Raw genomic sequence first — 72,089 nt, 5'->3', positions numbered from 1 at the left:
TACTGATGCCATGCAGGTTAAAAAAAATAAAACTGGCTTTCCTTTTATGTATACAGGAAGGATTTTGTTCAAGGGTTTCTGTGATTGTACTGATATACTTAATGGGACACAGGTGCTGAAGGTGTCATAAACATACAAGGCATATCTTCATACATAGTCCCAAAATCACCCTGCTGTTTTAGATGGGGAAATACAGTAGCAGAGAGTAGCAAGGAAGATCATTCTGTAAAGTATGTTGCTAATGTACTAAAGAATCTACAGCCCTAATTAAAAAACAGCTTGCCAAGATGTTTCCCTTACAGTGCACAGCGTGGAAGCCACAAGTGATATGCTCCTGCTCCTTCCTTTCCAGAATGAAACGTGGCAGCTAACTCTTTGAACTCTTGACACTTTTTTTTTTATTGTGGAAACACCAGTGAAAGCTTCATATTACTGCAAATATGAAATCCACAACTATCATTAAGCTTCTAATTCTTACATTCAGTTTACAACTTTTTACACTATTCTTTAATCTCTTCTTTGAAATATGTTGTTCTATTTGCTTTGCCTTCAAAATCTGCTATTGTGCACAAGCATGAAAAGCATCATTCTTAGTATACTCTAATCTGAATTGTTTTTGCAAGTTGCTTTCTACTTTAGAATCTCTGTGGCAATTTTAAACATCTAATATAAAGACATGTTAATAAACAAATTACTTCCAATCATTTCTCACAGTTAATAATTCCAGTACGGCATGTAATAAGTTATGCTGCATTTAACTGATTTTTATTTTAGCTATGTGGACAACAGATGTGCTCAAGCCCCTCCCCCCAAATTCTGGTTCCCCCAGTTATTATAAAAATAAGACTTATAGGGCATTTAGGAAAGGTGTGAAATAGTAGAAAAGATCACAAACTACCATCTGTTTGGTGCGGTATCTGCTATGTGTGTCCATCTATAAGCACTTCCGTAAAGTCACCCTGACCCTCTCTTACATTAGTCTGAACCACTATTTGAATTCTTGTCTAACCACGAAGTCAAGTTCACCTAAGAAGAGGGAATGGCCTTAGGAACTCTTGTCATTTTAGAACTGCTCCAGGTGTCTCTGTAATCCTTGACCCAAGCTCTCAGTTAAACAACTAGAAACCTCCTGGCCACCTGTGGGTAGCAGAGAGCCATGTACAAGGTATACAGCTGATATATTACAATCCACTTCAGAGGTGACTTTTAATATATTCTTGTTTATCATGGCACTGGACAGTGGTGACATGTTGCCTGTTGGTCACACTTGCAAGTAAGAATTTCACTATACATTGTACACATGACAATACTACTATAATTATTAGGAGCTTCCATTATTATTATACAAGTACCCTATAAAAACCAGATCCCGGGCTTCTGTCCCAGTGTTCTCTGCCTGTGATGGCTCAGTTACCCTGGAACGTCAAAACAAGAAGCCTTATCAACGTATCCAGTGTCAGGGTGTCCTATGATCTGACTCCAGTCTTGTACTACATTGAGCTTCCTACAATCCTGATCTTGTTCAAGTGCACCAGCTAGTGGAAAAAAACTGTCATGGTGATTGATGGGTTTGGTGTGCTGGATATGCTCTGCATCATACTTTAACTTCCTACTTGTAAAAAAGCCTCAGCTTTACACTACTTCACCACAACATTTTGTGTGTTATGCTTCTATGGAAAATATATCTACTGAAACATTCATAATCAATTCAGATTTGTATTCAGTATCTTCCAGACCTGTTAATGAAGATGACGTTTGATTAAATTCATGAGTTTGAATTTTGGTTTGGTTCACTACCTTTCTTTCAACAAAATTATTTATTATATAAGGCAGTCACTCATGCCCAGGACAGATAAGGGTGATGTATGAAGAGAAAGGGTCAGGAAAGAACATATGATAAATGAAAAAATTACTGTTCACTAGGTGTATTGTCAAAGCAAGGATGTGCTACGTATAGTATGTATGTCTGATGTATGATGAAAAATGTTGGATTGGTGTGATTCGTGACAAGAGTGAAGCAGAATCAGACATCCTGATATGTTTCATGCATTCAAACTATCCTGCACTGTTTTGGCTGCCAAAGTTGATATTTGTTAGGTGCCATTACAATGTGTCTCTCCTAATGGTTTGGATATTTTCCTCTTCAGCAGTGCTTTTTCGGTTTTTGCAAAGATACCTAAACAGAACACTGATGACGATCATCTTATAGGACAGGGGTTCTCAAACTTGGTCCTGGAGTCCCACTGTGGCTGCAGGCTTTTGTTCCAGCCAGCTTCTTTTTTTAATTGGACTCCTGGGCAAATAAAGTTAATTGTTATTTCCCAGATATTGTGTTTTGGGAACAATATAGAAATTAGAAAACTAAGTTTGGTAAAAAATATACATATGTACATTCAGGGGCAACTTGGCGAAAAGACAACTGGGCGACAGACAACTAGGCGAAAAGACAACTCAGCGAAAAGACAACTCAGCAAAAGGCAATTTAGCGAAGAAACAACTTGGTGACATCCTTTACCAGTTAGGTAATAGTTAGGTTCAAAGACATTTTTTAATGATATTTAAGTAACAACGTAGGGCGCCGGAAAATCCACTGAATCACCTGCTTTATGAGAGTCCCAATATGTTGAGAGTAAAGATATTCCTTAAGCCGTACTCGCAGGTCATCATTTTATTCTAAATAATGTTATTTTACGATTACAATCAATACAATTTATATAAAGGATTAGCAATTTTGGTTGCAGAAGATAATGTAAGATAGAGTTTGGTCCATCTGCAGAATAAAGTTCGTTCGTCAATTATATAAATTTATTTTCAACATTTTAAATCACGTTCTCATTTAAATATATTTAAAAAATCTCTTTGAACCTAACTATTACCTAACTGGTAAAGGATGTCGCCGGGTTGTGTTTTCGCCCAGTTGACACCGAACCATATATATATATATATATATATATATATATATATATATATATATATATATATATAAATATATATATATATATATGTATATATATATATATATACAGTATATATATATATATATTCATTCATTCTACTTTTGCAGGTGTTCTATTTGTTTAATTAATCCATTATTTACTCATTAGTGGGTCTGACACTAGTTGCAGCCTTTGATTATTCAGTGTTATTTGCCTCGGTGTCTGCTCTGCTAGTTTTTAATTGTCATTATTAAGATACGATGAAGGGAGCAAACTGCACAGAGAATTGGCAGAATATAATGAAATCAACAAAAGAGAGTTAAGCATTTAAATCTATAGCAAAAATTGAAATATTTGTAAATGTCTTATAAATTTAAAAATCATGATGCTGTGCTTTTCTGAATGTAGAATAAGGAAAGAGAAAACAATACCAGCTAATTAAATGAGGTCAGTTTTACCAATTGTTGTCACTTATTATGAATCTGATTGAAACAAAAACCTGAAGCCACAGTGGGCCCCCACAACCAAGTTTGAGAATCCCTGTTATAGGACATATGTATCAAACATGGACATGTATAAAAATATATCATACAACTTGACATCTAAACACTACTAAATCACACCGTTTATCTTCATTTTAACAAACATGAATAAATGATTCCAGCTCTTTAATGATCATTAGATGTGTCATAAAAACTGTTAGGTTACTGCTTGCACAAGTACAGTGCAAAGTGTATTTTAATATTCAACTAAGCACTAACAGTACTACATCAATCATGGATTCATACATCTTCACAAAACTAAATAGAAATGTTAGGCTGGAAAAAAGATCCAGCTGCAGCAATCTCATATTGAAAACTTTTTGTGCTTGGGTTAACTATGGACTAGACCAGGGGTCCCCAACCACCGGTCCGCGACCCACTACCGGGCCGCAGCCGTCTGACAGCCGGGCCGCGAGAGAACTGCCGGCAACGGAGACTCAGTCAGACTTTTCAGAACGCTTGGCGGGCGGGGCTTTGCAGCGGCGCAGAGAGAGGAGAGAGACCGAGGTGAGAGACTATTACAACAAAGTATTGTTACAGTCCCGACAGTTTCCCCATATGACACGAGTCAATAGAAATCGCGTTACTACGAAGTACATTCAGCAGATGCTTTCATTACAACGAAGTGACCTTGAAATGCTTGAACAATCATCCACAGAGCAGTTAGATCTGTGGTCGCAGCTCAGATGTGCACGTTTGCACAACGATCCCCAAACAGAAACATTGTAAAAAAAATTCTTTCTTCGAACTTTCCTCGTACTGGTTTTTTTTTTTTGCTGTTTTTGTTTGCTGTGGTTTTCAGTGATACCTTTTGCTTATTGCTTGTCAACATTTGAAAAACATCCATTGGAATTTAACTCATTGTCACCTTCCTATAGAAACGGCAGACACGAAAAAAACGATAACAGTGTTAATGTTTGTGATGTGCATTCTTTTGGAATGACAAATGCAAAGCATATGTCTTTGTTATATGCAAAAACAGAAGAAAAATCTCTTGTTGCAAACGTATGCGAACTGCTTAATAACTTAATAATAATAGAAATGTTATGTAAATTGTGTATAAAACTGCTCCCCCCCCCCCCCCCCCCCCCCTCCTGACCGGTCCGTGGAAAAATTTGCATCTAATAAAGTGGTCCTTGCTGTCAAAAAGGTTGGGGACCACTGGACTAGACTAAAGAGAAACTCATATATATGGTACAGGCATCAACATATAAACCATATAAAGGTTAAAGAGTTCTTTTTATTCAGTCCTATGGAGTAAGGATCAAAACGGCTTACACATTCATACAACATGGTAGAAATACAACTGAATTTAAACAAAGTGCCATGACTCACACAGTATGATGCTCTTTGGCCTCTCCTACTTGTGTTACAATTCAGAAGCATTAGCCAGTTGATGCTTATTAAAATTAAATTTCAATGAAAGGAAAATATTTTATTTTAAAAGAAGCTGTAATTGTCAAAAGCTTTTTTTTCATATTCAGGACACTACATATTAGATCGTTATCATTTTTAAAGATTTTAAAATAAAAGTCTAAAGTCCCAAATCCAGTTCTATAACACTATGGTTTACAGGAGACCAAAACATTTCCAATGAATACTTGTGTAACAGTGCCACCTAGTGTGCATTTATTGAAACATACTGCTATCTTTTTGTAATTTTATATTTACAGTTCTGTAGTACAGTAGTAGTATCATCACATTTGCAGTGTACTGTGAAATGACCAGGCACACATCACTACTCAACCCAAAACTGGACTGAGTGAAATAACCGAATGGATCAAAGTCTTTTCTGGAACTGACTGGTCTCGTCTAATAAAAAATAAATGCACATATTAATTTACTGAAATCTAATAATTTATATATAAATAACATTTTTTATATAGTAATTATAATAGACCAGCGATAAAGTTCCCTGTCTTTCCATATGCTTTTGTCTCTTTAAAGGGGTGCAAGAGTTGACCAGAGTGAGTAGAATCCTATATAAAAAGGGGAAACTTTTCTAAAGGTTTGATTTTTTTTTGTTTAACTGTCATTGCCTGTTTTTCCTATTTCTGATGTCTTCCTTGCTGTGTCTGTATATATATTTTCACACAAACATGATTAGAAGGTATTCTCAGAAATGTGAATTAATTGTAATTCCACCCTAAGTCAAGAGAGGGCACTGTCATTCACATCTTCAACTCTTTCATCTGTAGATCTGAAACTCCAAAACGTCAAGGATTACTGCCGTCACTTTCGCTTCCATTCCTAATCCCATCTCTTCCTCTCTGGATGCCATATAAAGACCAGCATCACCACTCTTTTGCAGTCTGGCTAATGAGCTCACATTTAAAAAGATGTTACCTGAAATTCCAATATTTTGTTTCAACTCACTTGTGTTTTTTTCCATCATTATATGGGGATCAACAGCTGGTGCCCCAAATTTTTACCTGTAAGCGCCTTCTTATTTTAAAATGTCTGTTTGTGCAGAGCTACACTACATGCTTACCTCGTTTAATATTATTACCCTAGGGTAAGAGTTAATCTAGGTACTTGTCACTGGAACTGCATTATCTTATCTTATAAGGCACTTTTATGTCTGATATTTGAAATTTGATTTACAGATTTTTATTTCTGTATCTCTTGGCAGAACAGTGATTTAGTGGTCAACACTACTACTTCATAGAACCAGTCTGCTGGGTTCAAACCCTGTACCTGGGTTGCTTTCTATGAGGGTTTACTTTCTAAATCTAAAAGTACAGCATATTAAGTTAACTGGGCAGACTAAACTATCTGTACATTAGATTTAGAAAGTATTCAGACCCCTTCACTTTCTGCAGATTTAATTTTTAATGGATAAATTTGCCATTTTTTCTCTTCAATCCACACTCAATACTACATACAGTAAATGACAAAGTGAAAACATGTTTTCAGAAAGGTTTGCAAATTCATTAAAAATCTAAAACTGAAATCTCTCATCTATATATACGTATTCAGACTCTTTGTTGTCATACTCAGGATTGTGATCGGGTGCATGCTTTTTGTTTTAATTATCCTTGAGATGTGTCTAGAAGTTCATTGCAGTTCACATATGGTAAACCTATTTGATTAGACATGGTTTAGAAAGGCACACACCTTTGTATATAAGGTACCACAATTAACATTGCAGGTCAGGACAAAAAACCAAGCCATGAAGTCCAAGAAACTCTCTATAGACCTCTGAAATCAGATAGTGGTGAGGTATAGATCAGGGCAAGGATATAAAAAAATTCTAAAGCTTTCAGTGTTCTCAGGATCACAGTGGCCTTAATAATTGTGAAATGGAAGAAGTTTGGAACCACTAGGACTTTTCTTAGAGTTGGCTGTTTGGCCAAATTAAGTAACCTGGCAAAAAGGGCCTTGGTCAGGGTGGTGGCCAAGAACCCAGTGGTCACTCTAACAAAGCTTCTGAAGTCCTCTGGTGAGATGGGAGAACCTGTTGGAAGGACAGCCATCTCAACAGCACTCCATCAATCAGCTGTTTATGGTGGAGTGGTAAATCTTGCTTGGAGTTTGCCAGACTGCATTTAAAGGACTCTGAGAACCTGAGGGAGAAGATAGTCTGGTCTGAGAACATAAAAATTTAACTGGGCAGAATTCCTAGCAATGTGTCTGGCATAGACCAGGCACTGCTCATTACCTGCCTATTACCATACTTACAGTGAAGCATGAGCAATGGGGTGCTTCTTAATGGCAGGAACAGGTAGATAGGTCAGAATTGCAGGAAGGATGAATGCCCCCAAATAAAGAGAAGTCCATGAAAAAAATGTACTCCGGAGTACATATGACTTCAGAGTGAGGTGACAGTTTACTTTTTAGAATGACAATGACACAAATTATACAGACAATACAACACTGGGGTGGCTTTGGGACAAGTTTCTGACTGTTATTGAGTGGCCCAGTCAAAGACCAGATATAAACTCCAAAGAACATATGGAGAGGCCATGCAATCTAAAAGAGCTTGAAAGAATATGCTAGGAAGAATGGGATAAACTGCCCAATTCCAGGTGTGCAAATCTTGTCAAGCTTACTCAAGATTGAAAACTGTTATTGCTGCCAACTGGGCTTATACAAAGTGCCAAATTAAGGGTCTGAATACTTATATCCATCCATCCATTTTCCAACCCGCTGAATCCGAACACAGGGTCACGGGGGTCTGCTGGAGCCAATCCCAGCCAACACAGGGCACAAGGCAGGAACGAATCCCGGGCAGGGTGCCAACCCACTGCAGGACACACAAAAACACACCCACACACCAAGCACACACTAGGGCCAATTTAGAATCACCAATCCACCTAACCTGCATGTCTTTGGAATGTGGAAGGAAACCGGAGCGCCCGAAGGAAACCCACGCAGACACAGGGAGAACATGCAAACTCCACACAGGGAGGACCCGGGAAGCGAACCCAGGTCCCCAGGTGTCCCAACTGCGAGGCAGCAGCGCTACCCACTGCGCCACCGTGCCGCCCTGAATACTTATATGAACAAGAGATTTCAGTTTTTGATTTTTAATAAATTTACCAACCTTTCTAAAAACATGTTTTCACTTTGTCATAATGGGTTACTGAGTGTAGATTGAAGGGCAAAAATGGCAAATCCATCCATTTAAAACTAAATCTATAAAACAAAGTGAGCAGAAAATAAAATGATTTGAATATCTTCGTAACCTACTGTAAATGGGATCAGTGGCATTTTTTGCAGGAAAATTCTGGGACACAAAGGTGTCTACAGACTGTTGGATGAGGCAAAGCCGTCCTGAAAAGTCAGCTGTAAATTACATCCATAAATACTGTGTGAATGTGTGTGTACATGAGAAAAGACAGACAGAGATGCTCAGGCACTTTTAAGGGCAGCACTTATGAGACCCACTCCTATGCTTAAATCCACTGGTTTGGTTATGTGGCTATCGACTGTTCTTGGTAAGGACCTTGACTTGTATCAGTTCATGGAGTTGAAGAAAGTTGGTGCAGAAGGTGTTGCCTCTAACTCCATGTGAGCGAACCTTCACAGTTAATGAGCAGGCAGTGCACCAGGTGGAGAAAATATCATTGGAGCCACACATAAAGAGCCATGCCAGATCAGAACTACAGCGGCTATGATGGAGGGCAGCAAAAGACAGGACTCTTGACCAATGAATGAGGTAAGAGAGGCAGGTCTTAAATTCAAAAGCACAGAATTATGGGAATGTAGCTTTTCTGTGTATCGTGTACAGTGATTTTTTCAGAAGTATTAATATTTTAGCAAAAAAAAATTGTTTGCCGTTGGACAGGATGCATAACCATTATGTTCCATTATATTATAACATTTTTTCTTTCGTTCTGTATAAAAATGTCATACATTTTTTTCTTGGACATGACTACAAACTACATGGGGAAAGTATAAAAAAATACAATTTTTGGGTGGGGTATTCATTTTATAGAAGATTGTGCCGAAATGAAATGTAATCAGACATGTAAACTACATTCCAATGCAATGCATATGCATGTGGTGAATTTTACTTGGCATTGTTTTATTAAAAATGTATTAACCAAATGATCAATTGCTATTTACTAATACGTGCAGTTTTCTAGTCTGTTTAAAATGCAATACAAAAGCTTTGCATTTTAATGCATGTTGATAGATTATGCGCCATAACTAAAAGCAAATCAAACATATTGATATTCCTGCAGCTGCATGGTCAGACTTGGGTGGGGTCAGTACAGCATCTGTACTGTGTGCTTTTTAATGGTCAGCAAACTGTACTCTCAAGTTAAGTCTTTGACCCCTTGCATCAAATATGCATACCCAATTAAATACTGCACTGGCCCATGTGGAATTGGTACAACGGTACCTCTTAGCAAACTTTCCCTAATGGCCCAAAATGGGTTAATTACTGGCAGTACAAGTTCAGTAAGTTCCTCACTGGCCCATTGATGGTTTGGCAATGCTGGCCAATATAACTATTACCCCATAGGTTCCCACTTTTTAATGTCACAGAGTAAGTAACACAGTGAATTATTATTTTCAGTGGGCTTTAAATTTTGATTGTGAAAGTATAAATAAAAATTTGAACAACTTCAAAAAGTATCATTTTTATATTGGCTAAAATTACACAATTTTTATATATCTACAGTGCATCCGGTAAGTATTCACAGCGCATCACTTTTTCCATATTTTGTTATGTTACAGCCTTATTCCAAAATGGATTAAATTCATTTTTTTCCTAGGAATTCTACACACAACACCCCATAATGACAATGTGAAAAAAGTTTACTTGAGGTTTTTGCAAATTTATTAAAAATAAAAAAACTGAGACATCACATGTACATAAGTATTCACAGCCTTTGCTCAATACTTTGTCGATGCACCTTTGGCAGCAATTACAGCCTCAAGTCTTTTTGAATATGATGCCACAAGCTTGGCACACCTATCCTTGGCCAGTTTCACCCATTCCTCTTTGCAGCACCTCTCATGCTCCATCAGGTTGGATGGGAAGTGTCGGTGCACAGTCATTTTAAGATCTCTCCAGAGATGTTCAATCGGATTCAAGTCTGGGCTCTGGCTGGGCCACTCAAGGACATTCACGGAGTTGTCCTGAAGCCACTCCTTTGATATCTTGGCTGTGTGCTTAGTGTCGTTGTCCTGCTGAAAGATGAACCGTCGCCCCAGTCTGAGGTCAAGAGTGCTCTGGAGCAGGTGTTCATCTAGGATGTCTCTGTGCATTGCTGCAGTCATCTTTCCCTTTATCCTGACTAGTTTCCCAGTCCCTGCCGCTGAAAAACATCCCCACAGCATGATGCTGCCACCACCATGCTTCACTGTAGGGATCGTAATGACCTGGTGATGAGCGGTGCCTGGTTTCCTCCAAACGTGACGCCTGGCATTCACATCAAAGAGTTCAATCTTTGTCTCATCAGACCAGATAATTTTCTTTCTCATGGTCTGAGAGTCCTTCAGGTGCCTTTTGGCAAACTCCAGGTGGGCTGCCATGTGCCTTTTACTAAGGAGTGGCTTCCATCTGACCACTCTACCATACAGGCCTGATTGATGGATTGCTGCAGAGATGGTTGTCCTTCTGGAAGGTTCTCCTCTCTCCACAGAGGACCTCTGGAGCTCTGACAAAGTGACCATCGGGTTCTTGGTCACCTCCCTGACTAAGGCCCTTCTCCCCCGATCGCTCAGTTTAGATGGTCGGCCAGCTCTAGGAAGAGTCCTGGTGGTTTCGAACTTCTTCCACTTACGGATGATGGAGGCCACTGTGCTCATTGGGACCATCAGAGCAGCAGAAATTTTTCTGTAACCTTCCCCAGATATGTGCCTCGAGACAATCCTGTCTCAGAGGTCTACAGACAATTCCTTTGACTTCATACTTGGTTTGTGCTCTGACATGAACTGTCAACTGTGGGACCTTATATAGACAGGTGTGTGCCTTTCCAAATCATGTCCAATCAACTGAATTTACCACAGGTGGACTCCAATTAAGCTGCAGAAACATCTCAAGGATGATCAGGGGATGATCAGGATGCACCTGAGCTCAATTTTGAGCTTCATGGCAAAGGCTGTGAATACTTATGTACATGTGCTTTCTCAATTTTTTTATTTTTAATAAAACAAAAATCTCAAGTAAACTTTTTTCATGGTGTCATTATAGGGTGTTGTGTGTAGAATTCTGAGGAAAAAAATGAATTTAATCCATTTTGGAATAAGGCTGTAACATAACAAAATGTGGAAAAAGTGAGGCACTGTGAATACTTTCCGGATGCACTGTATATATATAAAGGAGAGATGGGATCCGAGAGACTGTGTTTGTGTGTTTGTGGAGGGACAGAAAGTTAAGGCGGGTGTTGGAGTCACGTGATCATCTCCCCTCCTGTTCACCTCATTTCATTCACTTCATTTCTCTCCGAGCTGAGCTCCGCAGTTGGCGCGGTCTTGCCGCTCTTTTCCCTTAGTGTTTAGTCCTTTCTCCTTTACTGATTTACTGTTTAGCAGACGCGGTACTTACTGAATAGTATTTTTTCTTTTAGTGTTTCTACTTAGTGTTTCTTAGTGTTTAGTAGACGGCGGTGTTGCGGTTTAGTGTTACTTTCTACTTCGTTTTTGTACTTTAGTGTTTAATAATAAATAATAATAATTCATTACATTTATATAGCACTTTTCTCAGTACTCAAAGTGCTAAAATAGTGAGTGATACTTAGCTGATAGCAGTGTAAAAGCAGCACAGCACAACGGAGCCGGTAGGACAGGCGGGTGTGGTAGCGTAGGTGAGCGGCGATAGCAAGCAGCAGAAAGCACAGCAGGAGGAGGAAGCAGGATTTGGATGTTCCAATACACAGCCATAAACAGTAACGCTTGGTAATTTCAGGCATGATCGCCCCGGAGCCATAAGCCATAAGCCAGGTTAGTAAGAACATCAGATCAGTTCCCAGTCGTAGAGTACTGTAAGATGAAACGGGAGCAGATCAGCATAGCGAATATAATCACGGAGACAGATCATCCCGAGGTGCTAGATTGCCAGGTACAAAGAAATGTTCGTAGGTCTCATCCCGTGATCCACAGACTCAGCTGTTCCCAGTAAATTGGAGTCCATAAAATCTGTAAATATTAAGCCAAATCCATGCAATTCGAGTCAGCTGTATCCACGAACTATACGCACAATAAACGAAATAAAAAAAGCGTAAGAAAGTGCAGAATTAAGGCGAATTTTGCGATAAGTGTTGTTAACAGGGAGGAGCGGCAACAACAAGCGTGCGCCAGCGTCCCCTTACCAGCTATAATAAAGCAGTTATAATAAAGAAGTTTAGTAGACTTTTACTTTATCTCATTTAGTGTTCTTCCCGGCGGTGTTGCCGTTGTTTAGTGTTAGTGTCTACTTAGTGTTTGTGTTTAGTGTTATGGAAGGAGTGATCTTACCACTGTCAGATTTTGCAATGAATGAGTTGGTAAATAATGATTATTTATCAACGGATCTAATAAGCAAATTCAACGAAATTTTAGCTGCGCATACAATTTTCCAACCTCAAGAGGTTTTGCCAATGTGGACTCCTGACATACCTATAATGCCCAGTCCACAAAATGCAAAACATATTCAAATATTACCTTCTGCAGCTACTGAACGAGTGACTCACTGGGTGTGTACCTATTATGATGGTGCTGTAATTCATGTCTATGACAGTTTAAACACTGATAAAATATTCAACCTCACCGAAGAGCAGCTTCGTTTCCTTCATGCTTTGTTTCCTTACAAACCTCCCATAGTTTATGAAGACGCACAGCAACAATTAAATCATACAGATTCTGGTGTATTCTCAATTGCATTTGCTGTGTGTATTTCTTTAGGTATTGACCCAAGTGATCAAGTTTTTACTATTTCTTCAATGCAAAATCACTTACAAACAATTTTTGTTACTCGACAATTGCTTCCATTCCCTGTCGAAAGTAGCCGACGGGCGACACCAGTTATAAGTATTCAGTGCGTTCAAAGACCTGTATGTAGTATGGCCACTAACACAGTCACTCATAAAATGAGAGATGACTCGGTGCAGGAAATGGGTATTGAAACTACCTTGGAAGACATGCAATCGACGAGGCAATTAAATGGATCTCAAGAGACGTCTTCTAGGTTGGAAAAAAAGCGCTTGGCTGCCAAAACCATACAGTATGTATATATATATGTATACACATATATACAGTATATATACATACACACACATATATACAGTGTATATATATATATATATATATATATATATATATACATATATATATATTTATATATATACATACACACACATATATATACATACACATATACATCTATACTAACAAAAGGCAAAACCCTCACTGACTTACTCATCACTAACTCTCCAACTTCCTGTGTAGGTAGAAGGCTGAAATTTGTCAGGCTCATTCCATACAGCTTGCTTACAAAAGTTAAGCAGGTTTCATTTTGAACTTCTACACGTAACGGTCATAACGGTCGACAATGTCCGCCATGTTAAACTTTCTTATTTATGGCCCCATCTTCACAAAATTTGGTAGGCGGCTTCCCTGCGCTAACCGAAACCAATGTACGTACTTATTTCGGTGTTATGACACCACTGTCGGCCGCCATATTGAACTTTCCAACGGTCTTTGTTACTTAATGGGCCCATCTTCAAGAAATTTGGTACGTGGGTTCCCAACGCTAACTGAATCCTACTTACGTACATATATACGTCCATAGCCTGCAGCTCGGTCCACACTCTGAATCCTCCAGGCACTCCTGAGCATAATCTAATTTTGAAGGTTGGGGCACCAATAATGTTACTGAGAAACTTACAGCCACCAAAACTTTGTAACGGCACGAGACTTCAGGTCACATGCTTGCAAAAGAACCTAATTGAGGCAACTATTTTTACTGGCGGTGGCTCAGGGGAGAGAGTTTTCATTCCTTGCATCCCCATTATATACCCTCTGATTTTCCATTTCAGTTCAAATGCCTCCAATTTCCAGTAAGGCTCTGCTTCACAATGACAATTAATAAGTGTCAGGGACAGACCCTAAAAAAAGTTGGCATTGATTTGAGGCAAGATTGCTTTTCACATGGCCAACTATACGTTGCATGCTCAAGAGTAAGCTCAGCCCACAGCTTGGTCATATTACAACCGGAGGGGCGAACTGACAACGTGGTATACAAAGAGATCCTTAACAAATAATTATTGGTACATTTTCCCTCAGTTTATTATTTAAAATTTAAAGCAGTACTTTGCCGCTGCAAAGCACGGGTATTTTGCTAGTATTTTTATATATTATTGGTAAAGTTTTTTGTGTTCAGGGTTGTAACACTGTAAAACAAAAAAAGCTGGACTAGTACCAATAAATACAAAGCTATTTTGTGTTTTGTAAGAATAAATATATTTAAACCACATTAGTATTGTTCTTTATTCATTTTCTTATTAATTATTACATTGTAATTCTTCATAATTATAAAATATTTTATTAATTCATTCATTCAGTCATTCTCCACTGCTGATCTAAAACCAGGCTGCAGCAGCAACAGTCTTAGCAGTGAAGCGCATGAGTCCCTTTCCCTAGCCACACTTGCCAACTCATACAGTGGAATTCCAAAGTGTTCCCAGGCCATCTGGGAGAAATAATCCTCCCAGCAAGCCCTGGGTCTTCCCTGGGGTCTCCTCCCAGCTGCTTGTACCTGTACAACCTCCACAGGGAGGCATCTAGGAGGCATCTGTGTCAGATTCCCGAACCACCTAAATTGGCTCCTCTCAATGCAGAGGGTCAGCGCCTCTACTCCTAGTTTCTCCTGGATGTCTACTCTTCTCACTCTGTCTCTAACAGAGAGCCCAGACACCCTGCAGAAAAAGCTAAGTTCGGCTGCTTATATCCACAATCTCATTCTTTTGGTCATTACCCAAAGCTCATGGCCATAAGAGGGGGACGTAGATTGTCTGGTTAATTGAGAGCTTCGAATTCTAACTCAGTTCCTTTTTTACCACTAAGGATCAGCATAGTGAGTACATAACTGCACTCGCCACCCCTATCTGTCGATCGATCTCACCATCCCTTTTCTCCTTACTTGTGAACAAAACCCTGAGGTATTAAAACTCCTCCACTTCAGGCAATAACTCACCTCCCACTTGTTGAGGACAGTCCACCTTTTTCCTACTCAGATGATCCTCATCCATGCAACATTTCACACATGGTCACAAACTGCCCCAATGCGTGCTTGAGTTCACAGCATGATGAAGTCAACAGGACAAAGTCATCTGTAAAAAGCAGTGACACAATTCTAAGGCCACAATATTGGATCCACACACCTCCCCTGCTGCGCCTTGATATTCTGTCCATGAAAATCACAAACAGGATAGAAGACAAAGCACAGCCCTGGTAGAGTTCCACACCACTGGAAATGGTCAGATGCCTTCTCTAAGTAAACAAAACACATGTAGACCAACTGGGCGTACTCCTATGCCCCACCAGAATCCTAATGAGGGTAAAGAGCTGGTCCACTATTCCACAGCATGAACTGAATGCACATTGCTCCTCATGGATCCATGACTGGACAGAGTCTCCTTTCTAGTACTCTGGCATAAGCTCTTCTAGGGAGGCTGAGGATTGTGACCCCCCCCTCCCCCCCAATTGTTGGAGCACACCCTCCGGTCCCCCTTTTTAAAAACAGGGACCACCACCTCAATCTGTCACTTCAGAGGCACAGCACCCAATGAATAGCCTGGGTGTAGCCCTGCATTCCCTTTCTGAGTTGCATGATGGTTTGCCAGAAACTCTTTGAGCCCGATTGAGAGTCACTTTCCATTGTCTCTACAAACTCCTCCCATGCCTTCCTTCACAAGTCAAGGCTGCACCCTTTTTGGCCTGTTGGTACCTCTTTGCTGATTTGTGAGTTTCCCGTGATAACCATACACATACAGTTAGGTCCATAAATATTTGGACAGAGACAACTTTTTTCTTATTTTGGTTCTGTATATTACCACAATGAATTTTAAATGAAACAACTCAGATGCAGTTGAAGTGTAGACTTTCAGCTTTAATTCAGTGGGGTGAACAAAACGATTGCATAAAAATGTGAGGCAACTAAAGCATTTTTTAAACACAATCCCCTTCATTTCAGGGGCTCAAAAGCAATTGTACAAATTAAATAACTGGAAATAAAATGTTCATTTCTAATACTTGGTTGAAAACCCTTTGCTGGCAATGACAGCCTGAAGTCTCGAACTCATGGACATCACCAGATGCTGGGTTTCCTCCTTTTTAATGCTCTGCCAGGCCTTTGCTGCAGCGGCTTTCAGTTGCTGTTTGTTTGTGGGCCTTTCTGTCCGAAGTTTAGTCTTCAACAGGTGAAATGCATGCTCAATTGGGTTAAGATCAGGTGACTGACTTGGCCATTCAAGAATTTTCCACTTCTTTGCTTTAATAAACTCCTGGGTTGCTTTGGCTGTATGTTTTAGGTCATTGTCCATCTTTATCATGAAACGCCGCCCAATCAATTTGACTGCATTTAGCTGGATTTGAGCAGACAGTATGTCTCTGAACACCTCAGAATTCATTTGGCTGCTTCTATCCTGTGTCACATCATCAATAAACACTAGTGTCCCAGTGCCACTGGCAGCCATGCACGCCCAAGTCATCACACTGCCTCCACCGTGTTTTACAGATGATGTGGTATGCTTTGGATAATGAGCTGTTCCACACCTTCTTCATACTTTTTTCTTGCCATCATTCTGGTAGAGGTTGATCTTGGTTTCATCTGCCCAAAGAATGTTTTTCCAGAACTGTGCTGGCTTTTTTAGATGTTCTTTAGCAAAGTTCAATCTAGCCTTTCTATTCTTGAGGCTTATGAGTGGCTTGCACCTTGCAGTGCACCCTCTGTATTTACTTTCATGCAGTCTTCTCTTTATGGTAGACTTGGATATCGATACGCCTACCCCCAGGAGAGTGTTGTTCACTTGGTTGGCTGTTGTGAAGGGGTTTCACTTCACCATGGAAATGATTCTGCGATCATCCACCACTGTTGTCTTCTGTGGACGTCCAGGTTCTTTTTGCGTTGCTGAGTTCACCAGTGCTTGCTTTCTTTCTCAGGATGTACCAAACTGTAGATTTTGCCACTCATAATATTGTAGCAATTTCTCGGATGGGTTTTTTCTGTTTTCGCAGCTTAAGGATGGCTTCTTTCACCTGCATGGAGAGCTCCTTTGACTGCATGTTGTCTGTTCACAGCAAAATCTTCCACATGCAAGCACCACACCTCAAATCAACTCCAGGCCTTTTATCTGCTTAATTGATAATGACATAACGACGGACTCACCCACACCTGCCCATGAAACAGCCTTTGAGTCAATTGTCCAATTACTTTTGAGCCCCTGAAATGAAGGGATTGTGTTAAAAAAATGCTTTAGTTGCCTCACATTTTTATGCAATCGTTTTGTTCACCCCACTGAATTAAAGCTGAAAGTCTACACTTCAACTGCATCTAAGTTGTTTCATTTAAAATTCATTGTGGTAATGTACAGAACCAAATTTAGAAAAAAGTTGTCTCTGTCCAAATATTTATGGATCTAACTGTAAGTCCTCCTTCTGCAGCCTGATGGCATCCTTCACCTCTGGTATTCATCATTGGGTCCATGTGTTTCCACCTTGAGAGGCATCTATGGCCTTCAGGCCGCAGGTCTTTGCAGCCGCTTCCACAACAGATGCTTTTAATAATGCCCATTTGGACTCTTCATCCCTAGCCTCTCCTGGGATGCAGGAAAACCTCTTTCAGAGATTGGAGTTGAAAATTTTTTGGATGGGACCTCCTCCAGATGTTCCCAGTCCCCTATCACTACTATGCTTTCCAGGTCAATCCAGGTGCCTCCCCACCATCTGACCCAACTTACCACTAGGTGGTGATCATTTGACATCTCTGCCCCTCTCTTCAGAACATATGGTCGCAAATATGATGATACAACTATAAAATCGATCATAGATCTTTAACCAAAGGTGCTCTGGTACCAAGTACACTTATGAGCCACCTTATTACCGTCTGTTATAGATAAACCATGCTTAGCACAGAAGTCCAATAACAAAACACTGCTCAGGTTTAGATCAGGGAGGCCGTTCCTCCCAATTACGCCTCTCTAGGTGTCTCCAACCTAACCCATGTGAACGATGAAGTTGCCCAGCAGAACTATGGAGTTGCCAGCTGGGACCTTTTCCAGGATTCCCTCCAGTCACTCCAAGAAGGCCTGGTACTCCAAACTGACATTTGGTCCATAAGCACATATGGCAGTCAGAGTCCTCCCCTGCGTGACCTTCAGCGGCACTGAGGTGGGCCTCTCATCTAGGACAAACTCCAAAATGTCACTGAGCAGGCAGGGGCTCAATAAGAATCCCAATCACATCCAATGCCTTCTGCCCAGTCAACTCCGGAGTAAAGGAGAGTCTAGCCTCTTTTGAGTGGTTGGGTTCCAGAACCAAGTGAGTGATAAATTTGTGTCTCTGAGGTCCAGTCCACCAAGGCCTCCACATTCGACCCCAGCCCCCATGATGGGCCCACAGGAGGGCAGTCCCACATTGTGATTTCGAGACGTGTCTGACCAGGCCCTATGGCATGCCCAACTGCCAGGTGCTTGCCTGTGCACACTACACCCAAGAGTTGCTCCAGGAGGAGGCACTGGTAGTTTTTTTTAATTTGTAGATTTGCTTCATTAGGGGCTATGAATTGCTCTTTGTGTGACCCCTCACCTACAGTAGAACCAATTTGCCTTACAATGCCCTACCAGGAGCTTCTGCTCTGGATTACATAGTTCCCAGGGTCACAGGGCACACAAACCTCTCCACCACAATAAGGCAGTGATTGCCAGAGAGGATTACACCTAATTTAACTGATAAAACTAAACACAAAAAAGGGTTCAAGAAAAGAAAAGCTTCATATTAGGGAGACTGGGGTTCATGCATTTGCATATTTCCCCCGTGTTCATGTTTGTTTCCTCCAGATACTCTGGTTTCCTTCCACAGTCCAAAATCATACAGGTTAGGTGGACTGGTGAGGCTAAATTTGCCCTGTACTTTGTGTGTGAGCGTGTTCACACTGTGATTGGCAAGTGCCCTGTCCAGAGGTTGTTCCTGCCTGCACTCATAGGCTCCAGGTGCCACACAACCCTACCCTGGATAAGTGGGTATGGAAAATTGATGAATGGACTAGTAAAGTATGGACTTTTTTTTCAGGTTCATGACCAAATTTGGGCCATGTGTCTGTTTGCCCTCAAAGGGCCCGTGTTTTGGGGCCAATATTGGCCTAATGTGCACATCCCAATTTCACTAACACTGGGCCTACACTGACCCAATGTTAGTTTGTTTGCAGTGTTCAGCCAGACTTATTTTTATCTTTAATTGATATCAATGTTTTATTAGTTGCACTTTTTTCCTTTTTTATTTTGCATTCAGATGAGTGCAATAGTATGACATTTACATTTACATGGTACTTTTTTATTCCTAAAGGTTTGTCTTCATTGTATTCAAATACTAACAAATGTAGATTGTATTTGTATATTGTTAGTATATGGATACAGTATAATATTCTGCAATTAATGACAAGCTGAGCAGGCACCAGGGCAAACAACACCTCCCTTATTGTAGCCCCCTTGAACCTTGACCTGGCTTAACAAACATTATCATTTTGTGTTTCAGAGCTGTTCATTGTAGAACTGGTTATGTTTCCAGTCAATGTGTGGATAGCCATTGCTCCGTTATATGTGTATGGGCGTTTTTATTGAATTGGTGAACCCAATTAATTGCTAACTATGAGGGAAGTGCAGTATTTGGATTTTTATAGTTGCTGAAAACGCCAAGATGTTTTGTGTGGACGGGATGGTTATTGGGCGCCAGGGTGATCGTAAGCCGTTCGTGAACAGGTACCAGTGTGACAGTAGAATAAAGTATTTTCTTCACTTTCGGCCAGTCAACTTACATGTTTTTCTTTTGATTATCTACCGATTGTAAGACCCACGATTTATACCTTTGTGCCACACAGCTGTGTTTGTTGAACTCCGCACTTCTAGCTGTTTGTTTTGCTCAGACGGAAGTGAGGCGAATCTGACAAACCACATTGCCCTGCCCCCTAGACTTCGTCATGTTTAATATAAAAGCTAACAAACTGAGTAGCTGAACAAATTTGCTACAGCAGCAACTGAACAGTTTTGGAGAATACCTGAAGTACAAGGATGCCTTTTCCTTACGCTTTCAGAGACTGCAAAGTAAGTGCGTGCCGCCTTCGTTTCGGTTTTCTTTCTTTATCTGGAGACTCTCGTTACGGTAGGCGACACTCCACGGGGATGACTTATGTTCAGTAAGTCCACTCCGTGTAGGACAAGCAAACCCGTCATTTAGAGATCTCTTCCATGCAGTATGGAAAACAATAATTTAGGTGAACTACAGGCGTCTGCAACAGATGCCAGTGAAACGGGTTGAACTTATGCCTTTCTGCTGTTGCCAGTGCTCCGGTCACCCGAATAAAGAGTACGTCAGTAGTGACCGGCAGCTGTGACAGAGAGTGGCTGCTATTGCAATGCCCTCCATCGCCGAGTGCATATCTAGATTTCAGTAACTCCAAATGGAATACGCGGGTCTAAAAATGGACGGATACAGCTAATAAATAATAGGCTACATTCCAACACAATTATTTCAATTCATCTCAAACTCGATCGCGTGATTCTGCACTGGATTAAGTGAGTTTGTATAATGGATGGATGAAAATAATTTTTATGTAGATCACCATCCTCTGCAATTGAATGCATGTGAAGATGGATTTAACGATTTTTATAACATCATTCCGTTTTCTAATGGAATGCCTATCCCTTCAGCATTTGGATCAGCTCAGGAAACGAAACCTGGACTTTATATTCGTTCACCGCTGATACATGAGCCCAAAAAACATAACATGCGCGATTGATATGATTGGAAAGCCACGGCACTCTTGGCAGCGATCATCTTGTGATGCCCCTGAAATGAATTTGACATGACTTTAACTGAGGCATGTGGATATGTTGTGTGCGGTAAGAAGTATATCTTATGCTTTAAATGTCTGATATGCTCCTTGAACACAACAGGATTGACTTTCTTTCTTTCTTTCTTTCTTTTAGAAGTATACTCAAGGCAAGATAAGATAAACAGTTGTAGACACACATTACTTTACTCCCTATATTCAGGTAAAATATACAAAAGATGAGAATACAGTAATAGCAATAATAATAATACATTGATTTACATGGCAGTTGCCATACCTCATAGCTCAATTTGCTTTTTTAAATAATTACAATATCAGTTACCATTAAAAATAATATAGATACTACTAAGATGCTACTAAAATAAAAACTAAAAATACAAATAAAAAAATAAATAGAGTGACATGTTTCTATAACCCATTACCAATTTTTTCCTATAAATAATGATAGTATACAATATTTATTTTAAGAATAGTGATGGCTATGACTAAATGGGAATAGATGAGAAGAAAATGAACATTCTAGGAAGAAAGGACGAGAAAACTTAAGGGTCTTCGGCAGCCCAAGAATAAAAAGTGTTACTGTATAAGATAATGTTAGATGTACATTTATAAACTTCCAAAAAAATTAAAGGAATACTTTGAAAACACATATGATCTCAAAGGGGAAAAAATCCTGCTGGATATCTATACTGATATGGACTGGGTAATGTGTTAGGAAAGAAAGGATGCCACATTGTTTGATGGAAATGAAAATTATCAACCTACAGAGGATGAATTCAAAGACACCCCAAAAATCAAAGTGAAAAAATGATGCAGCAGGCTAGTGCATTTTGCCGAAATTTCATTGCAGCAACTCCAAATCATACTCAGTAGTTTGTATGGCCCCCACGTGGTTGTATGCATGCCTGAGAACATCAGGGCATGCTCCTAATGAGACGATGGATGGTGTCCTGGGGGATCTCCTCCCAGATCTTGACCAGGGCATCACTGAGCTCCTGGACAGTCTGAGGTGCAACCTGGCAGTGTCGGATGGACCGAATCATAATGTCCCATAGGTGTTCTATTAGATTTAGGTCAGGCGAGCGTGGTAGCCAGTCAAGGGTATCAATTCCTTCATCCTCCAGGAACTGCCTGCATACTCTCGCCACATGTGGCCAGGCATTGTCGTGCACCAGGAGGAACCCAGGACCCACTGCACCAGCATAGGGTCTGACAATCGGTCCAAAGATTTCATCCCGATACCTAATGGCAGTCAAGGTGCCATTGTCTAACCTGTAGAGGTCTGTGCGTCCCTCCATGGATATGCCTCCCCAGACCATCACTGACCCACCACCAAACCAGTCATGCTGAACGATGTTACAGGCAGCATAACATTCTCCACGGCTTCTCCAGACCCTTTCACGTCTGTCACATGTACTCAGGGTGAATCTGCTCTCATCTGTGAAAAGCAAAGGGCGCCAGTGGTGGACCTGCCAATTCTGGTATTCTATGGTAAATACCAATTGAGCTCCATGGTGCCGAGCAGTGAGCACAGAGCCCACTACAGGACATCGGGCCCTCAGGCCACCCTCAAGAAGTCTGTTTCTGATTGTTTGGTCAGAGACATTCACACCAGTGGCCTGCTGGAGGTCATTTTGTAGGGCTCTGGCAATGCTCATCCTGTTCCTCCTTGCCCAAAGGAGCAGATACTGATCCTGCTGATGGGTTAAGGACCTTCTACGGCCCTGTCCAGCTCTCCTAGAGTAACTGGCTGTCTCCTGGAATCTCCTCCATGCCCTGGAGACTGTGCTGGGAGACACAGCAAACCTTCTGGCAAAGGCATGTATTGATGTGCCATCCTGGAGAAGTTGGACTACCTGCCTCAGTGTCAATAGTGACACTGACTAGCCAAATGCAAAACTTTTGAAAAAACAGTCAGAAAGGATGAGGAGGGAAAAATGTCAGTGGCCTCCACCTGTTAAACCATTCCTGTTCCGGGGTCGTCTCATTGTTGCCCCTCTAGTGCAACTGTTGTTAATTTCATTAACACCAAAGCAGCTGAAACTGATTAACAACCCCCTCTGCTACTTAACTGACCAGATGAATCGGCCCAAACTTTCATTGACTTGATGCTATATTCTGATTAAAAACTGTTCCTTTAATTTTTTAAGCAGTACATATATATGTATGTGAGTGTGAGCTTGTACATGTGTGTGTGTCCTGTGACGGTGGACTGTCCTGGTTCTTTTTTCCCCTACCTTTCACCCAGAGTTGCTGGAATCATCTGTAGGTTAATTCTAGATTTCTAAGACTTTGTAAATGAAAAACAACTTATGAACTTGTGTTGTATTTTGTGTTGTTTTAGGCTTGGGAGTCTGACGGCCTTACTCTCTCTACAACCAGTAATGAAGCCTGCAAACTATATGATGCAGCACTGACCCAAGTAAGTATTTTGAAAGAAAGGATAATTAATAAGAGTGAAAACAGGAAGTTGGTGGGTTTATAATAACTTGTCTAATGAGAAATTATTCTTTTTTAATAATGCCAGTTTAACATTAAAATAAAATCACAGGAAACATTACCCTCACTAGTAACAGTCTCAGCTCTTCCCAGACACTTAAAGGGAACCCATAACACACTGGAGGAGTAATGTGTAAGTGACTGGGTAATGGCCAGAAAGGTCTGTAGAAAGTGACAAAGAGGTCTGGTCAGTCCAGCTTAGCAAGTAGCTATGGCAACCCTCACTACAAAAAGTAGAAAGAAAAAGAAAATGATGATGATGATGATGATTGGTATTACTATTATTATAAAATAAATTATTCAAACATTCTTAAACTTTCTTCGTAAAATAAAAATATACAGCATTAGTTATTTAAATGAATTCTTTTTGTACTTAAAATGTGTAGAAATGCTCCATGAATAACATGTTTACTTTAAAAAAAACAATGCTATGTGCTCTCTCATGTATAGTCTATTGCTTGGTATAAGGATGAGACTATTGGTGGACTACCAGATTGTCTATCCAAGATGCTGAAAGAAGATCCAGACTTTGGTACGTCATGAACAAAGAATACATTTTCTTGTTTAAAATTTCTTTAGTTTAAATAAAATTGTGCTGGATGTAAGATCTGAAATGGACTGGAGCTTCATCAATGTCTGTTAACACTGTTGCAAGAATAGACCCTGGGTGCCAGTGACCATGACGGGGAAAAGTCAGGCTTAGAATATGGCAGGGGAAAAATGGTTTCAATGCACAAATCATGAATCTGGTGTTGTGCCTATCAAGATTTAATTGATAATGGTAAATTATTACTTTTCTTTGGTGAAGTCATTTATCTGTACAATTCAGCAGGTTCAATCACTGTAAACAAAAACCATCTATACTGTATGTCTTCACTTGTAAGTATTTTATATGAAAACAAATAATATCATGATTTACTTACCAATGCCTCGGGTGACATTTTGTACAATATTTTTCTAGTTATGGGACATGTTCTTGCAAATGGCCTGGAGCTCATGGGGACTGCACGTTCTGCATTAAAAGATAAAAGCTTTTCTGCGACCTTTGACAACATTGTGCAACTTTCAAAGAAACAGACCATCACTGAACGAGAGCAGCTGCATGTTTCTGCATTGGACTTTTTTGCTAAAGGGTAAGAAATTAAAGCTTATAAGAACAGGGTGCATTCACTTTATTACCCACACTTACACATAAAGGGTCAGTTTAGTGTTTCTGTGTGTTCAGGATATAGAATGACACCTGGGTACCCAAAGAATACCAACAGAAACATGAATGGGCTTGAATGAAAGCTGCAAAGCAAACCATTGTGCCACTATGCTACTCTGTTAGACCCGTTTCCCTGGTTGATTTTATTTCAAAGGAAACAAAACCATTGCTAGATCATGGAGATAAGCTGACTGGAGTATTGCTAGGAATGCATTTAGTAAAGCCCCTTAACAGACTTTCTGTCTTACTGTCTTGCCTGTACAAAATGTGGCCTAAAAAATAAACAAGCTGTAATACTTGCTGTGAATGCTATTTTTAAAATATTTCTATGTTTAATATGAAACCTTTGTTTTAAAAAAGGGGAACTTTGTTTAAATTCAGACTGCATTCCATAAAGCTTGCTGATTATTTTATTTCCACACAGATGAAATGAAAATTCTTACACTGCAAAAAAGATATTACTCTTGAGAAATTTTACTTCAGGACTATTGGAGTTTTTTTAATTTTATATTTTCTAAATAGACCCAAAGCTTCAGCCATTTCAATATTACATTTCCTAAAAAATCTATATATAAATTAGTATTAGTGAAACAGAAAAATGTGAATGTTACTGCAGTGTCAGTTTACCAACTTTGCTGTAAAATGTAAATAGTCCAACAGTTGTTTATTTGAGAAAAGTAGCATTTTTCTAGCTGTAACTCTATCCACAACAGAGGTACAGAGTCTGGAGGGATTGGTGGGAAGGACCAGTGAATGGGGGTGTCAGGAGGTTCAGTGAGTGGGCTGTTCTTTTGCTGTGAGTTTGCCTGCAGGTTGACTGATAGTCTGTGCCCACTTGCCCGCTCTGCTTTCATGTCAAGTCAAGTTAGGTTTAATGTGTACATGGTACAAAGACATTCATAACAATTACTTGTTCCAGTTTTTAAAAGTTTGTGCCAATTATTATTAATAATCATTATTAATGACTACACAAAAGCAACAAAAATAACAAAGGTCTTTACAAAAAAACACATGTTTGCATGGAGGAAAAATACAACATGTTGCCACTCTTCTGAATCTGGACCATATGTGCAGTATTGCATGAAGTGTCCTGATGCCACTATTCATAAAAATGGACATACAAATTGTGATGTGTGAGTCGGTGTCTTGAACCCCAAAAACAAGGCTGAGTCTCAGTACTTCAGCAAAACCAGCTTTATTCAACTTAAAACAAGAATAGCACGCTTATTTATTGTAGCTGGACCTACCACTCTAATATACACAGCAAATGGGCAGGGTTGGGGTCAGGTCAGTGGCCAAGTTATACTGTTCCTTGCATTTATAATGTTCCTTACATCGCCCATCGGCCACCGGCACTTATAGTGCAACCATAATCAGCTCGTAGCTGTTTCCGTGGCGCTATGCTTGGCAACGGACAAGCAGACCTCCACAGACACAGCAATCGTGCTTTGGTGTGTCGTCCTGTTGGGGGGGGGGGGGGTCCAAAAGACCTCACATTACCCCCACCCCCCTTAACTTTGTCCACACCAGTGTGGGCATAGTGACCGACTAAGCCGGGCTCGGCCATGTGGGAGAGAACATCAGCATTATTGTGTGCAGCTTTGGGATGGTGGGGAACATCGAAAGCAAAACCCTGCAATCTAATAGATCACCAAGTGAGCCAGGCATTTGTTATCTTCTGTTTGTACAGCCACTGAAGCAGGACGTGGTCAGTCACCAGGATAAACCGCCGTACCCAGAGGTAGTAACTGTGGGCTTCCACTGCCCACTTAATTGCTAAAATCTCCTTTTCAGTGGTCGAATAATTACGCTCTCTGGGCAGCAGCTTCCTGCTGAGAAACATTCCCCCCCTCAAAACATTGTGATAGCACCACTCATAAACCAAAAGCACTTGCATCGGTTTGCAGAATAAAGTCTGGGTTGCGCAGAACCGGGAACCAGGATAAAGGGGCTTTTAGGTCCAAGAAGGCTCTGTCACAGGCATCGGTCCAGACAACACTATGATTCTTTTGGCCCTTTGTCAAGTCAATGAGGGGGGCGGCCTGATGCACAAAACTGAATGAATTTCCTGTAGTACCCCATGAGCCAGAGAAAGGCATGAACTTGCCTCTGTGTTTCGGAATGTGGATATGCAAGCACCTCTCCCACCTTGTCCATTTGAGGATTGAGAAAACCCTTCCCTATGGAGTATCCCAGATAATGGGTTTCCAACATACCCTGCTTGCATGTCTTAGGGTTAGCCATCAACCCTGCCAGCCGCTAACTGTCAAGCTCCTCCCCAAAGACGAACAAGATGAAATTCCAGTTGTTACTGAAAATGACTACATCATCAAGATAGGCACCCATGTATGCAGAATGTGGACGCAGGATCTGGTCCATCATCCACTGTAAGGTCAACAGTGTACCATGGTGCCAAAAAATGGAGTGTTGTCAATTCAAACAGCCCATCCGGAGTAGCAAACACTGTCTTCTTGCAACTGGACTCCTCCAAGCACACTTGCCAATATTCCTTCATGAGGTCTAGGGTGGAAATATGTGAGGCCTGCCCAAACTTCTCCAACAGCTCATCCACACGCGGCATCAGGTGTTCATCAAACTTGGAAATCTTATTCAAATGCCTAAAATCAATACAGAACTGAACCAAACCGTTGGGCTTTGAGACAAGTACAATTGGGCTCTGCCACTTGCTTTTGCTTGGACGAATCACGCCTAACTGGATGATCTACTGCACTTCTTTGTTTATCACCTTCCTTGTTGCGTCTGGCAGGCGATACAGGGGCACCTGTACAATAATACCAGGTGGAGTTACGATCTTGTGTTCTGCGATTGTGGTCAGGCCAGGCACGGCCAGAAAGACATCTGAGTTCCTCTCGATCAGCAATAGCAGTTCTGGCTTCTGAGGGTCAGTTAAATTCTCACCAATAGCGACTTCCATTTGAGGGACTGCTGCGGACTTGACCATGACCTCACGCAAAACCTGTACGGGCTTTCACCGCCCTGGAATCCTCACTTTATAATTCTTGGGGGACATACGCTCTTCTATGACTGCTGGACCCAACCACTCAACCCAAAATTTATATGGATCCGACAGAATCAACACCAGCACCCGATCCCCCTTCTTAAACTCACGAAGTTTACTTGTCTCGTCGTAGTCACGTTTCTGCACCTCCTGCTCATGTTCCACTGCAATAGAGGACAGTCTGGAAATCTGTTCCTGCAGCAACACAACTTGATCGACAAACCTGCCCCCTCGAGGTGTTGCACAAGTCCCTGTCCATTCTTCTCAAAAAATGTCTAACACACTGTGTGGTCGGCGGCCAAAGAGTAGCTGGAAAGGGCTCAACCTGGTAGACACTTGGGGGGACTCTCAAACAGCAAACAGGAGGAGGGGCTGTACTGTATTCCCACGAGGTTGGGTCACCATGGGCGACTCGTTGAATCATCTGTTTTAGGGTTTTATTAAATCGTTAAGCCAGGCCATTCATCTGCAGATGATAAACTGTGGAGTGTAACTGCTTAATTGCAAAACTTTCGCATAACTGCTTCATGATGCGAGACATAAAGGGCGTGCCCTAATCAATCAAAATCTTGAAACTAATACTAGTATGCATGAACATTTCTGAGAGTGCTTCTTGAATAGTCTGGGAATAGTCCGGGTGTCCGCCCACCAAAGCTTCTTCTAGGTATCTTGTGGCGTAATCGACTAACACAAGCATATACTGAAAGCTAATTTTACTCCTGGGAAGCTGGCCAACATTATCTTATCTCACCCTCTCAATGGGGACATCTAAAATAGGCCCTGGCCTGTGAGCAGAAATTATTTGACAGTCTGGATAGGTCTTACAGAATTGCTCCACATCCCTGTCCATATTTACTCAATAAAAGCGTTTTGAAATGCATTCCCTCATCTTTTCTGCACCGAGGTGACCCCCCAAAATGTGACTATGAGCCATTTTTAAAACTTTATCCAGGGGTGCGAAAATCCAACGCCCAACTCGTCTGACACGGGTAAATTGATCGTCGGACAAGCGTGTTTTTCTGGTTTCAGTTGTCCGCGGACAAGTGCAATTTTCTGGGGAAAAAATATTATATCTGCTGTGCAGGGCACATTTTACCACTACTTTCACAGTTTAAACATTTGGTTACGTACTTTGTGCGGAAACAGTCTACTTAGGCATGTTCTTCATGTCTCAAATTGGTCTTCAATATTGTTTACAAAATGACGGCTGATTTTTCAAAGGGGAAGCACTCTTACGGTCTTACATAAGTATTTTACCCTAATACTTAAACGCTTGGAGATGCGGTCATTTTTTTCATGCCGACATTACGATGTAATCTGATGATTTTTCATTATAATCAATAACTTTTATATATTACCAGTAACGGCGTACTGCACGATAACATGCAGTGAATAAATACACTTGACTTGAGCATTCATAGTTTTCATCCTCTTTCTCTGTACGTTTAGCATACATTTGCTCAGAGGTTGATGTGCTTGTTGCTTCCTGAGCAGCCCTTCTTTTCTCCAACCTAGCGGCCCACTGCTTCTCTTCTTTCGTCGGCATCTTTTCGCGTTTAAACTGATTAAGTTAGTTTTTGTGTTGCAATTACTTAGTATGTTTTCTTTAATTTTTCACTTAAACTGGCACTTAAGTCTTCAATCTGCCTCAAGAATGATTAGCGAAGGTGGTGGAGAATGAGAACGGCTCCCATACGCATGCGCCGCCCTGCTGCGCACTGCCGAGAGTTGATTCAACAATAAAATAAAATAGAAATAAAGAGTAATACAAATCATCACCCCGAAAGTGGATAGTAGACGTCACGTAGTATACTGTATGTGTACCAAATTTCAAGTCAAAAGGTGAAATGGTTTGTGAGCTACAGGTGATTTAAAGTCCTGGACAGACAAACAAACAGCCACGGTAGCGTATTATAGAAGAAGATTGATAAAATTCATTGTTTCTACATAAAAATGCAGTCATTTTACTTACAATACAATTGTTTTCACCACATAACAAAGCTTGTTAGGCAGTTAATCTTTCCTGAAATTTGCAATTTCGTGTAGGTTGTGATATATTGAGGAGTTAAGAAATTTATTGCGTGACAACATCAATTTTGATGAGCTGTCAATAGATCGTTTTTGATTAGCGAATATTTCATATAAAACAAGTTGGTTTCGCGCTGTCAGTTTATTAAAAATAAAGAAGAAAACATTCTAACGGTTTCCAAAGGTTATGAAATATCTACAAAAATCTTCACTGTAACTGTAGTATGTGAAACAGAACTAGTGTAGCTATAATGAAGGCATTGTTTATTAGTGAGTTAAAATGATAAGGGAATCTTTTATAAAATGTTCTAGAGCAAGGTGGCAAAATACTACTCCCTGAAAGAACTTTTTTCAGTTTTAAAATGGAAGGCAGTTTTGGTATCAATAAAAGAGATCAGAAAAAATAAACTATTTTTCACTTTTGTTATTTGTTTATGGACAAGTGAATTTAACTGGTGGACAAGTGGATTTTCTAAGGACAAGTAGAAAAAAATTAGATTTCCACACCCCTGCTTTATCTCTATGCTGACTTGCCACCATGAGCTGCTCGATATGCCCATCGCCCATGCAATCAGAAATCACCTGATACAGGAAACCATCCTTAATTAAAAAATGTGGTGTTTTAAAGTTTGAGTCATCTCTCTCCAGATAGTAAAAGTCATTTGTGACGTGGGCTTGTTTGAATGTGAAATCCAAGGTGTTATCAGCTCTTTGCTGGCGAGCAAACTCCCTCTGAATGGCAGTCGCTGCTTCCTCTGTGTCCAATGCAATATCGCTCTCACCTCACACTGCTATTTCGTTTTTGTCAGGGTAAGTATTGGGTGTCTGGTCTGGGGAGGCTGTTAGTGTGAGCGACGGCGTGAAAAAGTCTGCCAGCTGTCGGGGGTCTTCACTTGAGGATTTATCCCCCACCTCACTGGACAACTCCGGTTCAATTTCAAACCCGGTTCCTTGTCTGACGTTGTCTGCGGCGAGCCCTTCTCAATCCACTGCACAGGGAGGCACTCTGCAGGTGGCCAAGACCCTTGGGAAGAGGGCATTCCTTTTTCCTTTTAAGAGTGACCAGGGTGAGGTGTCTGATATGGTTGCCCAAACCTTAAAGTTCTTCCCTTTAAATTTCGTAGAGTAATATAGAGAGTAATATAGTCTTGTATGTTTTAATGTCCCCATGGACACAGCGGATGTACACTTGCTTTGTGGTCTTTTAAAGGGTATGCTAGAGTGTGTCACGATGGACCACGCAGAGGTCACTACCAGAGTCCAACAGTGCCGAGACTTCCCGTCCATCCAACGTAATAGAGACCTTAAAATTGTCCTCCTTTAACATCTTGGGGGAAACTTAAAAGCCACATACCTGGGCCAGACCGATGGTCATGGTTTGTGCAGGTGGGAGGTGGCACTCCCGAGCCAGATGTCTCGGTTGATCACAATGAAAGCAGCTGCGTTCAGTCCACACTATGGTGTTCCCATGATGGTGTCTTCCACCCATGGCACCAGCGACCCTAGAAGTCTGTGCTGGCTGGATTGAAGTCGGGGTCAAGCCTGGGTAGCCCCGTTGTTTCCAGGTGGCTTGTGCGCACTCCAGTCTGCAGGTCAGGTCTAGCAACAAGTGGACGTTGTTCCGTAGCATTTCATCACAAAAGCTATTGTCTATTCCTGAACAGAACTGCATCAATAGCGAGCTTCTCTACAATGCATTTGAAAGTGTCTCCTTGATTAAAACTTTGAATCAGGTCCACTAAGCTGTCCTCGTATAGAGCAGTCTGGAACAATATGCCACAGACGAAACTGGCGCCCCTTGACCACCGGGATCATAGCCGTGCGGAGGAGGATCTGTTGTTTTAAGTTTAAGTCATAATCATCAAGTTTTTTGGGAAGGAGGGCCTCCTCAGTTAAAAACGGGGCCATGATAGCCAACCAGGCTCTCCTGTCCCAGCACAGGAGTGAAGACAGGAGTGCCCACAGGAGCCTCATTTTGCTCCGCTGGTATTGGGATATTATATGCCTTTTGGGGTTCCCTTTGCACAAGACCCCACTCCTGGTACATGTGACGCGAGAGTCTCTGTCTTGCACCCCAAAAACGAGGCTGAGTCTCAGTACTTTAGCAAAACCAGCTTTTTTTCAACTTGAAACAGGAACAGCAGGGTTATTTATTGTAGCGGGATATACCGCTCTCCAATATACAGACACAGCAAATGGGCAGGGTCGGGGCCAGGTCAGTGGCCAAGTTATACTGTTCCCTGCATTTATAATGTTCCACTGATTAATTTCATGTTTCAAATGTACCTGAGAAAGACTTTTCAGCTTGTATATTTGTATATTTTCCTCTTTTACTTATTCAACAGCCTTTCCTCGTGACAAAACAGATCCCTAATACAAGCTATTGAAATTCCAGCAGCATTGCACACACACATGCACTGCAGGGAACTTGTTATCACATCAGTGGCTTGTATGAACTTCTGCCACACCAACTTAAAACTCCTGCTGCTTTAACTTAACAGTTAAGCAAGTCCTCAAACTTGCCTGAATGTTACACCATGCATTCATTTACTTACTTTTTAATTCTTACATTTGTACCTTTATACAACTATCACTTTACTCTGTACACATGCCATTAATGATCCTGTAAAGACCTTCTTATAATGCAAAATGGTCGGACACTCAGATTTCTGTTAAGGGAATTGCATTACCTCCTGCTCATTAAGTTATTTAATAAAAGGAGTGAAAACAAAAAATAATCAAGGCTGAATTTATTGTGTACATATATTAGTCTAGTACCTGTTGAAATGCCTTGGAACAAGGTGAGGGGGGTGCACTGAAAATTCCAGTGAGACTGGTGACAGAAACAGAAAACTGAGATTTATGATTTTACAGTTTTTTTTTTAACTTACTGTTTACTTTAATTAACTGATACGTTTCAATGTGATACACCTTAATGGAGGTAATGCATACATCAGGAGGATAATTTAAGAAAATAACATTTTACAAAAATATATAGAGCTCCATGCTCAACACCCTTTAAACTGGACACTTCCATTGTATTCTTTAAGATGGTTACTTTTCAATGCATTTACCTTTACCCTGTAAATAAGGTAGCTGCTATTGCTGATTTGTATTGAATTCTCCCTAGAATGTCCTTCCCCATTCAAATTCATAATAAAATTATAATCATCTATCATTCTTGCCTAGTAACTCTGACATTGCCCATTTTTCCAGTTTGCATTTCAGTGTTAAGAACAAGAATGCCTAATTATCACAACTTCTCACTGTGTTTTGAGCACTCAGTAAGGATTTGATGATGGTCTTTTAGGTTCACATCAACATCTTAATTTGGTCATATTTTACCTAGCATTCTTATGCTGGCATTGCAAAATATGTATTTAAAACATCCTTCTAATAACCAAAAGTAGAGATTTTAAACAAATGTCCTATAAATAAGATGGTATTTTAATAATATCTCTTATTATATATGCTAAGTTGCATAACAGATATGGAACTCCATATCACTCCTTAAAGGTTAATTTCTAATATCTAGCAGGCTGAGTTTTCAGATTGTTGAGCACAGTGGTCTATATCCTTAATACTCTAAATATTTAGTGTAGAAACTAGTTGCAGCAGGTAATTGGGAAGTGCAGGGACTAACCATATGTTACTTTAATGGCACTTTTTAATGTCACAGGTCCTTCCCAAAGGCATGCAGTATATGGGAGAAGATTCTTGTGGATTATCCAACTGACCTTATGGCTCTTAGGTTTGCTTATGTCGCTTATTTTTGCATGGGATACCAACCTCAGTTGAGGGATTGTGTGGCCAGGGTTCTTCCCCACTGGGGTCCTCATTCACCACTTTATGGGTAAGTATGGTGATCTGGGTAAGAAATATATAATAGCAGATGACATTGTAGCACATTTTCTAAATACCAACTTAAAAAGTGATCTTCAGACCATATCACAGTTAAAATTGTAATTTTATCCTGATTCTTTAACTTTTCTAATTGTAGAAGTTTTCTGTTAATCACAGAAACTCTGTCTAGAAAGCCTCACAGTTTTATACATGCTTTAAAGTATAAAAGCTGTTAAATGATGCATATTATTATAAGTTAACCTGAATTGTTCTGAAATTTAAGATGGTGTTATACTAAATGAATATTGACCTCATATGAGTATTATCTATGAGTTGGAAGGTAACAAAAGTAAGTTTGTTGGACTATCAAGAACTATAGGACGATTTGAAATTACAGTACAATCTATTAGATTTGTAAAATGCAACAAAAGATGCAGGTGTGAATTTAAACATCTAACTCAATTTTAAGAATTTATTTAATTTTAGCTTATTGTACCATGTATACAATTTTGATATTGTACTACAAATGTTATTGAAATAAGTACGTGTCAATAAGGGTATGTACTTAAAAACTGTGTAAATGTATTCAATATGAAGTTGAAATCATTCATATACAGTAATACTGCACAAGATGATGCTGATTGAGTCTGTGACTTAATATTATTTAATATTCCTCACTGGTCTATGAAATCATGTGTTGCTTTTGTGACGGACAGCCGGGTCCCACGTCCGGCAGGGATGCCCATGCTGCATCTGTTCCAGGGGAGCAATCATGGGCAGCTCAATACCTCCCCCAGGACGTTAGGTGGCAGCCTCCCTGGCGGAGGCAGTCGCATGGCTCCATGGGAGCTAAGGTCTTCCACAGCCTGGTTGGGAGCTCGGATGGCCGCTAGGGGGAGCTGCATGGAATCAACAGACCGGCTGGACAAATCTTCAACCCCACCCGGAAGTGCAATTAGGACCATGTGTTCAAGCACCTGGAACGCTTCCGGGTGGGCTATAAAAAGGGCCAGCCACCACCACTCGTGAGCGAGAGTCGGGAGGAGGAGGACTAAGGCTGAGGAGGAGTGGTGGTAAAGGAGAAAATTGTGTTGTGGTTCTTTGTGTGGAGTTTGGGACTGTGTATTGCCTGTGGGTCACGGGGAAGACGTGCGCCGACGGGTGAAGAAAAATAAAAACTGCGTTATTTTATACGTGCCTCCGTGTCCATCAGTGTCGGGTCAGGCGCCTGTATAGTGCCTCTGTTACACATTATATGTTACTTCATAACTACCCAGAATGCAATGCAACTTTTCCATAATACTGTACATTTATATTATAGCCTATTTACTGCAAGTGTTCATTTTTTCTTTTTAAACCTTATTCATCTATCTTTCCTAAATGTCATTAATTTAACAGATATTTAAAAGGCATGCATGGGTTTGGACTTGTGGAAACAAATTTTTATGACAGAGCAGAAAAGGAGGCTAAAGAGGTAAAGCATTTTGACTATGAAGGAAAAAGATTTGTACTGTAGTGCTATGCACAGCTTTTTCTGTGTTTTATGCTTATAAGTGTTTTCATGTAAAATGTTATAATCACTGCAAGAAAAAAGTAACTTGTTTGTAACTCTTTGCCTCCTTATGTACATGCTTCCATACAAAGTGTGGCATTCATCAATATAAAAGTTTATTGAAAATGTTTGCTGATCTATTATTACATTCTAAATATTTTCTGAATCTGTTTTCTCAATGAAAGGCCCACAGAGAACCAGGCACGATGCAACAACCACCCCTGCTGGGAAGCCAGTCTTTATTAGAGCACACTTACACACGCTTATACTGGGCCAGATAAGAGTCATCAATTAACCTTGCATATGTTTCAAACAGATGTAAGAGAAAACCAAAAAACACATCGAAAAGCAAAACAAACACTGGAAGAACATGCAAACTCTGCGCAGACTTAAATCAGTCTAAGATTCAAAACTAGCTCTCTGGGAAAGTGGTCCCAAAGAAGATAATTCTTTTTTACTTTCATTTTTAATGCTGTCCACGTTTGGAAATGCAATATTTTTCCACATGAGGACATTGCAAGTGTAAATCATACACTGCACATGACAAGATCTCCTTGAAGGACCTATTTAATGGAGAATCTATACATATATAAGCCAAATACTACTGACTCACTCATCACGAAATCTACCAAACTATGAGGACTTGAAATTTGGAATGTAGGTTACTCTTGGTCATAGGTGCTCGCTAAGACACAAACGGTTTTAAAAATTTTGTGGTCCAAGCGCAAAATTTCTTATAGTTTTTTAGACCCATTAGCACAAATCCAAGAAAGACACATCAGGCTGTGGGGAGGGGAGCGGGACCCTCCTCACTCACGCATCTGCCTCGCAACCTTAACTCCACTTAGTTAGTGAACGAGAGAACTACTTAACAGATTTAGATCTTTTTTTTTCTATAATTTGCTTGAACATTCTGGTTGATTTTGCGACTTCTCTCATTGCACTAAGAATCATAGTTCGCTTGCAGGAGCAATATATTCGCGCTAATTGGAACAGAGGCTGCTGTCCAAGGGGATGGGGAAGAGTGACGTCAGAAGTAGAGAGCTGGGCGGGGCCCTCCTTACTGTCCTGTTTCACTAATACGGGGATGGCTAGTATACAATGTAATCTTCTTACAATGTTTTGAGACCACTTAATCCACCTTCTTAAACTACACCAGCAAGCTGCTTTTTTAACACACTGTTTGTCTGCTATGACTCTAATGCCTCTCAATCACTGAAAAGTTAATACATCATAGTAATCTGTGAATGCAAAGTAATTAAATTCATGTAGTTGTTGGAATATCTGCGTACTGTGGTTGCATTTCCTTAAAGTTGTCTACAAGGCATCCATCACTGTGTTAAGAAGATCTTTTTAAAAAGTTTTACAGGCCCTGCTGCAGCAAAGCATTCCCAAAAATTATGCTTACAACACCCTACATTACAGTTATGAGGTTCTTGTTGTGGAACACGGCGTCATACTTTCTACAGATGTAACTGGAATCATGTTGGCCAAGAAGTTCTGTTTTAGAATTTTCTGACAATTGTGCTCTTGATGATGTTCTGGTACATTTTCTTATTAGTGACTACTAGTGGTTTACAACTTACTATTCTGCCATGGATCCCATTTTTCCCTGATTTTTTTTTTTTGGATTAAGAGCCACAGGCACTGACCATAACTAAAATAACAGAGAAATGCAGATAAGCGGATTTCATGTGTAGCCAACAAGGACACGTTTCAAGGAATATCACTGGTAGTATTAATCCTTTTTAATTACAGCTAGAGTTTTAAACCCATACTCTCAAAACTGTAACTGTAAGACAAGCAGGAATCAATTGATCTTAATCAAGAAAGAGCGACTAATTTGAAAACAAAGATTGTACTTTCATTCTTTTTCCCAAAAATAATCTTTCTTGGGTGGCGCAGTGGGTAGCGCTGCTGCCTCGCAGTTGGGAGATTTGGGGACCTGGGTTCGCTTCCCGGGTCCTCCCTGTGTGGAGTTTGCATGTTCTCCCCGTGTCTGCGTGGGTTTCCTCAAGGTGCTCCGGTTTCCTCCCACGGTCCAAAGACATGCAGGTTAGGTGGATTGGCGATTCTAAATTGGCCCTAGTGTGTGTTTGTGTGTGTCCTGCGGTGGGTTGGCACCCTGCCCGGGATTGGTTCCTGCCTTGTGCCCTGTGTTGGCTGGGATTGGCTCCAGCAGACCCCCGTGACCCTGGGTTCGGATTCAGCGGGTTGGAAAATGGATGGATAATCTTTCTTTTACTTTTTAACCAAATTTTGTACAAATATTTAATGTAATCTATCCATCTCAAATAATGTGCTGTCTGACATGTAGGAAAGTGCAATAGTGATAAAAAGCCATCCATGACCAAGAGGAATAACACAACATGATTAGTAAAGTAATGAAAATGTCAACAACCAAAAATGATGAAAAAAAATTGTGTCCAGAAATAATGAAAAAGATCATGGAAAACTTTTATGAACACTTTGCTCTTGGAAAGATTTTGTTAGGATGGTCATTTTTGTGAGGAATAATTACTCTTCCAAACTTTCTCCTTATGCCCAGAACTGTAGTTCAATGTAACCTCAGTGCCTGAGAAATGGCTTTGAAACACTTTACAGACTGATAGACGTCAACAAGTGTATTTCTGTAGGTTTACAGGTAGTTCTTCTGCTTGTGACACAAAGTTCTAATGGTAAATTCATTTTAGATAGGCCTGGCCTAAACAAAGTTTCACAGTTGTTGATCCAAATAATACCTTTAATTGAGCTGAATTAACGAGACAGGGACTTAATGATAGGAAAAGTGAAACTTAATTTATTAAAATGAACATGTTAGGTAATTGTTCTTATTTTGTTTCATGAAGTCATACAGAATACACTCTTAACACAATCATAAAATATTTACAGCAGAGTTCTTAGGATCAAAGCTTTTTTAAATGCTATCATTGTCACGACTGTATTCCTTTTATATGAATAAAATAAAATTTGAAAATATGCATCTGCTTTACTTGACAGGCCCTGGCTCTAAACCCTGGCGATGCCTGGTCTGTACATTGCATGGCTCATGTCCATGAAATGAGATCTGATATTGACAAAGGTATCAAGTTTATGGAGGAGACTGAGAATAACTGGAAGGTACATCTAATTTCCTCTGTTTAAGTTTTTATTTTATGAGAGAGTGTGTCATTTTCATTACCACCATTACCAAATTAAAACTATGATTTCCAATTTCTAATTTTTGCATTGGTGGAGTACGTCTGTTATTCATTTATGTAAGTTATATAAAAAAGTATGTATGTAAAACTAGAAACATGAGTTGATCTTATTAATTACTGTTTTTTAATGAAAATGTTAGTGAACTCTTCAATTTGCTTATCATCTGTAATTACAGGCAACATTTATTTAAATTAAATCAGTCCCTAATAAATGGGTAAAAATATAATAATAAAAATTACTTGTACAGTTGTGCCTTGTCAATGGCAATGTATTTTGTGGTTATTCAATCACTTTGTACAAAAATAAACTCCTAGTTTTTGACAAAAAATACAAAACACTTGCTTTTATTTAGAAGCTGCTGTGGAAAATACAAAAAATCAAGCAATAATAGGAAAAACAAATATTCTTAATTTATTTTGTCTGCTTGTGTAATATTGTCCATATTGATTATTCCTCCTGGTTCCGCGTCTAACATTTTTGTTACTGACACATCATGTACTCTGGCAGCATTTCTCACCAAACATTTCCTTGCTTTCAACATACTAAATAGCTTATATTTTTACTTGACTTTGTAATGATGGCTCACATTCCTGAGATGAACTAAGGGGACCTGAGAATGTCATTATATGTTACTGTGAAGATATTGCCATGTAAGGATAAATAAGTTAAAGGCTACATGGAGGATTGCAACATGAAGCAACTGGTATTAATAAAAATATATGCAGAATTTAAATTGCCAAACATTTGCCAATCAGCCCCATTATATACAAGTAAAGCATGACTTGAGAAAAAAAAAGATGATGAGTCAAGTGAAGGATAAGGATGCATTGTATTAAAATTCCTATACAAGCAATGCAATTGTCAAATGTGCGTGCTCATAATAACAATATAAAAGAGTTAGCAACAAGAGTGGGACATGAGAGAGACTTTTAAATAGCAGTGTAATATTTTTATAGAAGTCTGGTTTGTAGAGTGAATAACACTACTATCAGAACAGAGTAGAACTGAACGCAAATAAATCAGAGGAAACTTTGGAATAATAGTTGGTCACAAATGGAAGACACAGTATTATAGTTATGAGTAGAGGTGTACTTAATTATGAAATACAATTCTTTTAATGTTTATGTGCTAACTAGTTGTGCCACCTGGCTTCTCCTGAGAAAAAACAATGAGCCTCAGTTATAGTGAAGTCAGTTAATCAGATGTATCAGAAGTACTATATAACTAAGTACTTTTTTTGTATACAACTTTTGTAGTTTTTTGTTTGGGGCTAATTTTATTACTGTACTTCACTGGAGCATACTATATACAATTGTCCATGAGTCAAACATTCCTGACGTAAATCAATTACTGCTTTTCTTAGTCCCTGACTTTGGATTTTGTTCATGATCAGTGTGAAACAATTGTACAGGAGCAACAACACAACATTTCTATGGCACATTTTCATACGCAAAATGTAGGCTCAAACTGCTTTACAAGACATAAAGAAATAGTTACAAGAAAAAAAGTGTTATATAATAATAAATAAGTAACAGAAAATAAATCAATATGAGTTTACATAACATAGATATATAATTAGTAGAAGAGTAGACTTTTCTACGTATTCTAAGTCTCTAAAGAATTCAATATTAAGGTTAGACAGCTGGGAGGAGAAAAAAAAAAAACAAAAAAGAACTTATCTGGAGAAAAAAACTAAATCTGCTGGAGTTTCAAGGCAAAAAGACTGCTCAGCCCCCACTGGGCATTTAAATTAACATAAATGTGCTATAAATGTGTTGTTTCTTATTGTTTCCAGGCTTTATTCCAGCGGATTTGACACAGTAGGTCTTGTGGAGAGCTGGGGCACTTGCCTTCATTGGATGGTGCCTCAATCTGGTGGTGGTGGCGGTGCAATACACCACCACAAAAAAAATGGACAAAAAAAGCAGAGAAATATAGAGTTTAGTAATGATTGATAATCCCAAAAGAATATGATAATTCCAGACATGTATAGTGTATTAGGAGTACAACTAAAATATAACTACGAGAAAACTAATTTAAAAAGTGGATTTTGAAGAGTCTTTTAAAATGTTCTAGTGTTAGCCTGGCATATCTCTATTGGTAAAGTATTCCAGATTTTTGGTGCATAACAGCAAAAAGCCGCCTCACCACTTATTTTATGCTTCACTTTTGTAATAATAAGCAGACCACTATTAGAAGATCTAAGGTTACGATTTTGAATGTGAGGGGACATGCTCTCCAAAATATAGGAAGGAGCAAGATTATTTAAAGCTTTGTTTACCATTAGTATTATTGTAAAATCAGTTCTAAAGGAAACGGTAACCAATGTAACAATGCTAAAGCTGGAGAGATATGCACAGTTTTTCATTTTCTGGTTAAGATTCTTGCTGCAGCTTCCTGAACTAATTGCAACTGATTGATGTCCTTCTTAGTTAGTCATATTAGGACTGCATTATTGTGATCTGGTCGAATAAAACCAAAAACCCGAATTAATTTCTCAGTATCTTGCATTATTATAAGTGGTCTAAGTTTTGCAATGCTCCTTAAGTGAAAATGTGCTTTCCTAGTAATCTGGTTAATGTGCGATTTAAAGTTTGGGTGAGAGTGTATATTTACACCTAAATTCTTTACTTTCACCTTGACTTTTCATGCTATTTTTTACTTATTTAGTGTGAGAAAGGTAACTAATAATCCATTCAGAAATACAAGACACTGGATTTGAGTGGCTCATCAGGTTCAGATAAGTAAATATGCATGTCATCAGCATAGCTATGGTAGTTCACCTTGTGTTTCGATATAATCTGGCCTAATAGAAGTACAGTGGAACCTCGAGATACGATCACCTCTGTATACGAGAAATTCAAAATACGAGGAAAGTATGAGCGAAAAATTCAGATCTAAATACGAGCATTGGCTCACGTAACGAGCCACGAGCCAGGCTGTGGGTATAGCTCGCGGCTTAGGTAAGGGGCGTGGTAGCTGTAGCGAGCCGCAGGGCGATCTGCGGTGTCTGCGTTTCTCACCTAAGTGCACAGGTGGGAAACTGCCCACATCCATGATTTGTCCTGTGGCTGATGGGCTGGGCAGGGTTGCCACCCGTCCTTTAAAATACGGAATCGTCCCGTATTTGAGAATGAAATTGCGCGTCCCGTTTTGAATCAATACGTATGCGTCCCTTATTTTTTTGTATTAAAAGTGGTAACCCTAGCAGCTGCCATGTCTTCCCCGCATATATAGAGAAGCGCGAGCCGGTTAAGGGGGAGAAGAAGTAAAAGAAAAGAGAGGAGAGGAGAGAGAACGGAGGTTGCAGGAGGAGGCAGGAATCCGCAGCAGTAGGAAGTCGGTGCGAGAGAGCAAGCGAGTACAGGCGAGCCAAACAGCTGAAGCAGGACGGTGTAGAGAAGGTCAGCTGCATTAAGTGTCTCGCCTATTGCAGAGCCCGCATGGGAGAAGCAGGTGAGACGCTAACAGAGAAGAAGCACCGGGGATTGTCATCTGTTTTTTGAAGACTGCTTCCTGTTGACGTTTTAACCTCGTGTTAAAGGATTGTTATTCTTATGTACTTTAAACCTCCACTTCACAACTGTTTTAAGGATTATTTATTTAAAGATTTATTGAATGCTCTACTGCACTTTGGACACCTGTTTTGATTCTTTTAATAATCAGTTATATTATTTACCAGTGTTATTTATTAAAGGTAGACTACAGTATATATAATTTATCAGTGTTATTTGTTAGGAAAATTTATTTTTATGTTAATATATTTGGGATGCGGAACGGATTAACTGGATTTCCATTATTTTCAATGGGGACGTTTGTTCTAGATACGAGAAATTCGCTATACAAGCTCAGTGCTGGAACGAATTAAACTCGTATCTAGAGGTTCCACTGTATGTAAATTGAAAAAAGATGCAGGTACAGAACAGATCCTTGTGGCACACCATATAAAATATCATGGAATGGACCTCCCATCTACAATCACCACAACTAACAAAGAATTTTCTACCAGTTAAACAAGGATGAAACCAGTTTAAGATACTACCAGAGAGACCCACTCATTGCCTAAGGCAATTTATACAAATACTGTGATCTATGGTGTGAAATGCTACACTCAGGTCAAAGAAAACAAGAACTGATATGTGGCTTGTGTTCGGTTTAACCTGCACATCATTTACTACTTTAACCTGTGCAGGTTCTGTAATATGATTTACTCTAAAACCTGACTGAAGCATATCAAGAATACAATGTTTGTTCAAGTAATAATTTAACTACTTAAAAACTGCTTTTTCTATCCTTTTACTTAAGAAAGACAAGTTAGAAATAGGTCTAACGTAGTCAAAGATGGAGGAGTCTGGATTATATTAATTTCCTATATAGGAAACTATTCTTTTGAATTGCAATAGGTTAACAGTAGTAATAATGGGATTTTTCAGTATTTATGTCTACCTATCTTGCACCCTGTGCTTGCTGGGATAGGTTCTAACTTTCTCGCAACCCTGCTCAACATAAAACAGGTGTAGAAAATGAATGGATAAATGGATTACTCTTAATATTATTATATTACCAGTTATTATTAATACTATTATATGTCAATAATTTTATTCTGTTTACATCATTCACTTCAGTATTAGTTTTTGTGTTTTTCGTGAGTTGTATGTTCAAGCATCAATGTTTCACATTAACTTTTTACAAAAAGCAATGACGTTTACAGGCTGCACATTTAGGCTTCCCGGCAATGAATTCAATGTTTGAAACACTTATATTATATACTAAAATGCACACACAGCAAACTGAAATGCACCCTCATACCTGGAGGCCAGAAATTTGATTAAGTGGTTTTGAAAATGGAATGATATGTAAAAAAAGCAAGGGATTATAAGTCTGTGTTTAATGGAATCTGTAAATTAGCAATGAACAGATTTTTCTGTGTTATGAGAATAATATGTGTCACAAGATTTTTAGTACATCACACCCTAGTGTGAGTCGGAGAAGTGCTTAGGCCTTGATTCTGCTTGGCAAGAAACAAATTCACAACCTTCTCGATTTTTTTTTGCTGTTACAGGTCTAATACAGTCAAGGCAGTAAATGTTTGTATATAGCGTATGAGACAAAATATCAACAAAGTTGTATTTATGTTAACAACCAGAGGAAGAAAACATTGTCAAGGTGAATAAAGTTTGTTGACTATTTATTAACACAGCAGATAGCGTGTACAGTACATTTTAGTACACAGTGCACACATTACATTATATAGTGTAAGCATTTCAGTATATTGTGTATGAGACAAAATGTTGTTATATAATATATGCGTTTCAGCATACAGTTTATGTGTTTTCCTAAATAGTACATTTGTTTCAGAACACAGTGTAAACGTTTCAGTATTTGGTGTATGTACTGTGGTGAATGAATTAAGTTGCAAATAGGACCCTATAGAAAAGAAATAATATTGTGAACTATATGTATGGTCGGTGTAGGCACTAACATTTTTGGTACTCTACCCAAAGGTTTAAATATCTATTCCTTACATGGGAGTTTTGACTGTTCTGTTTAATGGGTACAAGAACTTGGGGATTGTGGCAGGGTGGTTAAGTACGTGCAGTTTAAGGTATAAGAGATCAAATTGCCCTTAGTGTTATGCTGCACTTTCCTTCTCTGAAGTTGGATCAGCAAATACTATCCCTTCAAGTGCCAGAATAAAGATCTCTTTGCCTAGTTCTCTCCTGCCTGCATTTTCTGACCAATTCAGAAACCCAAACATGATAGCATGCAAAGAATTAATGAGTTGACCACTACAGTGTACAGTGTCCGTACCTTCTCTCTTCTGAGCTGCACTAGCTCCTTGAGTCAAATGTGAGAAATCCGGCTTGTTCAGTATTTCTCACTCCCTTCCTGACAGCAGGACTTTGAGAGTGTGTAATGACATCTTACTTCAGCTTCAGTGACCGTTTTTTCTTCAACTTCAGAGACCATGCCACATATCATCCGGTTTCTTTTCCTTTGTCAGAACATGTCCATTTTTTCACTTGACCGTCTATGCTACTGGTGTGTGGAGCTATTGTGTTGGCAGTGTTCAGCTGGCAGCCATGCTTGTCTGTGCTTAGGGGAAAAAAGACAAGGTGCCTTAAAATAGCCCACTCACTGCAGAGTTACAGTATTATTGATAAATATTGACAAATAAAAATAACAGAGCAGCTAATTTTCTTTTTCCTACGATGTCACCACATTGGAATCAAATTAGTCAAAGTGTTTTTAAGATTTTTAGGTTATTTAGTCTTTCTATTGTTTTTTTTCCCCTAACTATTGATATACTAAAATGTCCTTTCTCAGCATGTACCAACTGCCCTTTAAGTACAACTTTGCATTATATATATAAGAGAGAGAGAGATCACAGTTATAGTGTATAATACCACTGACCCAAAGCAGGATAGTGTGAACACTTGAAGCATTTTAACATTTGTGCTCTTTCTCGTCACCTACCAAATGTCAGGGGCCCACTATGAAATAGTGATTCTGTCCCAAATACATACAAACCTTGGAAAATGAAACCATATAGTAAAATCCATTATTTATTACCCCATTTTTAAGAAAGAGGTAAGACCTGTTATTAGGGAGTTTCTAGCATGAAACATAGAAAATATAAATGCTTTCATTTGAAAATACAGATTAGAAAGTGTTTTTTAATGCCTTTAGTAGTGCAAATGATCTGAAACAACATATTTATGAATGCAATATCACTATGACGGGCCTGCAAAAATGAAAAAGGTCTGTTAATGAGAACAATACCGTATTTGTTAATGTTTACATGGATGTAGTAAGGAAATAAGATGAAAGACTTCTGAGTTATTATTATGAGACTTTAAGTACAGAATGAGAAGGGAGATAAGTATTTATATGTAGGTGATTTCTAAAAGGCTTAGGATGAAGCGCATAACAATCTTTCAGTATAAATAATACATTTGCTGATATTCTGAACTGGTTTCATTGCAAATTTTACAAACAGAATGTGATAGTATGCAACACTCTCAGAATAGTTATGTTGTGATTATTAAAATTAAGGTTCCTGTCAGACCAGCGAAAAACATGCAGAAGAAAGAATGAGACCCTTTCATTTTTTGTGGTGCTGAATACTTACAGGTTGTGTGTCCCACCTAATGTTTATGGTTTACATATATGCTGTACTACATTTATGGAAGTTAATCATTGTCACTTTTCTATGACTATATGCCAGTTGTATTTTCTCCAGTCTTGGAGAAGAACTTTGAGAAGTTAATAACACGCACCTTGATTTCTTCTATAGGTAACTTTGTCTATATATTTCTGCTTGCTCATAAGCATAAAATAGTGTGCTGAAGACAAAATCCATCATTTTTATTTAATATGAAACAAAATGCATGCATTTACAACTATTCATATTAGGTGCCACGGTATTATTTATAGCATTTTCATATAATGGGAGTACTGTATATGTTTTGTTTAAAAAGGCACATTTTTTTGTTTAAAAATTCTGCATGTTTATGGTGTTTTTATTTTCTCAAAGAAAGACTTACTCTCATTCACAAATACGTTTAGTTAAAGGCATTTTGTCAAAGCTATGTCTTTTAAATATAGTCACTCGTTAAGGTTCCATTCTTTTGTCGGTATCCTGTTTATATGAATGAGGTGGAAATTCACAACACAACATTTAAGCGATTGAAGCATATAAAGTCTATGGCTTTAGTTGGTCTGCTATAAAAAGTAAGTCTTAAGGGGAAATAAATGTATTTATTTATTTTGCTATCAACTTACAGATCTGTAGTGATGCCATTTGGTGATTAATGCTATTTACCTACTTCCTCCTGTTACGTCAAGCAGTTACAATCAATGGCTAATCTGTGAAAGTGGTGAAGTACTGTATTTTTAGTATATGGTCACTTTTCTGACTTTCAGCATAATAGAAAATATTTAGTTTATTTTCCAAAGGTTATGCAACAAAAATATTTTCAAATCCTTTCATACATCCGTTTGCAGAAACATTTAAAGCCATTTTTTTGTAAAATGATTGTCATGAAGTCGTGATAACAGCATTTTAAGATGGTATAAATGAGCTTCCCTAATTCACTATATTATGCAAACTATCTTACATAGTACCTCTCAATATCAAACTATTGAAAGTTAAAATGCAGATGTGCTGCTTCTCTTAAAGAAGTTTATTAGGACATATTTCTGCTTAATTGTATTGTTTACCTACTTTTTTTTTTTTTTACAGAACTGTGATGTAATCGCTTGTCACAATTACTGGCATTGGGCACTGTACTTAATTGATAAGGTATGGTGCATATTAAATAAGTCTTCTAAGATGGTTAAGTAATAGTATTTAACTACTTTATACCCAAAATAGAGGAAATTTCCATGAAGTTGTGGAAAAAGCTAATTCTGTTGGAAGATTACTGGGTGGTAGAGTCTATCCAAGGCAGTCCCAGACACAAAATAGTTTCCAGCACTGAAGCAGAGCATACTGTACATTTTAATACAGTCTTATTTATCATGGCACTGGAGAGTGGTGACATGTTATATGTTGTTTAGGCATGCAAGTAAAATTTTAGTTGAAGTGATGCTACGAGCCCAGCACACTACAATGCAGGAAATCGCACTGGCCATCACAGAATTGTAGAAGATACAAAGAATGTCAATACCCACGTTAAAGGAATGTCCTCTCCTAAGGAAAAAAGAACCTGCTCTGCCCTTTCTTACACAGTTCTTCTGTGTTAGGAGATTAGTCCAGTGTGTCATTGATGTATACCCCTAAGTACTTGTAGGAGTGGACCACCTCTATATCCACTACCTGAATAATAACCAGACAAAGAGGCTGTTTAGTGCTGTGTTTTTGCTGATGTTAAGATAAAGACATTTATCTTTGCACCAAGAAACAAAGTTCTCCACCTGACTCCTATACTTTCAAAACACCCCATAAGTGCAGAATCATCTGAGAATTTCTGCAAGTGACATGACCTGATGTTATATTTATAGTCTGTGGTGTACAGAGTGAAGAGGAAAGGAGACAGGACTGTTCCATGTGGTGCTCCATTGTTGTTCACATCCATGTTAGAAATACAATCCTCGAGTCTTTCAAACTGCTGTCTGTCCACCAAATAGTCCATTATCCAGTGCACCATTGGCTCATCCACCTGAAACTCTCTGAGTTTACCACTTAACAGGGACAGTGGGATGGTATTGAAGGTACTGGAGAAATCAAAAAACATCCTCACAGTGCTGCCAGCTCTGTCCAGGTGAGAATAAGCCTTGTGGAGCAGACAGATAATTGCATTCTCCACTCCAATCTTTGTCCTATAAGGTGTACTGCAGACTGGTCTTAGTCCAGGACCAGTCTCTCAATGGTCTTCACAATGTGAGACGTAAGTGCCACAGGTCTGTAGTCATTAGGTTAAGAGGCTTTAACAATACATTTTTAGTTAAGATTTTAGCATTATGCCTCTTGTGGTTAATGTGATAATGGTTCTGGTTATTGGAGGACAATGTCTAGAGGTTGCTTGTAGTGGAGGACAGAGAGATAGCCTCTTGATGGGCAGTCCATACCTGATCTTTACAAGTAGCTCTGTGCCTGTAAGAATCTACAAATATGGTTGTGAATGGGAACATAACCTTGTCAGGATTCTATAATTATATAAAAAACTGGGATTAGCATTGTTCGCAGTCACACATGCACCCTGAAAAATAGATTCTTTTACCTCCCAGCCTAATGCTAGCCCTAAAACACCACCACACTCCTTAAAACAGGGAACTAAGGACAAACTAATTGAAAATCTACACTGTAGTAGCATTTAGCTTGAATTTTAATGCTTTTTATCTTCAAACATACAAGCAGCAGTAGAAACAGTAGTGCATGTCATAATCAGCATTGTCAGAACTAAAGTTTAAAAAGAAAAAAAAATAACAGTATAAAAAATAAAGAAAAATAAAGAAATTAACAAAAATGCATTTAGCAATAAAACTCACAGAATAATTCTCAAAGAACAACAGTATCAACACAAAGAAGGAAAGGAAACTAAGGGAGGAAGCCCATGCAAAGCTATAACTGTCATAACCTTTTGAGCTGTGTGTTTGACTTCTGTTCTTTTCAAATTTTATACAGTGCTTGTCCTTTGCTTATATTCCATTATAAAATAGAGAACTTCAGCCCAAAAAGTTATTATTTGAGTACTGAGAAAAGCACTATATAAATGTAATGAATTATTATTATTATTATTATTATTTTTTGCTGGCAGAAGCTTGAACATACTGTGTAAGGACATACGTTTAGTCAAAATAGTCCCTTCACAAATCTTTCAGTTAAAAATTCAAAGACAATAATTTCATCAAAATGTGAACAGCATAACCCAAAGTGCAAATAAAATGAAATTAAAGATATAAAACAATTTTGTGTTTTCTAATTAGCGTTGTTACTTGGCACTCCATCGAAATCCTGACCATCGTTTTCATTGTGTGCATTTATAGCTTAAATGTTTAATGTAGAAAAGAAAGAAAAGCATATTCTGTATTTGACCAACAATAGAGTTTGTGAAATGTTTTAGCTTGCTTAGCTAATCAACAAGCACCATTCGTTTTTCATTTTGTTGCAGGGTGATTATGAAGCTGCCTTGAAAATCTATGATGATAAGGTGAGTATTACATTAGTTGATGAATTACCCTTTGTAGCACCTTAAAAAAGCACTGTTAAATATAATCATATTCATTTCTGTTGACTACTTAGATCCTTCTTTAACTGGTTTACCTGAAAACATTGTAAATGATCAGTATAGTTACATTGATTTTGAAGTGTGTTGAAAAAAAAAATCTCTAAATTCATTAAATTAATTAATCTAAAATATAATGTTTGCCTAGAATTAGTAGTAGCTTTATTAGCAGAAAAATAATAATTATACAGTGAACTCCCTTTTCAGTAAAACTTCCTGACATACTACCTTTTAATCCTAGCTTCTCATCCTCTTTCTAGTGAAGCACTTGCCCGAAAAGTCCATCCATCCATTATCCAACCCGCCATATCCTAACTACAGGATCACGGGGGGTCTGCTGGAGCCAATCCCAGCCAACACAGGGCACAAGGCAGGAAACAAACCCCGGGCACGGCGCCAGCCTACCACAGGGCGTACACACACACACACACACACACACACCAAGCATGCACTAGGGACAATTTAGAATCACCAGTCCACCTAACCTGCATGTCCTTGGACTGTGGGAGGAAACCGGAGTACCCGGACGAAACCCATGCAGACACGGGGAGAACATGCAAACTCCACGTAGGGAGGACCCAGGAAATGAACCCAGGTCTCCTAACTGAGAGGCAGCAGCGCTACCCATTGCGCCACCATGACGCCCCCCGCCCCCAAATTCCTCCCACTCTAAATACTTAGTGATGGCCCTATAATTACAACAGGGACTTAAGTCAGCAACAGTAGAATTGAGGCTGCTGCTCTGCCTAGCAGCTCCTGATTCCCTCCGTCCCTGAGTCTTCTTTTGGTCTTAAATGCCTTGGTCCACCAGGCTGCTTGTCAGCCACTTGCACCATAAGATGGACAGTGCAATCCCATGTATTCCCTCAAGTGACCATGTGTCATGTCTCTCCTGGATTGCACTGATTTATCTTTGATGAATGCTGATGCTCCTGCCTGTTGCCCTTTTAGGACACCTAGCACACAAATAGGAAATGCTGCCTCCTGATGTTGGTCTCATTCCCGCAGTAGCATCATATATACTGCTCCTACCTGTGTAAATTTCCCTCTGTTCTAGAAGGCACTGCTTAGTTATTATCTCCAGGTTTTACTTTCCATGCACTCACCTGCATGATCATTACACAAATTAATAATTTACTAAGCAGACACATTTACCCAAAACTGAAACACATTAAAAATGCACACTGTCATTCAAAATAATTGCCTGAATTTTCTGCTCAGAATACCCCTTGGTATTGCAGTGCTATCATTTACCAAGGTTTAAAAAAAGACTTCACCTCCTTGTTTACTGTGTGAAAAAGCAGTCAGCAAGTTAAGCCACAACAATGAGCAGAGACAATAAAGGGAAATTAACTAGCATGGCACTTCCCTTTCTTTCTCCACATGTATGTTTAGTGATGAAACACCCAGCAGCTTGGCACTCTTTTTTTGAGCTGTATGCAGCTGGTCTAGAGTTCCATTTTTGTTTTTTGTCATAAATTCACTTTGTCTGTAGGTTGTCAGTTACTTTCCAATATTTTAACTGGGTCATTAAGGCTTTGCTAAATATTTATTTGCAATTTCTATGTGTATTGTAATAACGATGTGCATGAACAATATTTTTTCACTGATTTGTGTAACTATAAACCTAAACACAATGGACATTTGCAATTGCTGTTTGTTTTTATCTGTTGTTTAAAACAAAAAGAATTAATTTTGGTCTTTTGTATCTTATTGGAGTTGGAAGCAAAATGTATATTATGGATGGTTACAAATTCTCAAAGATGGATGATTCCAGTAGCTATTCAGACACAAGCTTGTATTTTAATGTAAGATGTATATTCTTGCAGATATACCCTGGTTGCCTCTCTTTTGGTGCCATATTGGATTATACAGATTCTTCCTCATTTCTCTGCAGAATGGAGATGGAAGGTAGAAATTGACTTAACCTATAAATTATTTCCTGTCAAAACATATTCATTAATGAAGCAATATTAGGTTTATGTTAAATTTTTAGTTAAGCAATTAAATTTTGATAAATTATTCTTTTTAGTGAGATTTCACCAGACAACCCTCATATTTTGAAAACAACAAACCAAAAACAAAATGCTTTAAAAATATATTATACAGTTACACTCAGCCTATTGACCTTCAATAAATATGTTGAAGAAACAAAAAAAGTATATTACTTTTAAGCATTGGGCTTGTTATTAACACTAGAATCCCTGAAGCCTACGAAAAAACTCGTAATCCCAGGCCACCTTAAATTCCTTTGCACCTCTCCATTAGTGTCTTATGTTTTTCATATGTGTCGATCAGCACAAGCAGCCTGCTATCTCATCCCCCACTGCCGTAGTAACAATTTATATAAAGACCATCACAAAACATAATCACAATCGGAACTTTGTACAATACCTTGGTGAGCACTGTATGCCCTGCTGTTTCGTTGAACCTTATTGTTTGGCACTCCATTGAAATTCTGACATACCTTTTATTTGTTTACATTTGTAGTTTAAATGTTTAAATGCCTCTTCCTCTCATTTATTGGTTAACAAACCTGTCATCAATTGAAACGCACAGCATTTCAATTCAAATACATTGGCTACTTTTTTCTCCAACTTTAGTAACAGACAGAGGTTGTAACAATGACAATATAACAGCTTTCTTGACTAAACAGTATAATTTTGATGCATATCTGTCGACACTTGTAATTAACCTCGCAGACAGTAGCCAAAAACCAATACAATGCAGCTTGGTGGAACATAATATACGTGTAAGAAAAATTCACTTCTAACTTCCCAAATCATCTGGTGTCGTCAGACTTTTACTTCATTGGCATTGTACTGTGATAGTTAAAAAAATCCTCTTTGGATCCTGAAGTGATAGCAAACTATTGTCTGAGCTCCAACCTTCCATTTTTGTCTAAGGTTTTGGAAAAGGTTGTTTTGATTTAGCTTCAGGATCACCTCAAAAAATTCAATCTGTTTGAAAAATGTCAATCTGGTTTCCGAACTTCTCACAGTACAGAGACTGCCCTGGTCAGAGTCATCAATGACCTCCTGATGGCTGCTGATCAGGGCTCTCCATCACTCCTTATCCTCCTGGACCTTACAGCTGCATTTGATACAATAGATCATAATATTCTCCTTCATCATCTTCACTATACAATTGGAGTTTCTAGCATTGCTTTGGACTGGTTCGAGTCCTATATTACAGACAGGGCTGAGTATGTGGCCTTGGGGGATGCTAAATCTCATACCCACACTGTCACCTGTGGGGTCCCACAGGGATCAGTCCTTGGGCTGACCCTCTTTAATATCTATATGCTACCCCTGGGTCACACCGTTCGCAAGCATGGAGTTTCATTCCATTGCTGTGCCAATGATACGCAGCTCTATGTGAGACTGGATTCGACTTCTCTTACACCTCCATGTGAAGGAAATGTGAATTTCCCCTTGGGATTAATAAAGTATCTATCTATCTATCTATCTATCTATCTATCTATCTATCTATCTATCTATCTATCTATCTATCTATCTATCTATCTATCTATCTATCTATCTATCTATCTATCTATCTATCTATCTATCTATCTACATCAACTTTTTCCTCATGCTTGGATGAGATTGAGGCCTGGATGTCCAAGAACTTCCTCAAGCTGAACAGCACCAAAGCTGAAGCTTTTTTAATTGGCACCCCCCATCAACTTCGTTCCTCTGTAAATTGTATTTCCTTTTCTGACCGTACCATTACCCTCTCCACTTCTGTTACAAATTTGGGTGTCAAGTTAGACTCCCATCTGTCATTTGATACACATATCCATCACCTTTGTAAAACTGCATTCCTTCATCTCCGAAACATAGCCAAACTCTGTCCCTAACTCTCCCTCTGTGATGCTGAAAAGCTGGTTCATGCCTTTGTCTCATCCAGACTGGACTATTGTAATGCACTCCTCATCAGGATACCCAACAAGAGCCTTCAAAAGCTACAACAAATTCAAAATAGTGCTGCAAGAATCCTGATGAGGGTGCAGAAATATGAACCCATTTCACCAATCCTTCTGTCACTTCATTGGCTCCCTATCCATCTCCACATCGAATACAATCTCTGTTTACTCACAAGTGTATACATGGAAATGCTCCACAATATCTTAAAGAACTCCTTATACTAAAATCCACTACAAGAAACCTCCGTTTTGCAAATACCTACCGCCTTCGCCCCCCCGTGACCAAACTTCATACAATGGGTGACCGAGCCTTTGCAGCCGCTGCTCCACGGCACTGGAATGCCCTACCAGAAAGCCTAAGAACACAGCAGATTGTGGGCTTTTTTAAAAAACAGCTAAAGACTTTTCTATTTAGGAAAGCTTATTAACAACAATTCTATAATTATTGTTATTTTATCTCTATTTATATCTTGCTTTGCCTTTGTTTAAACTGTTTATGTTGTACTTTGAGATTTACTGCTAATGTAAAGTGCCCTATAAATAAAATGCATTATTATTATTATTATTATTATTATTATAGTTATGTGTGTAATGCTGCATAACATTGCTGTTAGAAAGAAAGAAAGATGAGGAAGAAAGGATAGATGTTAGAAATGTCTGAATTCCTGATCTTAGAGCAGATGGTGTATGTCAGACTGGCCAGTATATAATCGTTACCATTTTAGTATAATTATTCATTTGTTTTCATTGATGTCTGATTGAAAGACTTTATTTACATTTCATAGTATTTGAGTTATTCTGCCTATATCTCCTCTGGTGAATGGGGCAAAGCTGTTATCTTCCACCTGATTGTAGTCTTGGCCCTCTCTCACTCTCTCCAATGAGCTGTAATTCTGCTGTTCTTCATCTTTTGCACATCAGTAGCTTGACTAGGTTGTAAAATTTTCTCTTTTCTGACTTATCCCACCTTTATTTCTTCCTGCTTTTAGAAAGGTTGGCATATGACTTAGTAAATAATAACACTCTCTTGTCAAAATGAAAGAAAAAAAAGCTCTTATGAAAACTGTGGTTTTCTTTTATAGAGTACTTCATTTCTTTTGTGTTTGTCTTAGGAACAATAGGTGTCAAATTTTGCACATATTTACATGTGTTTCCTTAATTTGTTATTAAACTATGATGTCAGGTTTACTTCATAAACACCTTTTAATTAAATTGTTGTCAGCTACTCATTTTTCAGTTGACTTAAGATCCTTTTCTGTAAGCAACTTTAGGGGTGTACGTCCTAAAGTTGCTTGTTAAATCTCTTAAGATTCATCATTTTGGGGAATTCAACCCTGATCGAGACACTGCTCAGGGATGAATTATTTTTTGTATTGCATTTTGTTTCGTCCCAGAGTTCACTTCAGTGTATTTCTCATAAAGCAAGGTGGCATAATTCTTGGTATCACTTTTATAGTTTTTTTGTTATCCACTGTTTGGACAAGTGTTCATGTAAAATTAGTTGTACTAAAGTAGGTTTTGGACAAAGTAGCTCCTGCAGTGGTGACTGAATATTTTATTTGAAATATTTTATTAGAAAAATAAAGTAAGATTTCCATGTAACAAGTACAAGTATAAAGAACACTTTTTTGAGATAAATTGTTTTGAGCTGATTTTTCAGATAAACGGTTTGAAAAGACTGGAACATGGAGGTTTGTGTGTGGTCATTACTCTGCAAATACATCTGGCATTAGTTCCCTTTTTTCAAGAAACATAAGGGATTTTTCACTATTCTAAAAATATGTTATGCTAAAGCAAGCACTTTGCTCAGCAATATATACTTATAACCTAATTTAGCAAGGCCAAGTAATTTCCTGTTATATAATCACATGTCCAAGGATAGAGTTACCAATCTTAGACACTGGGCTATTTAATGTAGTGAATATTTTACTTTGTGACTTAATAATCTGGCACATTTTTATTATGAGTCTTTCACAGTTGGCTGTGGTGTCTGCAGATTTATACAGTGCAATATATATCAATGCACATGCCAAGACAACTTTCATTTGTACAGTTAGAGATAAGGAGGCATTGTGTGACTGGTGTGGGCTGAATTGAGCTTTTGTGTTGATGCAGTCCCACAGTAATTAACTGGTGAAATCCCTCCCTCATTTCAGCTATTTATGTTTCACTTTTGCTGGCACCATATATCTGTTTGTTTATTTTCTTTCTATGTGTCTACAAGGTTCTAGATGTACTATATATTCTAGAAAGAACAACACACAAAAGAACATTCATATAAAATTTTAAGATCATACAGTGTAAAGTTTTTAAACAATATCCACATATAAAGTTAAACATATTCCAATATACTCAACAACAATATGGCTTGGTTGTTCTGTCCTACCCGATACATTCTTTAGAATTTAATAAATTAATTCAGCAGGTAGCATCTGCCTCTCAAATTTTCTGTTTGCTTTCAGGTGTGGAAGTGGCAGACCGCTGGAAAGATGTGTCACGCCTCACTAAAAAACATGTTGAAGACCACGTTCTGCTGTTCAATGACTTTCACTTCCTCCTTGCTGCACTAAGAGGGAAAGATGATGAATCAGCAACTCTTTTGATGAACACTTTAGAAGAATGTGTGAAGTAAATTAAAATTACCTTCCTCTTATTTTACTTGGATGCAGAAATTAAAGTTTAACTATTGCAGCGGTTCTTTTTGGACAGATAAGTAGGATTTTGAAACAGATTTTAAACAGAAAGAAAATAAATTTGTCATGTGTATGGAACTTGATATAAATGAGGCAGACAAATGTTGCCAAGTGCTGACCATTAAACAGTTTTATGGGAGCTCACCTCAGGAAATAGCAGAAGCTGATGATAACTGGATGTAGGGTTGCAAGGATAATATTTTTAGGGTGGTAGTTCATTCTCTGTTCACAACTGTAGAGACTGCTATAAATATATTATTTTACCCTTTTAATTGCAGTATAGAACCAGTATATTGGAATGTATATTCAGATTAATGTTTTGCGATAAACTAAAAAACAAATGGAAAACATGAACTAGAGAGAGGCGAAATAATAAACAAAAATGTACAAAAAGGAAACAGTTCACTGAAGACATATTCATGTTTTTTAGAAAAATATTTATATACAGACAAACTGAATACAGAAACAAGTGAATCAAATGGCTTTTAAAAACAACAATTCCCTCATGATCATATCATAATCATATTTTGTTTTTTAATAAACCTGATTTTTTTCTGTTTTTAAAATGCCAATTTATAAATTTGCTGAATAGTCCAAGTTTCTCAAACATTATTTAAGGGAATTAGTTTAATATCTTATGATTTTGTAATATATCAGCAAATGATATTAAAATGCAACTTTTTTGGCAAAACTAGAAAAAATGGCTTAAATAGTACATTTATGGTGAATTCATCTCAAAATATTTTTCATATAATTCCAGAAAAATGATATAAAGAAGTTTGAGCACTGTTCACTTTACAGTGTTTATAAAGATACAGATTTTACATTTGGAGCACAAGCAGATCCTAAGGGTTGTAGAGAGTGCCAAAATTGTGGATTAAACCAGCAGCCTTGTGATTTACACTATAGGTAACACTGTCAATCAAACTGGAAAATCGGTGCTTAAACTTCCTGGAGAATGTGTTCATTTTTTTATAGTTATCACACAATATTTAAGTTTAGTTAAGCATATAGTATCTGAATCCATTTTTACCATAAATGCAAAGGTTTTGCATGTGTTTTTTTTTTTTATCATTTATTTTCTAGATCGCCAGGAGAAAACCACAATTATACCCTGGGGAAAGAATTAGGAATCCCCCTGTGTAAAGCTGTGATTGAATACGAAAGTGGTAATTACAGCAAGGCAGTGGAGCTACTGCATCCTATTCGTTACCAGATAGTTTTGATTGGAGGAAGTAATGCACAGGTAATTAAAAAAATGAAAACTCCACCTAATATATTACTATACATTTTGTACAATGCCCCCCCCCCCCCATACAGTATTATACAAGTACTTAGTATATTACAGTGAAATTAATTCAAGTCAATTATTGATTTTTATGGTCCAAATGGGAACAGGAAGAATAATTTTAAAAGACAAAACAAATTCCTTTTCTAGTTCACGCCATGAGATTGGGTTCTTATAATGTTCATCTGTATACAGAGCTATAGTTTGTCTACTCCCTCCTAGCATTGTTCAGTTCATTCTAGTGTTCAATTTATTTTTTGTGTATTATTATTATTGTATCATACTTCACATACAAATTGAATATTTCTAACAATGCCTATGTCATTAACTGATAATAGGTGCAAGAACAAAACTACAGTAGTCATTCAAACAGGGAATCAAATACAGAGTAATTTGCACACTACAAAACTCCATGTAATATGCTCTAAGAGTAATTCTTTTTCTTGAGACTGAGAAATTGGCTTCACAACCATCAGGATTTTTTTTAGTACTATCACAGTAAAAATAAACAGCATACATGTCACAGAGTTTTCATATGCAAAGATTGTTCTGCACCTTTAACACAGGCCTCAGAATCTTTGAAAACTTGACCAGCAACTGATACAAAGTATGAAGGGCTAAACTATCATATTATTAAGAGCATGCTGTGAAGAATCTAAAGAAGTCAAACAGCCATATTCCACATGTAAATAAATGTTTGTTTTCCTTGCAATAGATGGACAAGTTATTCTCACATTAATAAAGTGTTTGCCATTTTAGCACATTTAATGCCATCTGTATATTCAGTTCATTTTATAAATTCTTGTTCTAATTCTAAAGTTGCTTAGGTCTAATGATTATTCTGGCAGTGCATAGTATGCACTTTTAAATCTTTCTGTCTTATACTGAAACAAAGGGATAATAAGAGTATTTCTTGCAACATGTGACAAATATTAACAGGCACTGTTGTTATCTAACTTGTTACTACCCTAATTGGTTAATTATTGAGTGAAATAAAATGACTAAATGTAAGGTAAATTTCATTTAGTGTATTATTGTGTATTCTACTATAATTTTGCTATCTTACTGTGGCAATGAAGAAACAGGATGTTAATCAGTATTCCCATTTACATTGGACATCACAATGTCTTTTGTAATAAAAAATGGATGTTTATGTTTTTCTTTTAAAATATGCTTCCTTTTTACTCAGAGAGATGTCTTGAATCAGTACTTAATCCATGCAGCCATGAAATCGGACAATAAGTCACATAAAAAGCTTGCAAGGTAAGTTATTTTTACTAATTCCCAATGTAAGGGAATTGTTCCCTGTGCTTTTATGTGTGTTCTTCTGTGTAACAAAGATTTATTATGCCCATCACTTCCAGCATGCCTACCATTGAGATGATGAGATCATATGATATTTAACTTTTCATTAATGGCAGTGTCTACTGTATATAAGCAGTGCCAATTCAATATTAAGATGTTTTGTTCTGTTGCCTCACAGAACCAGGGTAATTGCAGGCCTGCTTAGTGTCTGTGTAAAATGTATATGTTTTTCCCTTTGTCTGTCTAGCTTTTTCTTCCAAATCCCAAAGATTTGCATGAGTGTGGTCCATAGTAGACTGACACCCTGTCCAGGTTTTTCTTCCTACTTTGCATCTAGAGCTGTCAGAATATTGTTTGGCTCCCACAATTCTTAATTGAACAAAGCAGGTATAGATGATGTATGACAAGATGAATGGATGAAACTTGAATTTGTTGAAAAGTTTGCTGAAATGGATCCCTGAATTCAAAAGTAATGCCAAGTAAACCAATCAATCAAAACAATAAAATTTAGAAAAGTAAATACAGTAGTGAAGCTTGTATACATGGAAAAACAAAGTAGAATCTACGAAGTATGCAATAAACAAAACCTTGTTTCTGTCTGGTGTTACTGAGTCAGGAAGTAACATAGCCCAGTGTTAGGAAAAGCTGGAATGCCAGCTGGGTTGTCCTGTTAAATTGTAGTAAATTGAAACAAAAACAGTGCACAATGCCTCAAATTCCTTTCTGAGGTTCAAAAGAAATTAAAATAGTCCGAGTAGGCAAATGATAGCCATTATTTCGGCAAGTCTTCTTGATCAGGATGGGGCCCTGCCCTGCCCTAGAGACAGCTCAGTCCAACAACAGGTGCTCTCTTCCGGGGAGCCCAGGCTTTATAGCACTTCGATCAGAAGGGGTGGAGTCAGTTGCACTCACAGGGCATCTTCCCAGACCTACGGAGGAAAAGGGAGATGACACAGTTAGTGACAGTGCCCAGTTTGTCTTGGGATGGTACGACATACTTTTCATGAGCCCGTAAGGTGTTCCTCCAACGCACATTCGTGGCACTTGTAATATCTAAATGAGTTTTTATCATCTCTCTGATATATGGGGTGCCTAAGGCATTTACATAACACAAATAACACACAAGTACATTCCCTAGATACTAGGTCATTTTGTTTTGCCAATAGGTGCTTTAGAAAGTCACAGATGACAGGAGTGATATTCTGTAGAATATTGTGCCAGTATCAGAATTTAGTTAATGCATTTATGCCCAGGTAATGACTTTATTGGCTCCAAACAGCCAAATTAGAGATGTCCTGTTGAAAATCCATGCACACAAGCTCTTAACCTGTTTATTTCAATTTGGGGTCATGGTGGAGAATCAATTAAAATGTCGTAGCATGTTAACTAATCTAATTTTATGTGGCACCTTCATACTATATATAGCATGTCAAAGTACTTTGTTATTACAAAAGTACAGTAAGTTTATATCTATGTATAATGTACACAAAAACCACCACACCTAATTCTACAAAACTTTGCAGTTAATTCTGTATATTCTATGAATATACAGTAAGCTAATAAAATTTCTGATTTTCTATGCATAAACACTTAAAAAAAAATAAAAACTGAGACAACCTCACTAAAAGTTGCCATTATCAACTACAACTTTACTAAATTAATAGCACTAAATATCTTCTAGATGGCAACAGAAGGTCAGTAGTGTGCCTTTTTGTAATTTCTCAGAAAGAATGGCACCTTGTTTATTTACTTTCTATGTATCTTATGTCTTTTACCCATTCTTAGTATTATACATCTTATATGTGAACATCTATGCGGGGAAGTGTGTGTGTCTGTCCGGCCTGGAAGTGAGAGGTGGAGTCGGGGTAAGGGCTCCACCTCTGAGGAAACAGAAAACTTAGCCACTAATACACAAGTGAGGCGAGCATGTCAGCAAAATGAAACCTTAGAAGAAAGACAAAGTCGCTTAGCCGCTAACATTGGCAAAACGTTATCCCTTTTATTTTTCCTCCCGCCGCTAATGCACAAGCGATGCGAGTATGCCGGCAAAACGAATCCACCTAGGAGAGACATGCCCAGAGTAGTTCCTTTCAATTACCTGACATCTCTACATTTAAATTTTTCTTCTGACAATTTCAATAGTTTCTAGAAACCCAAGCTAAAGTTAAATGTCTGTAAAGTTGAATGTCTGTCTGCCTGTTCGAGAATCACATGTAAACCACACCTATTTCTTCAAAACTTCACAATTATTTCTGGTATAGTCTAACTGAAAATAGGCTAATACAATTTTAAAATTTTTAACAATCTCAGTAAAAGTTGCCAATGGAACTCTACACATTTTAACTGCAATATCTCTAGAACACAACATGACACAACATGAAGTTAAACATGAGTTTAACTTCAAAAGAATTAGCAATGATTATATAACGAAGCAACACCCATTTCCGGTGTTTATGTTGACCACAATAATAATAATGAATTTTTAAATATTTAAGTGTGTTGAAAAAGAACAAGATTTTTATATTTGCTGCTCAATAGCTATAATGGTTTAAAATATCAATTATCGGTTCCCTGTTTTCTGAGTGGTCATTTTATGAAGAACAAAAAAGGTCATATTCAATTTTTGTCTAGAGCAAATAATAAGTGGACAAACTGCCTATGTATGACGAGATCTGTGCTTGAGCTGGAGTAACAAAAGTCTCTTGAGACAAAGAGAGCGGGGTGAAGACATCTTAGGGATCTGTTGATCAGGGAGGAGGACGGCATTTGTGCTTCAAGACCCTCATTTGTCTCTCATCAACCAAGTTGTACATTATGCATCCTGTATGCAGTATAACATTTCAATATTATTATTGAACTATTGGAATAATTATTATTACTCTTCTATGAATTTTCTTTGCTGCAAGAATAATAAAAGAATGCATATTTTACTACAGTGATGAGGAAGTCATAAGGAATCACTTCTGCATTGTATTTGTTTTATGCATGTAACATACATTTTATTACATTTTCAGAGGAAGCTGGGTAGAACAGTATATGTAAGTGTAAAATTAAGTTTAGTAACTTACAGAAAGTCATTTGATGACTAAGTGAGTGAGACTTAACCAACAAGCTGGTGCTTTAAAGCCTAGTGCCATGGTTACTAAGACACATTGCTGGCCTTGGGTAAATTAGTAACATCATAAGCTAAAAGTAGCAAAAATGTAATATCTTATATTATCTTGCATGTTACATAATCTTCTTCACAATTTTTTTTTTGCCTAAAAATACTTGCACAAGGTTATTTTTACTTTGTAAAATAGCTGTTATTAAAGTTTGTTTTAAATGCTTTTTTATATACAGCATTACTTTCATTTTATTTATGGATGATAAACCCTCCTAACATTCTGAATTGATAAGTCACCACTGTTTACAGATAGATGTCCATATGGTAGACAAATGAAGAGCAAGAAGATATAAAAATGTTAACTGATAGAAAGAGCCCAATAAAACTGTTAGCCAGAGCTTGTCATTGACTTCAGGAAGCAGAAGTCAGACCACACTCCCATCTACATTGGAGAGGACGCAGTTGAGACATAATCTTCTTAGATTAACTATCACTGATAAACTGAAGTGAACACAACACATTTCAGCTCTTGTGACAAAAGGCTTACCGATACCTCTTCATGCTCTGGGTGGAGGGGTGGATCTGAGGCTAAGGATCTGCACTGGTATCTGGAAGATTGCTGGTTTAAATCTTGTTACTGCCAGAAGAGATCCTACTCAATTGAAACCTTGAGCAGGGCCCCTAACCTGAAAATTGCTCTATCTTCTGTTCAGACTGTATACAGTATAATACCTGCTGTCTTAGAAAGGCAAACACTATAATTAAAGACCTCAACCTTTTTAAATAGTTGCTATTCTCACTCCTCCTTTCTGGCAAATGGTGCAGAGCCATTGACATTCACAGTAAATTAGGTTACTGGATCTTGAAGTAGGGGTGGCACGGTGGTGCAGTGGGTAGCGCTGCTGCCTCACAGTTGGGAGACCTGGGGACCTGGGTTCGCTACCCGGGTCCTCCCTGTATGGAGTTTGCATGTTCTCCCTGTGTCTGCGTGGGTTTCCTCCGGGCGCTCCGGTTTCCTCCCACAGTCCAAACACATGCAGGTTAGGTGGATTGGCAATTCTAAATTGGCCCTAGTGTGTGTTTGTGTGTGTCCTGCGGTGGGTTGGCACCCTGCCCGGGATTGGTTCCTGCCTTGTGCCCTGAGTTGGCTGGGATTGGCTCCAGCAGACCCTCGTGACCCTGTGTTCGGATTCAGCAGGTTGGAAAATGGATGGATGGATGGATCTTGAAGTGTTTTGCGACCACCTGTAGACAACAGCCATTCTGATGTCTGTACAATTATAAATTTGTTTTGCAAAATGTATGTATGTGAAAAAAAAATTTAAATTCAATATCGCTAAATTTCCATTTCAAAGTTCTAGATTTCAGGCAGTGATCCTTAATAACCCCTCAACATTAAATATAGTGTAATGGCAGAGAGACTGGAGTTCTGATGCAGTACAAGTGAAATGCATAACCTGTCATGTACAATTAAAAGGTTGCTTTTACCAGTATAGGCTTCCCAAGCTAAAATCAAGCTACATTTAAAAGGAAGCCCTGTGGAGTGATGGGCTGGAGAAGATGGAAAAAAGATTGCAAGCATGACGTGTTGGTGTGGGGACACTTATTGCACATGAAAAGTACCAGAGCTGAAAAGAAAGAAGCTGAAATAAAACTAGCTATCAACCACAAAAACACTGGATTACTCAATATTTGCCATTTCAGGGACATTCCCAGTCGCAATGGGGGAAAGTGTGTGTGTGTGTTATTAGATAATTAGGGGTGCTGACCTTGGGCAGCAGCCTATTACAAATACATAAATAAAACCAAAGTATCAGAGAACTAAACCACAAGTTTTATTTGGTCTCACAGTTTCACATCTTAATGCTCGGACTCAGTTTTGTTTAGTTACAAATTAATTATTACTGTAGCATTAACCAAAACACTGTTTATATCAGTAATGTACAACTGTTAGTATAATAAATCAAATCCATCCATCCATCCATCCATTGTCTCCCGCTTATCCGAGGTCGGGTCGCGGGGGCAGCAGCTTGAGCAGAGATGCCCAGACTTCCCTCTCCCCGGCCACTTCTTCTAGCTCTTCCGGGAGAATCCCAAGGCGTTCCCAGGCCAGTCGAGAGACATAGTCCCTCCAGCGTGTCCTGGGTCTTCCCCGGGGCCTCCTCCCGGTTGGACGTGCCCGGAACACCTCACCAGGGAGGCGTCCAGGAGGCATCCTGATCAGATGCCCGAGCCACCTCATCTGACTCCTCTCGATGCGGAGGAGCAGCGGCTCTACTCTGAGCCCCTCCCCGATGACTGAGCTTCTCACCCTATCTTTAAGGGAAAGCCCAGACACCCTGCGGAGGAAACTCATTTCAGCCGCTTGTATTCGCGATTTCGTTCTTTCGGTCACTACCCATAGCTCATGACCATAGGTGAGGGTAGGAACATAGATCGACTGGTAAATTGAGAGCTTCGCCTTGTGGCTCAGCTCCTTTTTCACCACGACAGACCGATGCAATGCCCGCATTACTGCGGATGCCGCACCGATCTGCCTGTCGATCTCACGCTCCATTCTTCCCTCACTCGTGAACAAGACCCCGAGATACTTGAACTCCTCCACTTGGGGCAGGATCTCGCTACCAACCCTGAGAGGGCACTCCACCCTTTTCCGGCTGAGGACCATGGTCTCGGATTTGGAGGTGCTGATTCTCATCCCAGCCGCTTCACACTCGGCTGCGAACCGATCCAGAGAGAGCTGAAGATCACGGCCTGATGAAGCAAACAGGACAACATCATCTGCAAAAAGCAGTGACCCAATCCTGAGCCCACCAAACTGGACCCCCTCAACACCCTGGCTGCGCCTAGAAATTCTGTCCATAAAAGATATGAACAGAATCGGTGACAAAGGGCAGCCCTGGCGGAGTCCAACTCTCACTGGAAACGGGTTCGACTTACTGCCGGCAATGCGGACCAAGCTCTGGCACCGATCGTACAGGGACTGAACAGCCCTTATCATGGGGGCCGGTACCCCATACTCTCGGAGTACCCCCCACAGGATTCCCCGAGGGACACGGTCGAATGCCTTTTCTAAGTCCACAAAACACATGTAGACTGGTTGGGCAAACTCCCATGCACCCTCCAGGACCCTGCTAAGGGTATAGAGCTGGTCCACTGTTCCGCGACCAGGACGAAAACCACACTGTTCCTCCTGAATCCGAGGCTCGACTATCCGACGGACCCTCCTCTCCAGGACCCCTGAATAGACTTTTCCAGGGAGGCTGAGGAGTGTGATCCCTCTGTAGTTGGAACACACCCTCCGATCCCCCTTCTTAAAGAGGGGGACCACCACCCCGGTCTGCCAATCCAGAGGCACTGTCCCTGATGTCCATGCGATGTTGCAGAGGCGTGTCAGCCAAGACAGTCCTACAACATCCAGAGCCTTGAGGAACTCCGGGCGTATCTCATCCACCCCCGGGGCCCTACCACCAAGGAGTTTTTTGACCACCTCGGTGACCTCAGTCCCAGAGATGGGGGAGTCCACCTCTGAGTCCCCAGGCTCTGCTTCCTCATTGGAAGGCATGTTAATGGGATTGAGGAGGTCTTTGAAGTATTCCCCCCACCGACCCACAACATCCCGAGTCGAGGTCAGCAGCGCACCATCCCCACCATATACAGTGTTGACACTGCACTGCTTCCCCTTCCTGAGACGCCGGATGGTGGACCAGAATCTCCTCGAAGCCGTCCGAAAGTCATTCTCCATGGCCTCCCCAAACTCCTCCCACGCCCGAGTTTTTGCCTCAGCAACCACCAAAGCCGCATTCCGCTTGGCCTGCCGGTACCTATCAGCTGCCTCCGGGGTCCCACAGGACAAAAGGGTCCTGTAGGACTCCTTCTTCAGCTTGACGGCATCCTTCACCGCCGGTGTCCACCAGCGGGTTCGGGGATTGCCGCCATGACAGGCACCGACCACCTTACGGCCACAGCTCCGGTCAGCTGCCTCAACAATAGAGGCACGGAACATGGCCCATTCGGACTCAATGTCCCCCACCTCCCTCGGGATGTGGTCGAAGTTCTGCCGGAGGTGGGAGTTGAAGCTACTTCTGACAGGGGGCTCTGCCAGACGTTCCCAGCAGACCCTCACAACACATTTGGGCCTACCACGCCTGACCGGCATCCTCCCCCACCATCGAAGCCAACTCACCACCAGGTGGTGATCAGTTGACAGCTCCGCCCCTCTCTTCACCCGAGTGTCCAAGACATGTGGCTGCAAGTCCGACGACACGACCACAAAGTCGATCATCGAACTGAGGCCTAGGGTGTCCTGGTGCCAAGTGCACATATGAACACCCCTATGCTTGAACATGGTGTTCGTTATGGACAATCCGTGACGAGCACAGAAGTCCAATAACAAAACACCGCTCGGGTTCAGATCAGGGGGCCATTCCTCCCAATCACGCCCTTCCAGGTCTCACTGTCATTGCCCACGTGAGCATTGAAGTCTCCCAGCAGAACGAGGGAGTCCCCAGAAGGTATGCCCTCTAGCACCCCCTCCAGGGACTCCAAAAAGGGTGGGTACTCCGAACTGCTGTTCAGTGTATACGCACAAACAACAGTTAGGACCCGTCCCCCCACCCGAAGGCGAAGGGAGGCTACCCTCTCGTCCACCGGGGTAAACCCCAATGTACAGGCTCCAAGTTGGGGGGCAATAAGTATACCCACACCTGCTCGGCGCCTCTCACCGGGGGCAACTCCAGAGTGGTAGAGAGTCCAGCCCCTCTCAAGGAGATTGGTTCCAGAGTCCAAGCTGTGCGTCGAGGTGAGTCCGACTATATCTAGCCGGAACCTCTCAACTTCGCGCACTAGCTCAGGCTCCTTCCCCTTCAGAGAGGTGACATTCCACGTCCCAAGAGCCAGTTTCTGTAGCCGAGGATCGGACCGCCAAGGTCCCCGCCTTCGGCCACCACCCAACTCACACTGCACCCGACCTCCTTGGCCCCTCCCATAGGTGGTGAGCCCATGGGAAGGGGGACCCACGTTGCCTCTTCGGGCTGTGCCCGGCCGAGCCCCATGGGTGCAGGCCCGGCCACCAGGCGCTCGCCATCGAGCCCCACCTCCAGGCCTGGCTCCAGAGTGGGGCCCCGGTGACCCGCGTCCGGGCAAGGGAAAACGCTGTCCAAAATTGTTTTTCTTCATAGGAGGTTTGTTTAACCGCTCTTTGTCTCATCCCTCACCTAGGACCAGTTTGCCTTGGGTGGCCCTACCAGGGGCATAAAGCCCCGGACAACAGAGCTCCTAGGATCATTGGGACACGCAAACCCCTCCACCACGATAAGGTGACGGTTAAAGGAGGGGAATAAATCAAATCACAGTAGATAAGTGAACTGACAGATGAGATGCCACTGTAGGTGTTTTAAAAATTTATATTCAGACCGGAATTGGCACTACTGTGTTAACTTTTACTATGGCAAAACTGCAGTAGATTAATGCAAAATATAAAGGTGAAAAATACTATAATACTAGGCAGACCAATACAATTTTAAGTTGAGATGTACTGTCTGTCTGCAGGAGTGAAATGATATATTTTAGGGGTCAGGCACCCTGTGATATTATCTTGAAGGATCTGAAAGGAGAAGCTACAACTTGATTGTGGGTCATTATGATTTTTGGAGAGGGAAGGAGAGACAAAGATAGAGTAAGAAGGGGAAGCAGGAATTAGAAGAAGCAGTATCATTTTGATAAAACAAGAAATATGTTGAAATAAAATAAATGCTGAACTGTCAAATTCGAATGACCTTCCTGTTTTAAATCTCAGTACTTATCACACAATTTAAATGGTGAGTGCAAGAAAAATACCGTACTTATAAATTAATTAAAAATAAATTGCAATGACAAATAAGGTAGTTTGATATTAAGGTTTTATGTGACAGAATAGTAGGCACATTTAAGTTTTTAAATCATGCAAGTACATAATAAACTCTTCAAGACATTTTAATGGTACTTTACTCAGACACAATGACTGTCACCTTGCAGACCACAGTTTGTGAACAACAGATTCAGATGGCCATGCACTAAATATTAAGGGTCATGAATTCTATTGGTTCAATAATAATTTAATTTTAATGATTTAATTTTTTTGTCTACAGTCTGAAGCATTAACTCTTCCAAAGCACTATACTAATCCTATTAATCTTCACTAATACATGTCACTAATGTATTCCTAAATAGTACAAAATAATTGATAAGGTGATTTTTTTAGTCTAAAGAATGGGCAGATATGAAATGTGTAAACACAATCATGGTTTTAAAACTATTTTTAGCATTGTATTATTGGGAATCGAACAGCAAGTGACTTAGCAACATTAAACATACAACAGGAAAAATTCTGAGGATTTAAATTAACAGGATTAAAACAGAAAATGAATAAATGATTGTAAAATAACGTGTGCCCTTGGGAAATTACTTTTTCCTTGTTTGAAGAGTCTTTCCTGTAGAAAAATCAGTTTACTGTACTTGATTTTATGTTATCTAAATAGCTGCATGGAGATAAAATGATGAATTTGAAATTGATTTAATAGTACCTCTTTATCCAAAGTTTTGTTTAATAAAATAAACTTTTTTGTGCAATTATATAAACAGGGACATGTAAAGTGTAATGCAAGATTAAGCAAAGCTCACAGGATTACAAGGCACAATAAAAAACGATATTAAAATGTTTGATTTGTGTCTCATCTATTCTGGATGGTTTAAATGGTCCATGCAGCCAGTTGGTGGACTTTCTTTATTAAATTGGTGCATACTTACTTAATTATAAGCCTTAAAGTAATACATTTAAAACACACTGATATCCAGAATGTTTAGACATAAAATAATTTGGGGCCAAAATGAAAAAGAAAAAGAATCCAGTTAAACAATGATAAAAATTCAAGTAGGCCCAAGATTCAGTGAACATCGAAGACTGCAGTACTATATTTTCTTTATTTTATTTTACTTTTGCTAAACACCTATATATGCTTCTACAAATGTTGCTTGATTCTTTTTTTGTAGTTATTGTTACCTACAATGCTGTTCCAACTAAAAGTTGCTACACAGACAGATGTTACTGCCTTCTTTTCTACATGTTTCCCAGCTCTGTAAGAGCACATTTTCAAACCTTGCATTAAGTAACTGGTTAGTAAAAGTGGCAAAGCTTAGAATGTACTTCAGAAAAACTTCAGGTAGACTTTAATGCACCATAATACAGTAGACTGTAGTGCTATGCTGAAGCATTTTGTTCTAATGAAATATGACAAGCCATAAATAGAAAATGTGGTTGTGTTGGGGATATTACAGTGTATTCTCATAGCTAGTGTTTGAGCTAAAATTGTGGCTTGCGACCCAGATTGAAGTGCCAGCATTATGCTGTTTGCAGACAAGTTTTTACAACTCCCACATTCCACCCAGCAGCATCTGACACCAGTCTTTTGGTGTGTACATCCAGTTGTTAACTGGACAGGTTACAATCACCAATTAGCCTAACCTGAAGTGTGAAAAAATGCATAACTCATACTGACATGGGGTAAATATAAAAAAGCTCCAAACAAATGGTGAATGTGTTAGTAAGTCATTTCAGGACCATACAACTGTATGGCAGAACTGTAAAGAGAACAATTATATTAAATTAATGAAGCATCCTTAGTGCATTCATTTATAATGAAATAAAAACCAGTTTAAACATAACAACAATAAGGATTTCCTTAAACCTTGGAGCACTCAGTTTATATATGGGCAACTTATTAAGGACAACAAAAATTACACTGAATATTATAAAACGATTCTTTGAGAATATTACAAAAATAGTTCTATATCTGAAGAAGAAAATGTTCTAACAAAACAAAAGTTTAATTAGTTGAGCAGTCAGTTTGAATGTTATAATACTGAAGAATCTCATGTTATATCTTTTTCCTATAATAATAATATATTTTCTCTTTTAGATGTCTGCTATTGGAGCAAGAAAACCTCAAACCAAAATCTTGTCTGATTCAGAGACTCAAGAAAAAGGCAGATGACCAGCTTGCGAATTAATACTGCATTTAAATTTACTTGTGATCTTTATTGTACACACATAGATCTACTTCTATATATTTTTAATTTGTATTTTATATTTCTAATTAAAATCAATCATAAAATTTCTGAGCATTGCAAAGCTGAATATGGTTGTGGCAGCAGATACTAACGTTATCTTTGTATCTATTGTATCATGAATCAAAAATTAGTAATAATTTTATTATTCTTGTTTAATCAATTTTAGATTTACATTTTCATTCATTCATACTGAGTATGCTTAAGTATGTGTTTGAAATACTTATCCTCAGATTAGTTTTATACATTTAAGTAAGTCACAGTTTTAAAATGTTTGTGACCAGATATGGGAATGAGAGGAGAGTGACTGCAGAGAATAGTTAGGATGCCAGCCAGGTCATCCCATTTATTACTTGTCTGGAACTTAAGTTGTCACTGGTTAGCATTCAAGAAAGTAAGTAGCCCGTGGGCAAAGAACCTAACAAGGGAAAACTTTTATCAATTAAGAACTGTCTGATGAGCTTTTAGGTTCTTTAGGAGCTCCGTCTGGTGGTCTGCTCAGACTCAAAAGATGCCTCCTTCCGGACAACTGGGCTTCTTATATCATGGGAACTAAAAGAGGCGGGGTTAGGTGCACTTGCAGGGTGGGGTTTCTGAACTGCAGGGAGAAAATAAGAAAAACAGTTAATGACAACACCCCCTCTCACCTTATCACAGACCTTGAGTGAGCTAGCGAGGTCGTCCTCAGATGCACATGCATAACAGATTTCAGGGTTGCCTAATCCTGGTCCTGGGTGGCCAAAGTGATTGCAAGCTTTCACTCAACCAGTTGTTTGATTCAAAATCAATCCTTTGTTTTTTTAACTTCTCTTTTATCTAGATGATTTTTCACCTTAGCTCTCTGCCTGCACTCTACAAAATTGATAATACTATGATTTTAATTCTGTAAAAAAACTCATTTACTGCCATTGCATTTACTCTATACAATAGGATTCAGTTCAGTTTCTGTTTTTTATTTGCTTCATGTGCATTCAGGTGCTTAATGTAAGTGTCATGTTCTTTTTCCTGAGCCAAAAGATAAATAACAATGAGGTGTGATACTAAAGGAGCCAAAAACCACTGGTACCATTTGCAAGTTCTGAATGTGTTCATCATTATTTGCTTCTAAATAAATCATTACAATATTGAAAAACTGAGAGGGTCTAATCCATCCTAATTCACAAAACATTTTTGTAATAAATTGTTCATTGAGTAACTTTGCTAGAGAATCCATACACTGTTGAAGCTGAACTGAATTGGATTAAACAGGTTTATGGATGTTATTATGTTAGGTTCTCATTTTTTTTACTTGAATACATTTTGTAGAAAATAAGATGAGGAAAAACCAGATGGAAAGGATTATCAATACTTTGCAAATGTGGGCTGCTTTTAATGCTATGAAGGATACTGGGGCATCAGTGAGCCACAAACCCCCAAACACGAACACACAAAGAGTCCCGGGTTCAAATAATGGAAGGGTTTATTATATAACTACCTCCAAAAGTAACTAAAGCACACATGCAAACACAGGTCTTCTTCTCCACAATACTTTCCTTCTCCCTATTGCACTACCCTTCTTCATTTAAGCGTTACTTCACTACCTCCCAGCTCTGACTCGCCTGGATAAGGGAGTGTGGCCCCTTTTATTACAGACCTGGGAGTACTTCCAGTGCCAGAGCGATTGCCCGATGGAAGCATTTCCAGGTCGCACAGAAGTCCATTATAATAGGCAGCTTGTCTCCCTGCAGCACCCTCTTGCGGCACCCAGTGACCCCAGGGCATGCCGGAAAATGTAGTCCAGCAGGGCAGCTCTGCTTGTTTTCCACTGGGTACGGATATCTGGGGCTGCTGCCATCTAGTGTGATGGGGGAGAAAATAGCCCCCAGTGACGTCTTTCCTTTTCAGTGGGCTGTCCGACCATCTCTTCCGGTCCTTCCTTCTGGGTCTGATCCCTTTCTTCTCCGCGGCTGGGATGACCATCTGCCTGTTGGAAACTTCCCTTCCGGGTAAGGAACCATCTCCTCTTCTGGCCAGGAGGCCTGTCCAGCCCCTGTGGCATCTACAATGCATGTGTTTTATTACACATGCTAATTTATTTGCTATATGTAATAAATCTAGTTTGGTAATAAAAGTTCAAATAAAAGAACAAGAGGTATTAAATTACTAAAATGTTTTTTTTTTCAAATATGTGATATCCTATTTTGCCTTATTATATATTATCATTCACCAAGAAATATGCGTTACAAAATTAAAGGTTAAATGTATTTATAGAAGCATACATATGTGGCATCCTTAGGGGTTTAATAATACTGTACTGATATATAGATTGTGTCCGGATGTGGGAACCAGGTTGTCCCTTTTATTGTCCGCGTACAAACGAAAAGTACAGAAAAAGAAATAACACACAAAAGGCAAATAACTTCTAGGTCCTGGTTAAACCTATCTATGCAACTTCTTTTCCCTTTTTTAATGGGTGGGGCAATTTGCCCTTTTGCCCATCTAACAATAATATCAGGGAAGAATTCCTACTTTGTTCATTCTCTGCCCACAGTATCCCCCAGAAAGGTAAGTCTTTGACATACCAGCTCTATGGCATATCCTGTATGTGGGAAATAACAAACAAGGATTTTGTA

General features: G+C 39.2%; 1 protein-coding gene across 2 annotated transcripts; it reads left to right on the top strand.

Moving 5' to 3' along the window:
• Positions 1-20,069: 20,069 nt before the first annotated feature.
• On the top strand, positions 20,070-70,613 carry LOC114658174 (tetratricopeptide repeat protein 38-like). 2 transcript variants are annotated; one of them, XM_028810271.2, is made up of 15 exons: positions 20,149-20,229; positions 21,115-21,180; positions 23,323-23,400; positions 23,928-24,009; positions 24,439-24,610; positions 33,411-33,584; positions 34,973-35,048; positions 38,127-38,246; positions 46,573-46,632; positions 48,944-48,982; positions 50,887-50,968; positions 55,445-55,610; positions 56,762-56,921; positions 58,153-58,226; positions 69,330-70,613. In XM_028810271.2, the coding sequence occupies exons 4-15, from the start codon at positions 23,985-23,987 to the stop codon at positions 69,418-69,420; spliced, it is 1,239 nt and encodes a 412-aa protein (XP_028666104.1). In that variant the 5' UTR covers positions 20,149-20,229; positions 21,115-21,180; positions 23,323-23,400; positions 23,928-23,984; the 3' UTR covers positions 69,421-70,613. The 2 variants fall into 2 exon arrangements, with proteins under 2 accessions (XP_028666095.1, XP_028666104.1); XM_028810262.2 differs by lacking the exon at positions 21,115-21,180 and having other exon boundaries at positions 20,070-20,229.
• The last annotated feature ends 1,476 nt before the right edge of the window (positions 70,614-72,089 follow it).

Source organism: Erpetoichthys calabaricus, chromosome 1 (assembly GCF_900747795.2).
Source record: "Erpetoichthys calabaricus chromosome 1, fErpCal1.3, whole genome shotgun sequence".
In the NCBI taxonomy this organism is placed as follows: Eukaryota; Metazoa; Chordata; class Cladistia; order Polypteriformes; family Polypteridae; genus Erpetoichthys; species Erpetoichthys calabaricus.
This window is presented reverse-complemented; position numbering and strand designations above follow the sequence as displayed.

Bases quoted from the DNA above. Each gene is read 5' to 3' on its own strand.
- LOC114658174 (XM_028810262.2), top strand. From the start codon at position 20,197: ATGCCTTTTCCTTACGCTTTCAGAGACTGCAAA. The intron at 24,611-33,410 runs GTAAGAAATTAA...TTAATGTCACAG, and splicing joins TTGGACTTTTTTGCTAAAGG to GTCCTTCCCAAAGGCATGCA. The intron at 38,247-46,572 runs GTACATCTAATT...TTTTTTTTACAG, and splicing joins AGACTGAGAATAACTGGAAG to AACTGTGATGTAATCGCTTG.